A 66,875-nucleotide genomic window follows, 5' to 3' on the forward strand; every position below is an offset into this window, starting at 1 on the left:
TGAAACCGCATATTTCAGTTCTGCTTTATGCATTTTTCCTCCTGTCTAAAATCTATACTCGTGCAAGGAATTTTTTTTTTTCTGTCTTTGTGATTTTTCTCTTTTTCGCCTGCTCTACTTCTCTTTTACCTGGTCTCATTCTCGGCAGCCACTGAAACAGAACATCAAGAAAAAGTTCACCAAAAAAAGGCATTTAAAAACTGTCATGTGACACACAAAACATATGTTTACTCACTATGCTGTGAATCTAGAGTAGTATAATTAGGATCTTTTCATAGCTATTACTCAGCTCAGCATAGACTGTCAGTCAGCCCCATATTCTCTGCCTTATTCTCTCTTTGTCTGTTCCCTGAATCACATCATCCTACTTCCTCTCCTCTGTGTTGTAGGTTGTGGTTTGGTGACCTATTTGTTGGCATTTGGGGAGTACAACATTTTCTGGCTCGTCACCTCTTTGCTTCTTACAGATGTCAATGATTTGCATACTTGTCTTTTTGCTGCCATCAGTGACTCAGTAAAGGACACCTTATTATTCAAGCTATGTGGTCCTGATATTTGATCTGTCTGTAATGAATAGATATGTGGATGCTAATGTAGTTTTTTAACTCAACTGAGAATTCTACTTTTTTTTTACTGCAATTTACAGTTATGTAAGCCTTGGCCTCCTTAGTGACTGTTGCTATGCCTATCAAGCTGAATCCATTCTGGTATGGATGCAGTTTACAATGATTACAAAGTTTACAAAAGGGCAGATTTACCGTTCATTTTTCTTGGTAATTTTTGAAACAATTAGGTCCTTGAAGTCAGACGGAGAAAGACAAAAACAGGCTTGTTGCTAGATGGCGACCATTAACTTGCCAGCTGAAATGACAACTGCATGCCGGCAGATTTTAACAGCTGCACTTAACTAGCTAATTAGGCTAATGCTAGTCTCATGAGTCAGTTGAAAACGACATCTACTGATGACTTTTTCATGTTCCCAGCTGGCTCATTTTACGGCAAGGCTAAAACATGTGGTCTGAGGTAGCGGGCCGTGTTTCCAGAGCACAGCCCCACACCCATTAATTGTTAGGTCCTGGTTGCAAATGGAAAAGATGGCGCCGACCATAAGCTGCAACTCCGGGCCTCAAAGCAGCTCCGGTGACCAATAGTTGACGTCCCAACTTGCTACACCCATCTTTATATACAGTCTATGGTCATAGGCAAAAAGCATCAGTTGATAATGTTCATTTATTGTAATTGTGTAAACCGTGCTATTTATTCATGTATAATGACTTTAAAAGCCTTTAAACCTACTAACCCTGAGCTGGCAATGATCCAGTAAGTACAAACTCATGGTGTGCAGACATTGTTCAAACCTTAAGCACTTTATCTTAAATTGTAGTTGAGTTTATAGGCTAAAAATACCCCACTGTTTCAACTACATTTAAACAACCATATTTCAATGGATGAAATATTTCAACATGTATTTAGAACCTAACAACCAACCAACCTAGATGTCTAAAAATCTTTAACTTTAGCTCAAATGAAGCCCAGTTTCAAAGACAGAGGTCTTTTTTACCTGCCATTTACTAAAACCATACTTTTTTGGAAAGGTCATTTTGAGACTTGTTAGCCTTTGTAGTTGGACTGTGCTCAGACACCTGATGCTGACTTGTACTGCTGTCCTCTATCGCTGAGTGGTTGAGAGTGTGAGCAGGTGGAGGAGACTGGGAATGTGTCGAAATGCCAATAGATGGGGACTATTTGTTCCAAAACAGAATAGACACTAGGAAATTAGCTCTGAAAGCCAGATGCTTCAGCACCTGGTGATCAGATTTTTGGTTAATTAGTGCACTGGGACAAGTTGTCGTTATCCGCCCTTAAAGTATGCATTTGGTGTAAAACACAAGACTGCAGAACAGCACCCTGCAAAGCTAGCACATTGTCAAAGTGGAACTCATTCACAGTTACAAGATCATAGAAGCACTGCAGACAACACTCCAGCATCTGAAAAAATAGCACGCCCATGCATGATGATACCCTTCGTCACTACTGCTCTGTTCAATTTCATGCCCACCGAACACTGAAGCAGGTGCTCGGAAGTCTACTCGTGTATTTGATGCCATGGGCAACTCTCCAGGATTCTGTTTACCTTTCGGCCTGTCTGAGTGTCTAGCAACCCTGTTAAAAACCTCAGTCACCCCCAGTAGACACACACACACCCCCCAGGCCAAGGAGCTGTCCGCTGATATACTGTCAGCTCTGTTGCTTCTCACATTTTTCTTCTTTTTTCACAGCATCTCTCTTATCTATACACAGATAGATTTTTTTGGTGTTGGATTTTGTATATATGTGTTTCAAGCAGATGTGCTACAAGGTGATTTTGTGACACTCAATTTTAGAGGGAGATTTATCTTTATCTTATGCTGCTGGAGGCGTCCTCTAAATGGAAGAGACCACACATTCACAGGTTAATAAAAATACTTGTAAATGTTTGCTTCTCTTAATATATTTGACAGACTTTCATTAAATGCTGACAGTATGGCAATATATTTGGGTAAATAAAAAAAATCACTTTAATTAATACTTACACTCACATTTGTTGGTGAGACAGTTTTCATTTCATGTTTGCTTTAGCGTTGTGTCTTCATCAGTGCTGTGATGACTGACTGCACAAACAAAATTAAACTAATTTGACTAATTTCTCACAAGCATTTCAGCAGCACACATTAGAGAGGATGACTGATTACAGTAAGTTATGTTGGAAAAGACACAACATTTGTGCCATTATTGGATTATAATCCCAGAAAATGAAATATGTCTCCTTTGCATCCATCTTTGTCAGAAGAGGCATGTTGATAGATTGCTGAAAAAACAACTGATATAATTGTGAAAACATGAGATAAGATATGCACTTTTTCACACAGACAAAAATAATAATCTTTATAGAAATACAAAACAATGCATATAAGGAGTGTGGGGCAAAAGGCCATCACTTGATCATTGCAATCTACACTTTAATTACCTCTACACAAAGAGGTAATTAAAGTAGCAATAATACAATTGTTGCGACTGAAATTGCATCATTAATACACATTACAAATTTTGTTTAAAGGCGTCCTTTGTTTCTGTCCTCTGGAAATCGTTTCTCAAAGTCATGCTTACTGCTCCACAGATGCCAAAAAGCCAATTATTTCACCAAGCCTTTCAGTTAAACTAAAAAATAAATAAAGAAATAAAGAAAAAGGCGAGAAAAGAAAAAAAAGTGAACTGAGTGAAATTCCCATTTTCCTCCCTCTGGTCTGTGTGGTGCTGCCAAACGGGTGGTATTAGCTTACATTTTGGTTTTTTTTAACACATGAGTGAGTTTAATTGGGAAGCAGTTTCATCTGGGGGCTATCAATACTAAGGTCTAGTCGGCTTGGGAGCCGATGTGCGCCTTGTTCTGCTGGGGTAATTTCATTGGGATCGTATACAATTGGCCCTCCTGCCTGTTTCCATTACCCTCAGAACTACAGGAAAAATAAACAAGGTGAGATGAATGAGAATGTGTGGTAAAGAAGAAAAGAAAAAAAAGCCGAAAGGGTGTTACAAGGAGTTCCTGCTGTCCAGCTGTCACGGTTGGGTGAGCAGTGCTTTAACTGAAAATGCGTGAAGTTGCCTTTTTTTCCATGGGAGCAAAGTTGTAGGTGGTATCAGAAATGTTCTGTTGACGCTGTGTATGCATGTGAATATATTTGTGGGTTTTGGAGACTAATTACACAACTATGCAGATGTTCTCCACATGACCTTGTCAACAGATTGATAAAAAAAGTCTAAATATCAAAAACTTATATCATATACATACAATTGTACATTCAAATACAATAACATGCATCTGCCCTGGCTCTCTTAGCCCTTAAACTATATATAAATAAGTCAATAAAAACTTAAAAGCACATGTAAGAAATCCCACGAATAATAAATATCTGAGTTAGAAGTGCTTACTGTTTAGTAGGAGATGACATTTTGCTGCGATAAAACCCCCTTTCTACTTTGTTTCCAGAATATTCCCCCACTGTCATTGATCAAATGCAGTCAGCACCATCTGGGAGACTTACATAAGTTGTGTAAAAGCCTGCCTCTTTCTGCAGCTTCCATTGAACGTGCAGCCTCTCGCTAACGAAGATCCCTCACATCAAAGACTTTTCTAAGAAGGACTACAGGCCCAAAGTGTCCTTCTGTGTCCTTTTCCACTTTATTCTCAAAACAAGCAACTGTTGCACATGAATGCTGCACGTAGAGATACCGTATTGTGTGTTTTGAAGGGGGAACGCACACATACAGCACACAGAAGAAGAAAACACTGATTAAATCAAATGGGAATTAAGATGAGGGTGTCTATTTCACAGTCCAGCTGTTGGCCTGTATTGAGGAGGCAAAGCTAATTAATTCAACACAATCATAATTAAGTTTTATTATCAGAGTTTTCATGCAAAACTATCAGTCACTTGACAACTGCTGCTGTGAAATGCAGAATATCCTTTCTTTTTGATATTTATTTTTCTCATATATCCAGATTTGACTTAAAGCGTGTTAGTATTTGGAGAAAATATAGAAAAGGTTGTTTTATTTTCCAAACTTAATTATCTGATATGGGTGATTCAGAGTAGCCAATTAGTCTCTTAGAAGCTTTGCAATTCAGAAACGCACTCCAAACAGGCAAAACATTTAAAAACCTCTCAGCAGTTGGATCAGTTACCATCTGTTAGATTATAGTTTGCCACAGTGTGACTGGCTTTCTTGAAGCTTTTAACAAGTAGGGTTTACACTGCAGAATGTACTCAGTTCATAAAAAAACAAACATGTCGAAGTCATTGTTGCACCTGGAAATGTGTGCAGAAAGCGCAATGATGCCATTAGGAGACGCTGAAGTGTAGATATCAGCATGACACGAAGCGTTGAGGTTTCTTTAGCTTTTCATTGACTGTTAACAGGAAGAATGAGTGCAGGAAGAGCTCATTCTTGGTTTTTTTGAGGTAGTATATGTGTGAAAACAACTCAAATCTGCTGCCATTTGGTAAAGGAGTCACTGCTGTTTTAAGAATGTAATTTGTTGGATGATTAATTGGTTTTGTGTGAAAGGTCACACATATACAATGGGTGTCCTTGAAAGGACGCGTATCTGTCTAAAAGCTTTCCAGTCTGATTACCTGCTGAATGAATCAGTGACAAATGGAACAGTACTGCTCTACTTTATATGTAGCAAAGTGACACCAGAAAAATTACACTTGACATTTATTCAAACCACAGACTGTATATAAAGATGGATGTTGGGAGGTGTGACATTACCCATTGGTTTGCATAGGAGACGGTTAAAGGCCAGAGCTGCTACTTATGGTTGGTGCCATCTTTTCTGTTTGGAGTCATGAACGTCTAAACAAGGAGTGTTGGGTGTTGTCATAACCTGAAGCCAACTAGCTCATTGGGGACAGTATTTCTAGAGAGAAGTTGACACTATTTGAATGCGAGGCAAGCTTCAGCATCAAGAAGTGATATTTTCTACTTGTTTTTTTGGGCCATTTAGGAGCAGCAAAACAGGCTGTAAACACAGTGCTGACCATTATCACCTCTGTTGCAGTTAAAGCAAAAAAAGGACATAATCAGATTACCACCAGCAACAACAATTTGAAGCCTTTTTAGAGGTTTTATTTAAAACCCTTAACGCTTCACGGAGGGCCACACAAGAAAGAGCTTAAGCAAAGTGACCTAAACCAAGACGGACCACCAGCCTAACTCCTAGTGCGACAACAAGAGAGTAACAATAGAATTAAACAAAATTGCTATGTACCCCTTCTATCAGGGATGATATTTTATATAAGCAAGTCTACATGCAACATTTCACACTGGAAAATGTTGGTTGGCAGTGGAGAGAGGTGAGCCTGTAGGAGGAAGAGGAGGCTGGCCTTTAAGCTGCAGGTCTGGAGGTGGGACCCAATCAGCTCCCTCGAACAGAACACAGGTTCACACAGTCACAATCAATCAATTAGTCCAGCTCACCTGCAGCTCATCACAAACAAATACACACACACACACAAGAAGGGGAGAGAGAGAGCCAACAGAAGGACACAGAATGAAAGCAAATGCAGATAATACATCAAAAAAAAGCTCTGACGATCTCTGGGTCTTGACAGCACAGCAGGCGCATATACACACATTTCACACATTGATGTGTTGGAAGAACAGGCAGAGATGGTTGTTACACATTTTGTCAGTCCCAAAGACTCGAACAAATAGGTTACAAGAGAGTTTTAGTATATGACAGCTTGCAGCACACATAGCGGCTCTCTACCCATATGACTGTGTGTGCCCAAAGCTGACAGTGTGTTAGTGGTTGCTGGGCACATTCAACACTGAGTGAGTCAGAGAAAACTCAGACGTATCACAGATAGAACTGAAAATAAAAGGACATGTTGAAGCCCATGATTCTTCTGCACATATGTCTGCCACTGCCATTCCTCTGAAAAGAGCTGTGGAGGAGGACAAAGCTGGTGGGCACCAATACCCGGTGGGGGTATTCCCCCTCTGCGACATACGGTGTGCCTGTGTGATATCTTCACACAGCCAGTGGGGCAAGTACTGTTTCATCAGAGGCTCTCCCTAAGAATATTCTCTGTAATGCATATCATGTGTTGTGCACTTTCATTCTAGGTCTTCAGGCTACTGCCTGAATTTGCTTAATGAAAAGTTTTTCATAAAAAATACACTGAGTAGACACAAAACATTTTGTGCAAAAAATTAAACATTTTATTTTCTACAGTTATATTGTTGTTATTTATTTCTGTTTTAGCTGTTTAATTGTCCTCCAACAACTGACTTGAGGTAAATATCTAGCTCTTTGGCTGCTAAATGCTCCACTTTTCCAAGTTCATCAGCTAGTTGCTAGAAAAAGTGATGGGCCATAAAACCAAAACGTCTTGGGGAACTCAGGGGAACTGTGGGTTTGTCACTACAAGCGACCCCATTGACTCATTTTCAGTATAAAAATATAGATTAATTGTAGTGTCATTTTTGTAAAAATAATTTGTAATGTTTTTGGAAGGCACTGACATTCATTTTGGCCATTTTAGAGGCAATGACAAGCAGAGGACGTGTTTAGTCCACAGATGCCATGGATCTATATTTTTTTCTTTTAACAGTTACTCTTCCCTCCCAAATGTTTTTCTCATTTTCATTTTGGCATACCATTAGCTGCTTCCTGTTTATTTATACAAGCTACTAGACCTTATTCCCTCTAGAAATTCTCTGACATTGGACTCCCGGGCCCAGCAATGGCGCATACAGTGACAAAATTATCTTAAACGATTACCCACTAGTACCAATTATGGGAACCCTAGAGTGCTTTATCTGGCTTTTAATGCCATAAATATTTCCCTTCATAAAACTTCAGGCAACAAGGGGATAGGCGTCACTTCAAAAAATGCATATCAAAGTAATGTGTCCCTGAAAATGATGAGGGACCATTACCCTGGGAGAAAATATCCTCTCATTGTGATTTTTTTTCTCACACAAGTCTGCAGATGTATGTGAGAGGTTGTCCACAAAAAAAGTAAACATTTGGCTTTTTTCATGAGGATCCAGTGTCATGAAAGAAAAGAGAATAATAGCACTTGTACAGTATAATCAGATGATGTATTTTAAATAATACAATTTAGGTCACATCAATTTTTGAGTAATAACTGCGTCAGCATTAAACACACTAATGCATTAAATTATTGACATCATTTAAATGATTTCCTCTTGTGTTTGGGGATTTCATCAAAAGCAGAATCAACATCAATAAATGAGTGTTGAATGATGTGTCAACACAGTGCTGTGTCAGGGACGGCTCTTTGAAATGCAGATTTGTCTTGCAGGATGATTGATGGCACCTGAGGAAACGAAATAGGAGGAAGATTTCTTACTGAAAAAACAAAACACCCATTGTTGCCCTTGAATATTCTCTCTGAAAATGCTTAGTGAGCGCACTGACAGAGCACATAAAGACATTTCTATCCACTGTCACACAATGCAGACAAATGTATCACTTTGGTGCTTATCCACGTACAGGATTACTTGTTGACCGCAGCCACAAACTGTACAATTCCTGCTATAGTTTTACAATCTCTGCACCTAATAAATGAATACCTCTGTGGTGTTTTTAAATTAATCCCTCAATGCTAATCTGTGCTAATCCGCCATTCTCTCCGCACATCATGAGCTGTAAAACAGAGGTTTAGTACAGGCTTATGTCACCAACATGCACCAGTTAGCAGGAAAGTGCCATTATTTACTCAAAACCCCGGTGGCCCTGACTGACTGCTGACATTCCACCATGTCATTATCATTGTTTCAGCTCCATCATAACATGGTTTGACATTTCCTCTGTCCATTATCCATACCTGGCTGCTCTAACATAGTCTCTTATTGCAGATCCTGTCATTCTGTTAGCTTTTTTCCGCAGTCCCCTGTCATCTTTCTATTACCTGCCCGTGTACCTGTCCCTTATCCTATCAGCCACCAGATATACATACTGGTCATTCCTTCAGCTTCTCTAGCATTCTACCTGTTATTGGTCTTTACTTGCCTGCCTGCTCCCCCCGAAGTAAACTGCTTTTTCTACCTTACCTGCCCTGCCTCTGCATCATGCTTGCGTCCTCATTACACGAGTCTTCTTGCCAAGGTCACGTCAAGAATTTAAGGTGGTATTGTACAATACTGTGACGCACACTGAAAAAACTTGTCATCCATCACCTGTTTCTTTCAGGTATTGTCATGGGGCAGCTGTCATCTTATTGATTGCACATTTAACAGTCTCGGCAAACAAGGTCAAAGTTGAGACAGATTAAGCTTTGAGCGTAGCGTGCAAGAGCCAAGGTAGAGCTACCACACGATTAAAGGTCTTTATTCTCCCGACAGGAAGTCTGTCTTTTTTTTTTTTTTTCAGGGTCGTATACCCCTCTCCTGGTGAAGATTTTTTCTAAGTGGACTGTGCTGCAGTACCATTGCAGCTCAACTGAGAGTCTGGAAACAAGTGAGATGTATGCAGAGAGAAGGAAAGAAAAAGAAAAAAGGCAAGGGGGTTGCATGGTTGCTGTTGGGGGGGGAGGGGGGGACTGTAGAAGAGAGACAAAAAGATGACTGATAAGTGTTTCTGTGTGTGTATTTGCATGTCTCATATGAGGGAGAGGAGAGCATCTAGGTAGAAAGAACGAGAGAGAGAGAGAAAGAGAGAGAGAGAGAGTGAGTAAAACAAGAGAATACCCCCTTCCACCCTCGAATGAAACCTCAACTGATGTGTTGTGCAGAATCTTAATAGACTCTACTGTCAGATATGGGGATTTTCCATCCAATTCCCCAGACATAAAGGACACACACAAAAACACACACACACACACACATTAATGAGTTTAGTCAGGAAGGGAAAGCACCCTAAAGCAGATATCGTGCTCCACAAACTGTGTATTTATGTGCACAGAGATACAAGAGAAAATGTGATGATAGCCATTTTATCAATCAATATCCTATCATCTACTACTGTTAGTCCATTAACTTCACTGTCTGGTCAGCTCAGATAGGGTTTTATCACACTCATTGGTCAGCAGTAAAAATGAATTCTACTTCAAGTTGTTTACATACACAAAAACACACGCATGCACATTTGCAAGCGAATCAGTGTGGGAACTGTCAGCGTCCGCAATGTAAGATTCAACACAGATTGCTGCTTTCTGTGGCACTTTTCCAATATTTGCAGGAGCCAAAGGGTGGTACAGTGGGGAAATACACTCTCTGTTTGACATAAACACGCTGACCCGCTCTAAATGTTCAGCACAGCTGGTGTTGGAGTCTTCTCTTTTAAAATTACTGCAAAAATAGGTTTGGTTTGCAGTACTGTTGTATTACATTCAGAATTTGATAACTTGTCAGGCTTGTAATTTGGAGCATTTACTTTATATAAAAGTACCTTTCATCCACAGTAATTCATGTTGAGTATGGACAAATCAGGAGAGACTCTTGGACAATTAGAGGGATGACCTACAGTAAAAGAAGCAGATTTTAAATCTCAGTGGTACTGGAATGAGGAAGGCCTGCCCTTACTTAATTATTCATTGGTCTATTATGCTTTGAGCAAGGCACTCAACTCCAAAACTACATGATAATTTAGACAAAATAGTATTGGATAAAATCCCCATGTGTTTGACTTTGTGAGCATGAAGTTAAGATAGTGCAGAATTACTAAGCACTGGAAGGAAGCATTGAGTACAATTATCTGGGATATGGCTACATAATTTATATAATATTTCACATATAATATAGATACTGTAGCTTTATAAATAAATGAACTTGAATGGTAACTAATGTAGATGTCTTTCTCCTTGTAATAACATCCTATACTGCAGACATATATTACTTAATCATAAAAAGATTGAAAATAAATTTTTTTATCATGCTCTATCAGTCAGATAATTCTGAATCAGCGTATCGGCAAATGGTTTATTTTAAAGGAATGTAAAATGATATTTCAAGAAAGCAATTCAAGGCTGTGGCAAATGGAGAGTACATTCTTGTAATGTGACTCTTCCACAGTGCTAACATCTGTACGCAACACTATTTTTCATTTTGTCACTGTCCAGTGAATACCATACATCTCCTCTTTTTTCACATAAACTGAAGGATTAAGTGATTGGGTAAAAAATGGTCTCCTACCACTTAAGACAAATAAGCCAATGGATTATCTGAGAAATATATTGTCAGATACAGGGGTTGCTGTTTTGAAGTTACACAGCTTTACAGATTTTTTTTTAATGGTAATTTATAGCTCACATACTATATGGAAATACTGGCTTAACTTACTCACAGCTGTTTAAATGTTTTGAGATAAGTCATTTGATTGGCTGAGACAAATTTTTAATCATTCCCTTTTGCACATAGCTTGTTGCCTCTACAGTATGAACAAAGATAAATTGTGTGCCCCCGGTGGCCTTTCACATCTGCAACTGCAGAGTTAAGGGAGAGACCTATATTCTGAATTCCACCGGGATGACAACCAGTGACAGGTTTGAATAACAATGAATGGGATTGTAGTGGTCTACTATGAATAAGGTGGTGACAGGGAATGAACTGTGGGAGGCTACATACATAATTCAGAGAGGTGTCCTGACACATGCCTGTCTCCTAAATGCTAAACTGAACACACAAGAACAATTTTACTTTCAGATGAAAAATATTTTATTCTGCACTTTAAAGGTATTTGAATTGTGTTACTCTTCAAGCCTTTCATCTTTAAACTGAGTTTCCTCATTAGTTTGGACTATTGCATTATTTTAGGTAATAAGCAAAGGTTAATAGAGGTTGTGAATATATATATATATATATATGTATATATATATATATATATATTTAAAACATTCTCTTAAAAATGTGCCCAAACCTTGTACCAGCAGTAATTAGTTTATTCTAAGTAGTGACCATTTTATCATCATTGACAGATACTCTCATTTAAATCTAAAACCTTACAAACTGATGTTTCGTATGGAGCTGCGGGCAATCAATTTGAACATTCAGAAATACATTTTTTAAAGATTTCCTATGTCAATTGTTGCAAAAATCCCTTACCATGCCCTCATTAAAACTACAACTGGAAAAGGATTTAGCTTGTAAATTAGGCAGAACTGTGACAGTAGTAAGGAGGGCACTGCTTTTCTCCGTCTGAAGTTGAACACTACTTCTGCAAGTTGATGAATTTGCTATAATTTCCTTCTTGACTGCTGAAATTCAGGAATCCCTGACACTGTTGCAGGGCAAACACATTCATAAGTGCACATTTGCATAATGACATATTATGCTGTTTATATCAAAAAGGGAAGCGGCAATTAGCAATGGGCTGAAGAGTAGGCGAAGAGGGGGACACCTGTTGAGATGATTTTAGAGACAAAAGAGCAGCATGCTCCTCTGGGCCCCCAGTATTAAGCTCTACGCGATAGGGGATCAAGCCTTCTGCTTTGCTGCATCACACTTGAGGAACAGTCTTCCTGAACATCTGAGGGCAGCATAAATCTTTTTTTAAAAAACGCCAAAATACCTTTGTATTTAGGAAGGCTTTCTCATCTTAACTCTTTACACTATTGTCTTTATGTTGTGCATTCTATGTTATGATACTGTAGCACTTTGAGTTTCACTATGAATTAAAAGTGTGGTACAGAGCAATCCATCTTCAAATGTTACACATCTGTTGAGCATGAGTTTTGCTTAATGAAAGTCCTCACTTAGAAAACAAAATACCAAAATCCTTATAAACCTTATAATTTAGTAGTGTTTACTTTAGTGAAAGACTGACAGAGTTTCTTCAATGCTCTAGGGTTGATTTATGCAGGTCCTGCACTGCATCCTTATATTGGACTCTCAATAAGGATAATTGAGAAAGCAAGAACAATAACAACAACAACAACAAAAACAACAACAAAAACAAAAGTCAGAAGTCAAAGCAGCTGTTATTATACAGTAATTAAATGAATTTAATTATAATAATAACTTAATAACTGTTAGTACCTTTCATACCAAAAATGCAGCGTGCTGGTATTTTGAGACTAAGTAATAAGTGAAAACTCAGAAAGTATTGTGTGCACACAATCTATAAATTGGCACCTAGGTCTCTGAACCTTCCTTTTCCTGGACAGATACAGACTCTGCACCGGTCTTGATTAACCGAAATAAGCCTCTTTCATCTTAGCCCAGAATGTCGTCCCATGGGTTAACCTCACTGTGGGGCTTATTATGTGTCTGCCACAACCCCAAACTGCCCCAGAAAAAAACACCCTTAGTGGTGCTGTGGTGGTTAAAGAAGACAACATCAGTCTTTTTCTTCTCAAAAATAAGATGGAAAATAAAACCAACTTGATAATATTAATAACATAAGATACAATAAAGTGAAAGTAAAATACATATCATTTATACTTAATCAGTCAATCAATCAAACTTTATTTATATAGCACCTTTCAGTACTTTACAGTTAGCTGATTGACAAGCTGATAATAAGACAGAACAAGTGACAAAATTAAAAATAAATACATTTATAATAATAATACAAATTCTAAAAGACAAAACTGGAGACCAATGCATGCAAAAGAATATAAAAAATGCTTTAAAAAAATGCTTAAAAATGTAAATAAAATAAGTAGAACTAAATAATCAAATAGATAAAAAATAATTAAATAAATATGTTAAATAAGAGAGAATAACATAAAAGGTTTATTAAAAGTTAGAGCAAAAAAATAGGACAAAAGACAAAAGAAAAGTAAAATAGAAGATGAAGTTTAATAAAAGTTGGACTAAAGCTAGGTTAAGAGAGAGATTAAAAGACAAAAGAAATTAACAAATACAATTGATAAGAAGATAAAACCATAGAATGATAAGTGGTGGGATTTGACAGGTAAAGTGATTATGATTGGCTGTAGGTGGCGCATGACTGCAAATGTTGCAGTCATGGCCAGTGTTTCTTTGCTGACAGCATTGCTGTTGTTTACACATTGTCTGCAGTACTCTGATTGTGTACTCGAAAATTAATGGGCCTATACATCTTGTCTAATTATTTAATAGCTCTGACTTTTGCTGCATATGCTCTGTGTATACTGATATACACTACACAAATATACATAGTCAAGTTAGTGTGCAAACTTGAGGCACTAACTTGAGCTCATTAACACAAACAGACACTGAATCATGACTCCAAATGCTGCAGGAGGAAGGGTGTCTGCCCTAACATCCAACCCTGTCCCTCTGCGTTGGCTGGGCTGTAAATCAACACAAACTAAATCCAGACATCTGTGCACACTCTGGTCCACATGTGTGTCCACTGAGGACAGCTAACGCCACCTGTGCATTACCCATGAGGCCACGTTTTGGTTGGCCTGGACAAATGAGATGGTGAGCATCTGCTGGAATAGAAACTTTCTCTGCCTCTCTCTTTCTCATCCCTATCAAGCCCGCCAGACTGTACACACACACACACACACACACACACACACACACACACACACACACACACACACACACACACACACACACACACACACACACACACACACACACACACAAACAAATATATCCCTAATGAGATTTACTTGTAAAGGAATGGTAGTTGATTCATGACATGCCATATCAACACAATAGAATAAACATGAGGCTGCTAACTCTCAGTAGAATATAACATGCACCATTTGGTGGATAGGTGGTCATGCTAGGTACATTAATTTCAGAAGCTGGCTCCAGGGACATTCACTACCTGTGCTCTATTTTTCGGGACCACAAATTAGGAACCTCATCAATTCAAATTTTCTGTAAGTACTTTTTTTTCCTTCTTTTTTTTTTTTACTGTCACTGCCATAAAACATTAATAGGAACGGCCAACACACTACATGCAGTCATAGCAATCAGAAAAAACAGCAGCATGCCAAATTGAGATTTGTTAAAAAATGTGCAATGGCAGCGCCAGAGTGTCTTCGACGCCATTACGAGGCCCAGCAGTGGCTGTCAGCAGCTGTCCAGGAAGTGATTGTTGATTTTGGAAAGCCCCCACTAGAACAGCTGTCCAATCATAATGAGTTTGGAATTGGTGTCTTACTCGTTTGCCTGACTGAAAGTGGACACGCTCCAGCTGGCAAATAGTCTTGTGAAACTAAAAGTTGTGTTAATGTAATGAAGGGTTGCTTTCAAGATTGCTGCTGGGCAACACTATTACAGCTTGGTCGATTTTTATCAGAGCAGTATTTCGAAAGCCGGGATCCTTTGATTTTATAATAAAGACATAATGTGCATTGTGCATCACTCTCACACCAGATTTTATTTGTGACAAGAAGGCTATTTCTTTCACAGAGGTTTATATTTCATGCACCAATGTTGGTTTGGGAGGTCAGTTACACATTTTCTATCCATCAGGTGTTATATCTCATGCAACACTCTTACATGTAACAAAGGTCATAATGTCTTTATCTCATCTTGTTTAGACTACTACAACTCCCTATAGTCCTCACATACATGAAAACCAGCTGCTTGACAAACAGTTTAGATCACCGCCACCGCAAAGAGAATGTCTCTTGGCTTTTAACCTTGGTCTCCACTGGTTGCCAGTTAGATTTAAGGGATTTTACAGATCAAATTAAAATTTGAGGTTTAGCCAAATAGATTAAATGTTTTCATATAAAGTAAATATTTACATAAAAGATCTTCAGAGACTTGTAATGCAGTCAGTAGGCCTAAACAAGACACATTTAAGTCGTACATTTTGGCAGATCCACTATTTACCATTTCACTGTTTTGAAATGTCACATCTGTTTTTCCTTAATTTTCTTCATTTTTGTCACCATCATCAGTGACCAGCATAAATGGGTGTTAAAGTAATGAGTTATGATTACAGGTATATTAACAAAATGTGTGGAGGCCATTGGAAGGGTCTGACTTACTAAATCAATACAGAACATTTCCATCATGATCAACTAACAGAGATTTTTCAAATTGGTAATAAAACAGGAATGACTGCCAGGTCTTCGTAAACCTTGTTATGGAGCCCTGTGTAGTGTGTCTGAGTTGTTCCTTTTTAAGGTGTCATTATGTCTTGAAGTCTTTTTCCATATGAGGTAAGATCAGCCACTGTGCGAGCAGCGTGGAGAAGATCACAACCACAGCTTGGTTAGCTGACATTATTAAGTCCTGGGGCCACTTCAAATATGACATTGGGTTTGGGTTGAATATGAGCGCCTTAAAGACCACTATTCAAAAATCTTCCAACTTTGGAGAGGCCTAAAACATATGGCTGAAGGTGCCTGGATCATGACTACACCTTGGGTATTTAAAAAAAATCTGTTCCTGGAATAAGTTTGGCCAATCTGCTGTCTATGGACTACTTTAAACTGTAACAGCCAATGGCTGACCCATATTGAAGATATACCAACCTGATTGCTGTCTGCCACATGACTTCTGGTATATCTGAGCCCAATTCCACCTTCCACTCTTGCTTAATGTGATCTACTGAGGGGAGATCCAGTGCAAGATTATTATGTTTTTTATTAACTAACTGTAACTCATGCAAAGGTATACCAGTGGATCCCCAGAATATAAATACAGACCTGGAAATGTGCATGATACGTCCCCTTAAAAAGACCTGCTAATTGACAAGGCAATAAAAACAAGGTCTAATCTTGTGTTTGGAAGTTTGGGCTACTAGTTTACATTTATAGGAAATTTGCCTTCAAAGCACATTTACAGATTTGCAGACTTTCTTTTACTTAATTTCCTCAGTGTATTCATCTCTTTTGTTTTTCTGGTACTTACAACTTATTTCATCTCCTCTTTAGGGATTGTACTGAACTTTTCATATGTTTGTGTCTCTATGTAGAAGACTGTAAACTCTTTACTGCTGATGGATTATAGCTCGGATGATACATATTCTCTCTCTGAAGCTTGAATGACTTGTGTGGGAGGAGAGATTTACTTGATATTGTGTGAAATACAGTTACAGCAGTTACAGATTTATCACCACTGTGGAGTTTACCTTGAACATACAGACCTTGGATACTCATATTCAATATAAAGTACATAAATCAGCTCATACATTTTTCTCTTAATAACTTCATTGGTGACTTTGCTGCCATTCATTGTGCCTTTCAGGAACAAGGTCCATGTAAAGAAAGACAAACACACAACAATAAAACAAAAGCACAGACATATTGGATGTGCTGTACTTTTCAAATTACTGTATGTGTACTGTGTATTACTATAGCACCTCATACATTTTTATACCAGCTTTGTGCATGATAAATATTTCATTGATGTATGAAATTCAAGTCATTGCCATATTTTGTTTTGAAAGAAATCATTGCAGCGCTTGCATAAGCTTCCTCTGTCTGTATGATGCATGTTAGGGCCTTCAGTATTGAAAATGTTCTTCTTAGTATCCTGTCTCTAACTATTCTCTTGCAACATCAGAATCTTCCTCTGACATCAAAAAGTGTATTTGCCTCTTCCAACATGTCAACATGATCACTGTCAACACTGACTGAAGATATCACATCAAAGATGTTCCCCTCTGTCTCATTCACTTCCTTACACAGACTTCATTTACCCCATGATAGCAGTCAGTGATGTTATATTGATTTGCGGCACCAAACTTAGCGAAGGCCTTGTCTCCTTGCTGTGATTGACAGCACTGCCTCATGCGGGCACCGATGCCGGAACTGAAACATTGACTGCAAGCTAGAACCAAAATCAATCAAGATCACTTAGGCATCACCAGCTCAGCCCATCTTTCCATAAACATAGCTGTCAGGTGACTTGTCAGATGGAGAATTGACTTGACTGTATGATGAAGGCCCTATGTTAACATTCTTGGGGTCCAATATGTATTTTCCAAGCCAGGCTATACCGTTGCAACTGTTGACATAAATAGAAACTCTGTTGAGTCAGAATTTCTTTTCCTGTTTGTTGTTGTTGGTGGTGGTGAAATGGACTCATTGTCATCTTCCTCCATCTTCCCCTTCCTAATCGCTCTGTGATTAGATAAGAAGATTATAACCTAGTGTGAGTTCCATTCATTAGGAAGAACATTTTTCATTCTTTGTAATCCTACAATCTACCGAATGTTTCTGCCATAATAATGTCACTGAGGATGACAAACAGCTACATACACTGAGTATGAAAAATGCTACATAACACATTTTCAGTAGAATAATATTCCAAATAATGTTCCTTTGGAACACATTTCTTGACGGAACACAAATGTGTCATGTCTCCTCAATGAACCTTATTTTTTGTACATTAATTTACTATGATGACTTTCCCAAATCAAGCCCAACTAGCTACTTAGAGCTGCATAAATTCATCTTTAGCTACCCAAACCACCTGTAATATTTTGTCATTTTAAAGCTGGGTTAACATGTTAACAAATTATTTCCTATTTTAACATACATAAGACACAATATGAGCATTTATTTGAAGTTGTCCTTCTGCCTGCAGCTTTGTTTCAGGCTCCACCAACTCCTGAGTAAAATATATGTGCCTTTAACAGCTAAATGTTTCTCTTACTTTCTTACCTAGTCGCTAACTTTGTTTGCTATTTGGTCAGTAATCACTCTGGCTCAAACTAGCTGCCAAAGCAGAAAACAGGTAGATTAAATTGGTCATACTGAATGATTCAGGACATTTGTTGACCAAATGTGCAGATAAAATCAAAAAAATGTGCAATGTTGAAAGTGTTTGTAACTGTTTCAAGAAGACTCATGTAGTGAGTTGTACAAATGGCTAATGATGTGCAGTTTAACAAAGTTTCTCCTTATAGGCATTAATTGCTTTGCACATTTCTGCACATAAAAAATATAAAAGTGTGTAAGTCATAAAAATAGTTGAACACAGACAATTCTTTTGTTGTTAAAAGAGTGTGGGGAGGAAGTTTTAGAAGCTGTTCAACCATTCAGCTTCTAAAGCTCAGTTCGGTTGAAGTATGCTGACGGCTTTAAAAACTCTGTAACCTTGCAAAGTTGGAGAATAATTATCTGCAGGTGTATCACAGTGAGCAATGCCTTTCAACAATGCATGCATTCATTTAATTAAAAATATTGATTAGTGGAGCTTTAACAAAACCTAATTTGAAAAATCCAAAGTGATGTTGTCCTGCATGTCTATAAAATCGAAACCTTTTGTATTCTAAGGTTTTACAAGCTTATTAGGTTCTGTTTTCCGTCCACCATTGGTCCTTGGATGCCACTCTTTAAATATCACTATGCTGTGATGACCAGTTTCTAGACTACAAGGAATCATGTCATATCTCCTATCTTCATGGGCCTATATTGAATGAAGATGTTTCAAATATGAGATCTAATCTTAGTCTTTCTCCGTAACCTCAATGAATATTTTCAACTAATCTTTCTTTATGAAAATTCTATTAAGGTGAAAGTATCAACAAAGTTACTGTATATGAAGCAGTTCCCTGTGCATATTTACTTAAATCCCATCCTCCCTCATCTCTTACAGGAAGTTTTTCTAGTACAAAGCTGTACATAAACTCTTCAATATCCTGCTTATCTGACACCTCAATCCCCCAGCAATGGAATCCCTAATCTCTACTCAGGGATGGGGAGGACAGCCCATTTCAGTTGGATGGGTAGAGAAAGGAAAGGGAGGGTTGGAATGGGTGGGTGGGGGTGGGGGGTTACTCTTTAATGAAGGCTCCTCACCCTCCTGCAAAGCACAGTTTGATATTCCCCAACAGACAGAAATACATTAGCCTCTGACTGTCCATTTCCCATTTGACAGCATTACTTTGTCAGGTCGTGGCAGGAGATCAGGACAGCCTTAGAAACTCCCACTTTTTCTTTTCTGTAGAGCTCTGACTGACACTGAAAGTCACCGCCGACAGTAATGTAAATAGCAAATCACATGCTGACGAACATCAAATGTTGGGAGTCCATAAACAGCTAAATATCAGTTCACAAGCCACGCTTTTGGTGTAAAACACTCAATGATTTATTTGATCAGCAGCAGACAAGGGATGATTTATGATTCACTTTATGCCAACCGTTCAACAGCCAACACAATATATTGGTATGCAGACCAAGTAATGCTTTTGGTTCACTGGTTACAATCAAAGCTGGGTTATTATAGAGGTTCAGCTCCAGCACCAGCGCACCAGAGGAGAAAGAGAGAGATAGAGAGTATGTGTGTATTTACTGTATATTTGTGCTAGAGTGTGTTCAGGCCTGAGCTTATCTGGTGCTAATGCATCTACAAGAGGAGGTCCCTCTTCAACTTCTCTTTCACAGTTCATAACTCCGTGCTGTTAAGAGAGAACAAATTACAAATGTGATTTACTACTATGTGTAAGGTACACTTATATTTTAAATGTAAAATTCTGTAGAAATAAAAAAGATTAATAATACTAATACAAGTTTTGTATGAGCGTAGACTGAGCGGTTTATTACATTTTTATGTAAATTAATCTAAAGTCATCTGTCGACAATGATAGAACAACAAAATACTTGTAAAACTTGAAAAAAATGTATCTGTGGGCCTACTAACACTTCAAAGGCATACATGTCATCTCTACCAAAGGTGGATCTTTCTTTTCTTTAATCTTTAGCTTGTCTTTTGGAGATGTGACTGTCAGTCAGCCTTTTGCTGACCTTGCTTACACCAGCACTGTTCCCCCTCTGTTATCTTTCTGGCTCATCAAGGCTGCTATAAAGCTGTTCTAGATAAGGTTCTCTGGGCATGAAGACCCTTCCACCCCCTGCAGTCACTTAATACATTGCTCAAGAAGATATGCCTGATGTCCACACATGTGTGTATACAATATACTGTATGTAAGTGTGGTCATATTGTTCCCATTGCACATAATGCATTTGGACATTTATTAATGAATAATGTCTTAAAATGAAAAGGAGGAAGCTTACCTTGGACTTTTAGATTTGCACTAATCAAATAGAGGTCATGGCATCCTTACACTATGATACTAGTCTAATAATGTCATCAATAATTCCCAATAAATGTCTAAAATATATAGTGCCAGATGCATTTTATGGTAAGTAAGTAAGTAAGTCTATGCTAAGTAAGTAAGTCTATGCTACATTACTGGAGATGTCAACTATAGCAGCAGAAATGGCTACCTTTAGCATCATATTGAACCTCACATGTTTTGTAGTTTTAGGTAGGATTAAACTCTTCATGATTGGGATAAGAAAGTTTATATGAATCTTGTGTACATTTTCTCACTATAACATAGACAGAACATGTGGCCAACATGAATACACCATCTGTATTTTTATATGCACACAGACCATTCAAATATCTCTGATCATCAATAAATGATACAGCCAAATGTTACTCTCACATACAGTTGATGCTTTCAAAAACCTGAACGTCAGCAGGATGTAAGATAAAAAGGAGGAAACTTTCCCTTGGCTCTGACATGGAGAGCTGTCTAGATCCCTACTGATGATGTTATCAACAGGAGACACAGATAGCGTGACCTAAATAACTACTATACAAAATCATCAGCCAGGGGTGCTAAATGACAAAATAAAAATAACTGACTCAGGTAGCACACTTGCTGCCTGGTATTTGTTGAGTTGAACGAGGAAGTCACTCAATCCTGCTCCTCAGGGGAGAGCAGCAGGACCACTTCAGCCACAGGCCTGAAAAAAAGCTTTGTTCCATCCCATCTGTTGATCTTCACCTCAACCTTATTTACTCTTCCGTCTTTGTTGGAAAATACCTGAGTAATGACTGCTAAAGGCTCGTCATTTCTCTTGGATTGACGATCCCTCACAGATCCTTGTGTGATTTTTGACCTGCTGGATGTCCATTTCCTTTGTGACTGCAGGGTAGACAGGTGTTGTTTGCACCATCTGTCCCAGTGGGTACTGGCAAGGTGTTGCAGTTGCTGCCACTGTTGCTTGTACACATCCTTGGTGTCAAAATCACCTGGAGGAATATGAGGACAGGGTGTGAGCAGTGTGTTAAGAGAGAGGATGAATAGATCTCCTGCATCTGTAGACATGGACACTAGAAGTCTGTTCACAATTACCATCACTGCCATGTCATCATAAAGGAAGTGAATATCTCATGAGTAAGTCTAAAAGGCCCTTACTGGAGAAGCATGGAGTCCATGATTTTGCGAGTGATGCCAATCATTCTCTCCCATGCCCCTGCCATATATGCGGAATGAGGTGGATTCAATGTTCAAGTACAGGTACCTCTTCACCACATCTTCGTCAACACAGTAGGAGATTCGTAGATCCTTGCATGCTAAAATTCTTTCCCTGGTCAGAATGGATTTGCTTGACTGACTCATGGATCACCAGGAACCTTCTCAGGACATTTCTAAAACTAAAACTGTCCATGGACTCTTTGACCTAGAGATGCATGGCCCTGATGTTAAAAAAGGTAAATAAGACTGCCTATCTTTTACATTCCGCATAGCCACCCCTCATACAGGATGCCAAGATGGATCAGGGTCCAGATACATTAACACCAACATGTGTGAAAGGTTAGTTTCATGCCAAATCTATCAGGAGGTAATTCAGCCATTTTCTGGACTTCACAAGTCCCCAGAGGCTTTAGGCAGGTGATGCACTTGAAGATGAATCCAATAGCCAGCTCAGTGGACAGTACCCTCAGTGATAATGTTGCACAAGGAGGGATGTACCATGATGTCATCCAGAAATGATAAGGGGCCTTTTCTCTTCATGTGCCAGCTGTGATTTTTGTGCATGTCCTCCACCTCTCAATAGACCATCCTCATCAATAAAGGGATCTAGCATCTTCACAGGACTGTGTCTCTGGATCCTGATGCATGAAGCATGAGTTTGCTGCTGCACAGATTGAATGATGATGTTTTTGCTCTGACTGAGGTCCTTCACTATGCATGGTGTCTTGCATGATGCACCTTCCTGTAGAATATTCTGATGTGTTCTTGAAGAGACATGCTGTATGTCTGAGACAACATATAGAACAATAAAGAGCCCTCCAGGTAGAAAAGTGCCCAAAGCGCTGAGATCCAAGACAGCTGTCATAGATGGTGGAGGTGAGCACTCTGACTTGTGTGCAAATGTCTTCATCTTATTCTGGGTCCACTATTTCAAAGACAGCTGCCTTGAGAGAAGTTTTCTCTGGCTGGGATAAGAACGCAGGCCCGGTAAACCAGGTGGTGTCTTAGAGATGGGCTGCTTTAAAAGTGAATTAACATGAAGCATTATCATTTATCATTCATGCCATATTCTGCGATTATTTCTTTACTGTTATACTATATGCTTTTTCTGTTACACTATATGAGGATGTTGTGTTCTATGCTGAATTGCTGTGCACTGTAAGATGTGTGTGCATTGCTGCAAGCATAAATAGCTTTATACAGATTTACGGAGAGAGCGACAGTAATCACAGGTAATGTGTTCCAAATGTAATGTCCATTGCATTTTCTATTATACTTCAATCATGTCAAAATCTTCTGCGTGTTTGTGTTTCATTCCTAAGAGTCCAGAGTGCTTACAGACAAACTTCCACTACATTTTATGAAGGTTTTACTGAGATGCTAACCTGCCAGAAATGCTTGTGAAAGTTGACATCTCCGTTGGCCTGGACAGTCATAGAAACTAAGGAATCTTGATGCCCACATAATCGGAAGCCTTTCTAAAATGCCTGAGGTCATCTTTACAGGGAACTGAGGGCAGTAAATTCAATCTCAATCTATAGAAAATAAATGGTAAGTTAATTATGTGGAAATTTGTGTTGTACCTGCACTTTTCAAAGTTCTAAAAACAGAAGGAACATCTCTAAGCTTGGCGCTCCCTTAGAGAAGGAGTTTCTCTCACCTGAAAAGTGCACAAACAGAGAAGAACACTAATTATTTGCCTGAGGGTCCCTTTTCAGTGAGTGAGAGTGAGTTTGGAACTCACTGTTCTACGCGAGTCTTCAAAAAACTCTGATTTTAATATCTTTGCAATTTGTGTGTTTGGTTAATGAGTGTGTGTGTAAGATAAGCTTTCATTGATCTCCAAGAGAGAGACTCAGTGAAAGAGGTACAGCTGTCGTATCTCTGCTGAGTAGGAAAAATGTGTGCCCAAAGTGGACTATTTTTAAATTGTTATTTTGTTGATTACGCACATGCACATGCACGCGCACACACACACACACACACACACACACACACACACACACACACACACACACACACACACACACACACACACACACACACACACACACACAACACACACACATTTATTATACGTTATATAATTGTGATAAAAGGCTACACATAGGTCAGATAGGTTCGTGTGGGAAAGATGCTATAAAATTAAAAGTCTCATCCATGGTTCATTACATACATGTGGGAGTAGTATGGGGAGCTGCAAATAGTTTGGTTTCTGTCAGATGGAAGCTTAGTATGAGGCAGATAGATCAGTTGAAAAAGAGTTTGGATATCAAGGATAGTGATGAAAAGCTGATGTGAGGATTAAAGGATCCAACTCATAGTCCAATTTATGAAAGAGAGAGATTTGGATACATAAGTGAATGGGAAAGTAAAAAAAGAGAGGGATAAAAGATAGGACACACACATACATTCTCCAGACAGGACACACACACAAGAGTAGTGCTGACAACTATAAACAAATACTATATATATTTATGTGTAGTTTCTAACAGTGTATAATCGGTTACCGTCCAGAAGACTTTGCTCTCATGATATCAAAAGTAGAACAGCAGCAGGGTCAGAACCAAAATGTGGCCAGGAGGGTGCCTCCAGTTTCTGAACTCCGCCATCTGGAGTTCCCCCCACATCCCAATTAGGACACACCCCCAGTGCCTCTAACACCATCTGAACCTCCTGTGACTGACACCATGGGAAATGCACTTAAAGTCCTGCTTTATACAAGGATTGCCTCTAGAAGTCCAGACTGAGGCAATAAGACATCATGTTGGCATTATGTTGATTATTATGCAGGAAGATTGGCAGCAGTTAAAAGATATGCTGCACATGCTGAAAGAAGGATCCAAGGGAACACGAAGAAAAAGACAAAAAAGAATGAAGCTACCACAGCCAAACTTCAAATGGCATAGCTGATGGTGTTTGAAACTCAAGTCGGGACATGGCAGAGGTGGAGGCAACGGGAAGACTGGACATGAGTGTTTCATCTGCAGAAACATTGGACATTTTGCCTAAGGCTGCCACCACAAACAGACTGAAAGAGATTGACAGTGCAGGGGGCTGATGGCAGGCAGGGATCTGGATGACCAGGAAGACAGTGAGAACAGAAACAGAGATATGATGTATATAAATTAGTGCAATAAGCCATAAGGTATTAGAACAAAATGAACAAGTTAATGATGATGAAAAAAAATAGACAAACCAAGCATTGACATTTTTTGACAATAAGCCTATAAAGCTATGCCCACATTAACGCTTCTGATTTCAAGCAAAAAAGTTTACTTTTAAGTTGACTCAAGGGCAACACAATCAGTAATTAAAAGCTACCGCTGAAAAATGAGCAGAACACTGTCTGTGAGGATACTCTTAAAGAATGGTACACTGCTGTTTCATCAGTCCAGGACAAGGATGGAAAGATATTTTAAACACTCCTCTCCCATCATGTGTTTGTGTAGTAAACCTAATGGAAAAGAGACCTGGTATGTTGTAGCACTGTGAGAGAGAGACTAGTAGGATGAGACAGGGAGCTAGAGCAATTCGGGAAAGATGAAGAAGGTGATGAATTGAGAACAAACTTGAGGTGGAACAGATGAAATGTGAGCAGCATGAGAAAAAAAACGAGGAGAGAGCAAAATGGAGCAGTGCAAGGACCATGGGTGAGATGTAGAGCTGAAATATGACAGTTGTGGCAATTGATGGGCCTTTGATGTATTACAACAAATGTCTTAAAATGTACAGTACAGTGTACAGTTTGAAATTCATAGGAAGGAAAAAAGTGTACACTTATAAATATTAATGCAAAATAATGACAGTAATGTTGCAACTAACAGCTGAAGATATGCAGGCAATACAGGCACATGCACCTAATGTTCCTAAATCCACACACTATCTTATTAAAGGTTTCATCAGATAGTACGTGCTTATCTGTTATTTATTTGGCCAATGTATTTTCCAGTATTACTAGTTTTTATTTCTCGATTAAAGGGAAGATGTGTCCTTGCTTACTTTGGTCACAAAAGTTGAGCACTGGATTCTGACTTTCAGAGAGATAGAGAGGGTAATAATATTGTAATAAAAATAATAATAATAACTATAAACTTTGCTTATATAGCAAGACCTCTGTCTGAGGATCTCAAACTACACAAAGGTTCATAAGGGATTAAGGTCTAAAATATAATTGGAAGCCAGGTAATAAAGAGCCTTAAAGGTAATCAATAAGATCTTAAAACCAAACAGGCAGCCAATGGAAAGAGGCTAAAAAAGGTGTGATGTGATCAAAACCCTTTAGTCATTTCAAAGTTTTTTGATCAAGACAAAAGAAAGGCTGTTACAATAATCAAGGTATGAGGAGCATGCATCTCTAAAGTTTAAAAGTAATGTACATTGCATTATCTCATTTCATCTCAAATCAACTATGCTCGACATGTGTTTGTGTGTTTCATTCCTGATGGTCCAGAGTGCTTACGGGCAAACTGTGATGTACCTTGTGGCAGGGTCCGCAGGGTCCGCAGGGTTGTGTTCAGTGGACACATAATGCCATTGTTATGTCTGTGTGCTCCTACTGATCCTCTGATCACTGATCTGTACAACATGTTCTGACTGTCAGCAGGAGTAACCTTTTGAGCCTCTGCATGAACTTTAATAGGATTTCTGTCATTAAATACCTGTGTTTGGATCATGTGATCCATGGCTACACCCTTGAACTCCACACTTTCTGGGGCTTTCTATCTGAAGGATATGATGTGAGTATCAATGAAATGAACCAACCAATGAAATACGATCCTGAGGATAACAGTCATGACTAGGTTTATCATCCTGAAGGTGACACTGCACAGGAGCTATGGTTGCATGCTGTAAAACAGTAGGTCAGTAGAAACTTCTTCTACTGCAGGTGTTGACTGATAGGTAGCATACTTTGCCTGTTCCTCCACATACTCTTTTTTTGTGCTCTGCTGGATCATGGGCTTTGAAGATCAATTTTGGAAGAGCATTAAGTGATACCTTTAAATGTGCATTCTCTACCTTTAAAGATGCCTTTTAGCATGTTTGTTCCATTTTGTTTAGGCTTTTCTTTTCTGCTGCCTCCACTTGATCAGCATGGGTTTTAGCACAAGCTAAGACTGCGGCTGCAAAACTGATGGACGAGCCATGTGATCATTTGGATGAAGATGAACATAAGGCATGACCCTAAAAAAACATAGTAAGAAATTGTATGTTTTTGTTCTGTACTACCCTTTAACTATTTAAATGTGAAAAAAAAGTTCAGCAACATCCAACATCATTATTTTCTTCAAGGTAGAGGCAAAAAAAAAAAAAATCTAAAATAGAAACAACAGATGATTGCTGAGCTTTCGACAGTGCCAAATGTGTCACAGTTATACAACATGTTACTCTCCAGCACAGATTGAATGGACTGCAAGGAGTAGAAGAGGACATAAGACTGGGTCCATCTGCATCAATACTTGGCTGTGAACACATAGTCATGGTGTCACAAGGAAATGAAGTCTTTCACAATGGGGGAGTATCGACCACAGCCTGTTACCTGGGAGAAATGTTCCTGTGAAGAGAGGTTGGGAGTGATGGGGGCACGGACTGATAGACAGGACCCATTGGGTAGTTCCATTGAACTACTGCTTTGTCAAAGTCCATCTATCAGCGGTGTATCTGCACATGAGGTATTTGAAGGGCTCCCAAAAAATGTATTCCACCCGCCTGTCTGTCTGTCACACCTGCTAGCATTGCCTCCAGTTTGCCCACTGGCACCACATCCACTCCCAACAAGGACACCTGGGTGCCCTTCATGGGTATCGGGAAAAGCAGATTTGCACCAGCTGTTTTCCTCTGAATGCACCTCTGACAGGTCTAGAAGCCTTTGAGTGCACAGCGATTTCACTATTGTACCCTTCAGTCATTGTAGGTCTGATTTAACAAAGCTAATTCAGGGGGCTAAAAATAGAATCCTGTGGCAAAAGCGTCCCCACAGCAATTAGAGGCATTGAATATTACTCATGCTTTTTTGAATTTGAAAGACATTACATGGGGTATATTCCTCATTAACATCTTAAAGCATCATTTTCATAATGTATGCATGCAGTAAAGCAGGACACAGGATCTAACCATAGTCTTTTGTAGATATTGCATAACTATAAAATATTATTATTGTATGTCAGAGAAAGAATTAACAAATAAAGACCATTGAGTGAAGAATTTACCCAGGTGTTGGTAAATGTATTCCAACATTCACATTCTTGCCAGCTACAGGTACAACAGTTAATTTACACTAGCAGGCTAAAATTGACATTCATGACATGAAATTAATTTATTGCTTCTATTATGAATATCATTAAGCAAGAAATGAGTAGAAAATTACATTTAATTAGAAAAAAAAGTATTTAAAAAGGATGCAATTAAGTCAAGACATGAAGCTCCAGGCATTGCATAACAAGATGAGCATGGAAAACGGACATGTGGACTGCATGCTAATATAATATGAACCAGGACCACCTGGCTACATTTCTTGCACTTCTTTTCCATTTCTTTTTTCACGGTCTGTTGGTTCTACCTTGTGGAGCGAACACATGTGGAGAGCCATGCTAGGAAAGGCTGTTTAAGAATAATGCATGGCAGGTCAGTATTTAGATCCACTTTTCTTCAGATCTATTACTGGGTCACACAGCAATGTTGTAATGTACCGTTAAGACACTGACACAGGAAGCTGGAGATGGAGCGTCGCTTGTTTGGAATTCAAGAGGAAGCCGAGTGCGTTGAAGTGGAGAAAAACTGTTGACAGCAAACAAACATCAGTGAAAGTGTGTGGCTGTTACACCTCATGGACTGCTTATGATCAATATTTTGCTTACATTAATAAACACATAATATGATTCAGAATGAGAGTGATGCAGAAAGGCCAGTTGATTGAGAGATTAGTATAGACAACCATTTGTAGATTGTTACAAATTGCATTTACTAAAGTGCTGTACTTCAATACAACTGTGAAGTACTTGTTCATCACTTGAATATTTCATTTTTATCCTACTTTATAAGCTATTTCTACTCATACATGTTCCACACAAACTTGTTCAAAAAATGAGTGAACATTCATCATCATTATTTTATTTTATTTTATTTTTTCGCATATTGGTATCTTTCATCATGTTCTCTCACTCCTGTGGTGTCTTTACAGAAACCAGTTACCTCAGCCGTTGGTTAGACGCTGTTTCAGGATAGACAGCTTATCAAGGTGGATGACAAGTGTGTGGGTAGAAAATTGACTGACTAACTTATAGGGAGAGGGCCATGACTAGCAAACACTTAGATGCCTCATGCTGAAAAGGAACATAGTAGCACATAGCTTTGAGAGAGCTAAATGTCTTTCTCTCTCTTTAAGATACAATACTTAAAATGATAATCTTGGTGCATATGCCCTAAAGCAGTGAATTACCTTTCAAATTCACTTTTGAAGATATTTATTTATCCTAAGGCCTTTTTACTAACCGTATCAATACCAATTTATTCACATGACATAGTCTATGTTACAGTTAATTAACCGGAAATGTTATTATCTCAAGGACATATATAACAAATTATATGGAAACATATTTAAGGACATTTACCCAGTAAACTGTTTAAGATGTGTTATGCAATGACACTTAAATAAGACAATCAGTAGACTATGAATAAGAGTCTTTGCTTGATATTGTTTGTTATTGAGATATTTACTTTACTAGCATAATATTTGTGTTCTGTAAATTCAGACTAGATACATCTTTATCCTTTCCTTTTTTCTTCTTAGTATGAATTCATTTGCACTTTTCAATTTGGTAATTGTAAAGGGCTTCGCACCAAATATTAAAGGCTGGTGATTTTCTATATTTTTCTTATTGCCAACACATTTCAAATGCAGAGCCAAACCAACGATGAATCGATCTATTCACAAGTATTGCGTGAGTAGCCAAAGCGTGTATCGTATTTCTCTGTCCCTTAGACGTCTCTTGTTGTCCAAAAACTATTCAAAACATGTCAGTGAGCCATGCCGTTGCCAAAGGTCTGTTAACAGAACCACAATCCAGCGCATGCATAATATGTTGCAGGATTAAAAGTTAGTCCATAGTTTAAAGTTATAAGTAAGTAACAAAATCATTAAAATATAGAGGAGGAATGTAACACACACAAGACAGACAAAATGTGATATATTGTACCAATAAAATGTTAAACAGACTTTCAACATCCTAAATCAACTGACATGAATGCCAGGAAGATGTTCAATGTGTGCACATATTGATCAGCAGAGCATAAGGAGATACTTTGATAATTATTACACTGTAAATTATTTCCTTTTCCACTTGAGAATGAATAGGTCTTGATTTGAGCAAAAAGTATAATAGAGAAACAAAAGAGTTAGACATTTTAAGAAAGACAATTCAACACACACACATACATGCAAACAAAAGGCTGGAAAGGAACAGTGCAGATTCTTTCTTTATGAAACATTCAGAACTTCCCAGCAGAAAGTTAGCCAGCAAGGCTGTACACTAAAGAGACACTCTAACCTTTTCCTATCTTTTCTTGCAGGCCTGACTGAGAGGCCCATTTTCTCAGTGGAGTTCTGTCATGGAGGACAGTTGTAGCAGTGAGGGTTTGTCCGGCTACACTCTTCATTGTAAATGTAACTCACATTATGCTAAAGGGTTTAGCCCGAACCGTCCACATATTTTCACACACACACACGCACGCACACGCACACGCACACGCACACGCACACGCACACGCACACGCACACGCACACGCACACGCACACGCACACACACACACACACACACACACACACACACACACACACACACACACACACACACACACACACACACACACTCTTCGAATCATCTTAGGGAATTCAACTGCCAGGGCCTGCATATCCCTTGGAGATGACTGTGAATAATTGATTTTAACCAAGGAGACGTTTGCATTTTTCCCCGATTTCCATACAGAGGGAGTCTGGAGGAGGTGATTCAATAGTTGACTGATACTTGCAATACTTTGGAAAAGTTTGAGAAAGTATAATTTGTAGGTCTAGGATGTTTCCACAAGGAAGTTAGGAAATAATGCCAAGTTTTATGGAAAAAACTGAACAAAATTGTATTTCTTTTTTTTCTGTCTAGGTTGACTTAGTTGTCAATGTTTAAAGTAACACGGAGCTACGACTAGGCATGCATTATACCAAACAGATGATACACACCAACAACCTTTAAGTAATAGGTTTTCATGTTTGAGGACTTCCGCTGGGACATTTACTGTCCCCAGGAAGATTGGTGCAAAATAGACAAGAAAGAACATTTTCACCAGTGTCACCGTTATCTAATCAGATTTCACCTCACTCATACTGAACTTGGAGTTTACTTAACTTTTTTCAAAAGGCTATATTCCCTTGTGGTTTCTCTTTCCACTGCCTTCGGTGTAGTCTTTCATTTCTGGGTCATGAGAGGGGAAAACAGACTCGGGCGTTTTTGATGTGTCGAAACGGTTCCTGCAGAAAAGGTGTGTAAACACTCTGCAGCTCACTCAGGAGGTAAACATGACACAGCTTTCTTACCCTAGTTTCCACAACTTTGATGTTTGGTAGATGGCATTAACATTCTGGGGGGAGCGCAAGCTTGGTGCTTGTGTTCATCTGATATCCCTTAAATTAGGAGCTTACGGCAGAAGAGTCTACCAGGAATTTTTCTGTTCTAAGTCCAGAGTGTTCCTCAAATTATTCTGTCGCTGTTCAGACGCCTCTAGCTGCTGGTAGCACAGTCAGTCTGATATCACAGGGGTTTGTGGGAGAAGCTGGGGGCGAATGTCTGAATGGCTTTTTAAAAGATGTGTCTCGAGTGTCTGTTCAATATCATTTAACAGGGAGTGGTCTCAGTACTGTGGATCTATAAGAACTAATGGGAATCTAAATCATTTAAAATTTGATTGATGCACATTATTACAAGTGCACAGTCTTTACATTTTTTACTGCTCACATAGCACTGTTACAGTAAGCTTATTTACCATCAATACAGCTGCAGCGCTGAAATGCTCATTAGTCCAGTATCCAATAATTAATAATTCATTGATCAAATACTGGGAAGCAGTTTTTAGTTTACAGTGAAGGAGACAAGGGAAGCTGTATAGATTTCATCAGAGCTTCTACATACGGTGGCATGCTCTGGGAGTGATATTTAAATTGTATTTTGCCAAGATGAAGAGGGTCAATTGTACAATTCTGCAAAAAATGTCAAGCTTTTAAAAATGTCTTCCTTTCTACAATATAGGCAAATGGAACTATGTGACTATGTGTTATTGAAAAGGGTCACTCATATTGTCGAATCCACAGATAATTATTTTCCGAATCTACAGTTCCCATCAGCTCTGTGGAACATTTCAGCTCGCTGTTTTGCTTTTACAGCCTGCAAATTTACTCTTTTGGATCCTTTTTGTCACACTCATCAGCATAGTTTCCAGTAGCAGCAGCAGCAGGCAGCAGTTTTTATTGAAATATCTCGGATACACTCAGTAAATTATCTGCCAAGCACCAAGATAAAATGAGCAACTAACTGGTGAACATTGTGGAACATTTTGCAGAAAAGAGCCAGATATTTCCAGTTGGTAGAGGCCAAAACAGAGGGAAAAGTAGAGTCAACTTTGGACTTACATTTGCTAGGTGTACACAAAAATGACTCCAAATGCTGGATGTTTGCTACAAGTTGACAGTATGAACTTAAAAGGTTATAATGTGTAATTGTTATGTTTACAGCTTTTTTTTCACTGCCAAAAAACATATGCTAATGCAGATTAAAGGTCAGGGAAACACTGTGGCTATAGCACATAAATGATGCTTTGGGTATACGTAGTTGGAGTTAGACAACTACAACCTTTAGTTAAACTTAGGGAAAGATTGTGGTTACAGTTAATAATGAAAGTTATTTATCTGTGAGGGGACATACATTCTGGTCTCCTTCAAAGTCAGACGTCCTACACACCCATCCACCACCCTGACTGGACTTCCACACCTTTACTTTTAGCCTTGCTACATAAAAGGCACAGAAATTCCTACACTATCACTGAATGTGAATGTGTGAAATCGTCCAATTTCCAACAGATACTGACTTTTTTCCCTATTTTTTCTGTTTTGATCTTGTTCGTTCAATATATGTGGGATATCGCCACATTTTTATGGTGCTAATTTAATCATTTCTCCAGATGTTTTTATTTCTATCTCAGTTTTGTTTGTGTGCTTTGTAAATTGTCCTCAACTGCAAGTCAACAGGATAATCATGAACATGTCCAAGAGCAGAACCTGAGCATAAGTCATATCCTTATTTTTGTAAATGATGCATATCACATGGAAAACAATGTGCAGAAGTTTTATTTTGTGAAAACAATGAACATTCATTTGCAAGAGTAAGGAGTTCTTTGTGTTTTTAGCAAATATAAGCAGCAATTTATGTGCATGATTCCAGTGTTACATGGGCTTTATGCCCAAGAGGAGCAATATTAAGACATAATAGCAGTCGTAGAATATTTTGAATGAAGCCTTTCTGAAATTCTTCATTCCTTCACAACAACACTTCAAATACCCTGCTGCCACAGGGAAAAAACAGTCTGCATCTGTTTGCCACCAGGGGTTGCTGTTTTGTGTCTTTCATAAATAAAGAGGGTTTTCTTTGCTACCAAATCCAATCTTTTTTTCCTCCTACACCTCCTCCCCGCGGAAGCTCCCCAAATAGTAAAGCAGTACTTCAAACAGGCACTGACATCCTCTGAAAACCATCAGCAGGGGTCCAGCTTGGGGCTGCCCAGTAAGGAGAGGCGGAAGGATGGAGAGAGGAGGGCGTATCGTGGAGATAAACACAAGCCAAAACACCTAGGGAATACATGTTTGGGTCTGCAGTGCAGCTTAATTTGATCCTGCAGCTTCATTCAGAGGCGCATTCAGCACAGGCACCCACTGGCATATACATAATTCCCCTCATAGACTGGAACTCCTCGTCCCACAGCCAGAAACTTTTAAGAATTGCAGCATCAGGCCCGCTTCTTTGGTAGAGGAGAGAGGCATAATCTGAAAAGAGGGATATAGCCAGTTCTCCCAAAAGAGGATGTCTGGATGTGTAATGGGACTGAGGGGCAGTGGAGTGATCCAAGGTAGAGCTTAGTCAGTAATGTCAGACTTTTTTCAGCAGTTCAGACCCCAAAACATCCTTCTTGTCATGCAGACATTTCCTAAATGCGTCACCTAACTACATTTACTGATTGTAATGCAGTGCTTTAATGACATGAGTCTGTTTGGGATTTTGTGAAATGACCGCATCTGTCTTTGTTTCACCCAAGCAGAAAGGAAAAGCTTTTATCTCCATCTATCCCCTTCAGTCACTAGCTCTCTCTGGCTCCATGCTTATAATCCTGGAGCAGTTCAATGGGCTTGCAGTATGGCCCATTATTCACTCCAATACTTTTTCTCTGTTCTGGTCAATAGCCAAGGACATAGTAGAATTGAAAAGGTTTATTTGTTCCAGTGGGGCAGGCAGATCTGACCACAGGGGAAGCATCACAACAAGCCCTCATATTATGGACTCTGTAGCTGTATGATATGGAGAAAAGTCCACATATTTTCCAGCTAGATACAGCTTGTTTATTCATGTTTTTGTCATCCTAGCTATTTGAATTTTTTATTTTTATTTTGACATGTGGTAAATCTTCAAATCTAAATAACTTATGGCAGGTAGCCTGACAAGATATTACAGTCTTTCTCCCTCTTTCACTTTAATCTGAAAAAATTCAATCAAGCAGCTTGGGCTCTTATCTGTACTTTGTCCTTGTTACGATCTCATCAAGCCTTACTCTTTGCTCATGTTGGGATGGGATGTTGGGAAAAGAAGAGACAAGAGGATGAGGATTACAAGTTTCCTGTCAGATGAGTTGAAAATGAAAATGACGGCTTCTGTCAAGCTAGTTTGTCATTAGGAATCAGAGGGGCGTAAAGGTACAATGGTGCCATATTCCCCTAATTTAATTTCAGTCTAACATTGCAGCATTTTTATTTTAAGTGGTTATTATCATAATGAACAGCCTCTACTGATTCAGTGAAATAAAAGACATCACATTTTAATGGGAAAGCATTTCCTCCTGATTTTATGTGTCAGTAAGCCCAATAATAGTAAACAAAATGTTGACATTATCTCTATCTACACACTCTCAAAACAACACAACTTTAGTAGAAAGCTGGAAATGCACTGCTGCAACAAGCTCTTGTAACTTTAATTCACTTAAATCACACTTCAAGATGTAAATACAGATAAATACATTTTTACTTGAAATTTACTATACCAAGATTGATAGGTTTCAATTGTGTTAGTTATTGGAGAGGAACATGTTAAAGAAGACAACTCTTCAAGTCAGGCAAGACACACTTGGTCCTGTCATCTTGCTTATGACACAAAAAATGCACACTACTGAAATAATTTACAAAATGATGCATGATTGCTCCTTATTCCGTAGCACAAGTAGTTCTGCTGTCAGTACTATGTCAATAATAAATGACACAAAAGTAGCTTTATTCAGAGATTGAAAGCACTTGAATACACAATGAGTTTCAGGCTACAGTTTACAACTTTAAATCTTGGAAAGAGAAGCTTATTAGCAGATGAAGGCAGCAGGACTCTTGTGCCAGAGTGTAGGGTGATGCATGGTGAATGAGGGAAATCCAGGACTTAATGAGGGAAATATTGGACTCTTGAATCCACAGTGCAATCATTTGACTTCAGAGCACTTGGATGATGCTGCTGAACTGTTTGGAATAATTTGCTGGTCATTTATTGCACTTTTGGATCTCAAAATACAATTTTCACATCCATTTCAGCTGATTCAAACTTGCACCTGCTGTGTAACTGAAGACATTAAAAACTTCAATGGCTTTTGGATTCACTCAAGGATGAGTTGGTGATAACAACTTTGAGTTTTTTCCACTAACATATTCTGGGATTTTCTCTACTGGCATTGTTGCAAAGTTGGATATAATTCAAATGTATAAGTCCTTTTTGTCTGGTGGATATCATTTAGAGTTAACTATCCTTACACCACTTTGTATGCTACAGTTAGAGTGGCATTTAGTGACTAAACAACAGTGTGAGAAGACACTGGGGATGCCATAGTGCCAGCCTAAACAGCAGTTCACTTCTCACATCCAGAACCTGAGAGACCTTAGCTTACCAGGGGGTAATCATTAAACATTTTCAGTGACAAAAGAACCCTGTGACGTATATGAGTCTGAACACTGTGGCCATTGGATTCTAAAAGTGCTCTGACCTTCAAAGTATGCTCCTGTTGAGAGGGCTTTAGGTGGACTGTTTTTGTGAAAATAAAAAGGTGCCACATGTCACCCGAGGATACAAAGTTGGTGGTGCCCTTTTGTGTATAGCCAGTGGCTGCTGGACACCGCTGACACTGTTAGACTGACCAATGGTCTGTTGAGCATTAGAAAATGCCAGCCAGAGCAGTGGATGTTTTTATCTGTGGACCCAATTATTGAGCTGAGTAAAAGGATTTTGGATTTTCCTACATTGTATTTTAACTAATTAAGAAACTGCACATTATAACTGATAAGATATGTAAACAAGGTCTTGGGCCTCTCTATACTAAACTATTTTGCAAAGTATGAGGAGAAGAGCAGATTGATTTGGTAGTAGAGCAACTTTGCCAATGTTTCCATAACTACTTTGCAAATTATTAAGTCACTTGTATTGCTATGTGTCCCCAAAATAAACCCAGAAAACTGTCAAATAACATTTTTTACCAAGATATAGCCTGGACATTACTGTAGTTTATGATCAACTTTTGCCTTCCCTCCTAGTTTTATATGACATCCATAAAGCGGATAATTATAAAAAATCACAAAAGGAACAATAAACACATGAGGAGTGAATCCTCCCAATGACAAATCTCACTTTAGGGCATAAAAAGGCTCTGATTGGCCTTGTGATTGATTGAAAAAAAAGAGAAAAAAGACAGGGAGAGAGAAAGAAATGTTTGAAATCCATCTGACAGATTCCTACTAAAGGAGAGACACATTTCAGGGAATTACCAAGAAGACAGCTCATGATAATCCCAGGAAAAAAGAAAAAAAAAATCAAGTAGCTCCATTCAGCATTGGCCAACTATACCTTATCCTGAACTGCTTAGCTGACCATGTCAAATGAAAAGTACAACAGTTCAATTCAAATGCTGGCTCTGCATAGATAGTGGTGCGGCAAAGCATACAATTGGGGATGATGAGACAGGAAGCCAGAAGACTCTCTCTCTCTCTCTCTCTCTCTCTCTCTCTCTCTCTCTCTCTCTCTCTCTCTCTCTCTCTCTCTCTCTCTCTCTCTCTCTCTCTCTCTCTCTCTCTCTCTCTCTCTCTCTCTCTCTCTCTCTCTCTCTCTCGCACACACACACACACACACACATACGCAAGCACGCACGCACACACCTGTATAAAATACGCCCCACTGTTAAGTGCCCAGGTCTCATTCATGCCAGCAGCTGTAGAGACAGTTTTGCGTCATAGCAAAACTTCAAATGCGCCTTGATTAAATGGTCATCCGCAATATGGATTATAGTTTAAGCAAGCGGCGTTGCAATGTTGTAAGGCATTAATTTCTTAAATAGCTGTTGCACAGGAGGGAAACAATCATACATCATCATCAGTCACACTTTATGGTTTAAGTATATATAGGTGAGTAACCGGAATGCGCACAATGAGAGTCACTGAATAAAAAAAAGAAAAAGAGAAAAGAAAAAGAAAAAAAGACGAAGACAGAGAGGGATGGAGGGAGGGTGTTGGGTGTGTTTGTGTGTTATGTGTGTGGTGAATTTGCCCATAGAGTGTGTATGTGCAGACGTATGTATGGGAGAGACAGAGTGACGCGTGTGAGACGAGAGAGAGAAAACTGACTACATATCCCCTTTCACAAAAAACACTTTCTGTTCTCCACTGAAGATGGAACAACTGGATCGCAATGCGCACGAGTCCCTTTGACCAATTAAGAGCGAGCTAGCAATTATTGTCTTTGAAGATCACGCGCTGACCTGACATATTTTCACGCTCTTTAATAGACACAATTTTAGTCTTTTGTCTTTCATTCAGTGTAACTCGTCGTTTCTGTGGATTATATGAAGCTGGCTGGCTCTTGAGGACGGAGTGCGTCAAGCGAGCGCGTATCCAACAAGTGGATGCATGAATGTGCTTACACCAGACCAACCCCGGAACAGAAACAGTCAGTGGATTGATAACCTACTAATTTTTTTGGATCAGTTGCTCAATTTACAACAGAGACAAATAAGCTGCACCTATTAGCTCTGCTTCAGATGTGAAGCTTGTCTGGGTTGATGGTGATGTATGAATGTGCGCATTGTCTTGGTCTGAGGTAGTTTTCTATTTAATTGACCAATTTGTTTTTTAATCAAGAAATTGTTTTCAAGCAAATAAGAAAATTGCAATGAGGTAAGGCATCCTCTACATTTCCATGCTCTTTGCTCATTGACCAAAAGAAAGATTTCGGTGGACACGCTGCAGGATCCACCGTTTCCCACCTCACCCCTTTCCCCCCATCCATGGACTCGCTTCTCCATTCCCTCGGCGACTGTGGGGGGAAGTTGGGATCCTCTCTGTAGATATTTCTGTATGACTAGCGCGCAGGTGGTAGCCAAAGGTCGCAGCCATGCCGATGCATCCAGTCACCTCCACGTTGATGTACCGGGGAATCTGCACCATCCCTGACATCCTCTCGTACAGCGCCCCGGTGAACCTGCCCGAAGACGAAGTTGAAGGTGAGATGTTACCTGTTTGTGTTGAGCTGAGGTGGTTCAAGGCTCCCGGGTATCACATGGGGGTGTTTATTCATAATGGACTCCTGTAGTGACAGTGTATGTGGCGGTGGTCAGCTCCTGTGGTGGAGCTCATTCAAACGGACCCGCGGTCAGCACCCTGGACAGCGCTCAGCAGATAGGATAGATATTTTAAATTTGCTGCCTTATTCAGTCTTTACTGTTTATTTTAAACATTTCAGCCCTCTCTGATCTTGATATATGAACGCTTAACAGAATGTCCAACAATAACCACCCACTTTGTTATCAGTGTTGCTCAATGATCAGCTATGGAAATTCAAATTCTTTTCATTGCTTAAAAATAAAGATTCAATCTTTGCAGCTCATTCAGAGGATTTCTCACATACTGCATATCCCTTTGTGCCCCTTTGTATGGGGCTGATTTGGTTAAAACAATAAGGCATCCCAGCACTATTTCTGTCAATAAGTATTTCTTCTTGAAGGCAGAGATGATGCATTGGCTCTAACTAGAAGCAGAAGATCCAGGGTGGAAATATACTTCTGGTTTCAGTGGTTCATTAAGTCTGCCCTCACAGACTTTCTGACAGTCAGATGGCCCAGTGAGTGTTTCATAAATCTGTCTTTTTTCCATCTTAAAATGTTTTGAACCACAGCTGTTGAACAGTTCAACCAACATCCAGTGTAAATCCTCTCTTGACTAACAAACTTATCTACACAATTATACACACTCATCCTGCAGCAATGCAGTGGCACCTAATAGCAAAAGAAGTGTCGTCTCCTGACAAGCATGCTGGCACAAGACAACAATTCTGAGCAATTTGTTTTTCAGTATCATGAGAATATTCATGCCTGGGGCCCTTGTAATGTGAACCTGCGACATCTGCACATTATCATGCAGGAACCCCTGGGACATTGTTCAAGTCTCAAAGTGTGTGTGATGACAGTAAGTCGCTGCTTTGTTGCCATATCTTCAGTGCGGTGATGCTGTAAGGTAGCTGACGTATGATTTGTTTACTGCACCTCTTGTTCTTGTTACCTTATTAATATATCCTTTGTAGGGGAAAAAATCATAGACACATTTCTTACCTAAAGCAGGATTACAAACTGTCTTGTTTAGGTTCATTTAAAACATATTGGACAGCTTTTTTGGACAGCTTCAGAAGCAATCAGTATGCACATGTGTCTTGAAAGATGAAGCATTTTTGACACGGCTATGACTGAAATGCATATGTGGGAATTACAGGCAAGCTGAGTCTTGTGAGAAATCTTATCAGTGGATGCTGGTGCAGAATTTCCTGGGGAGAAATCACAAATTAACTCTTAATTGAACCTGGAGCTGCACAAAAAAGTATCTACACACACTCCCTCTTTGTCTCACACACAAATAGAGGCTTGCTTCTGCACAATACATACTTGTACACATAATAAGGTTGGCAATGACATCTAATTCAGTGCTGAGGTTGATATTAATTAGAAAAGCAGAATGGAAGAGGCCAAATATGAATTGGTTTCAATTCCCAATTGGTGTTCATTGAATGGACTCAGTACCTTTTTACACAACACCAGTTTCAGAAAATAGGTAGCATCACAAACATTCAGAAATGGCAAAAAAAAAGGGTCTAGGATAGAGCGGGTTGGTTCAAGGTGCAATTCTCCCTCCTATTTATTACACTCAGTTGCCTTTTTTTGCTTTGGCACCCAACAAACTCAGCCTGTGATGAAAGAAAAGATCAACATGTCAGTTCCAAAACTGATCTTTGCATGATGTCATCCCCATGATCACTCATGCACTTTATTGTCAAACATGATATCCAGTGTAAAGAAACCTTCCATGACAGACATATACTTTTGTGCCCAGCAGCAGCACAGAAAAAAAGGAATTGGTGTCTCATATTTCAGTCATTTTTATCGACTCCATGAAGAAGCTCTCGTCTGTTGAGGAATCTCAGTTTCCTTCCTTCCTCCCACTTTAATTTATAGTAGGCTTGGGATGGAATAAATAGAAAACACTCCATTTTGACTTTGCCTAATGATTCCACTTGTATACTGTCATGTTGCAGTCTCTCTGCTGCAAGACAAAGTGAGCTGTTTCGGCTTTACAGCTTAACTTATAGTGGCAGTTTGACTGGAGAAGCAATGGGACGCTTTGTGGAGATAGAATGGGAGAGCCTGGTGTAGTGCACAGTTAACAAAAGTGACAGAGCCTTTTTCTGCTGTTGCAGAGCATTAGTGATCCCGTGTGAGGGATGTCTCACAGGTTGTGAAAAGAAGCAGACTGTAAAGGTGGTGTCAGAGAGGAGATTGAATGTTGTTGTTATCAGGAGTATACCTGGAATTCATTGAGATTTGCAGCTTTTACTGCCAGATAACACAACATTACAGAAACATAAATGTGACGGAGCCGGCCTTTTCCTTCATCATACTTTGAGCTGCTCAGAGATAGTGGTCAGTGCTACAAGTGGGTAGCTGGGATATCATAAGGCATTTTTTGCATTAGATTGTGTAGTGATACATTGCTTCCTCCCCTTTGCAGATACTATAATATTCAATAAGATCTCAATTATAATATGCATTGAACAATTTTGAATACTTGTCAGTCAGATTTTGACAGCGGCTACATTTCATAAATGACTTGTTGATAAGAAATGCACTGCTGGAGTGGCAGTCTCCTTGTCTCATCACCGCTCTCATCTCTTGAGAGATGGACGCGAATTGGCTGGAAGTCTGAAGTGTCACATACATCAACTTGTCCATCAGGGAGATAGGGCTTTGTCACAAAACAAAATTGCACATAAGTGAATATGCGTGTGCGAGTGCATGTATACGAACAGGAGGCTGAAGCCCTATTGGCACGCATAGCCAAGGACTTGATTTTCAATTACTGGCTTGGACACCTCAGGGAATGGACGAATGGCACCGTACTCTGGGCCGAGAAGGCTGTCAAAGCTATAATTGGAACAAAGCGCTGTTTTTCTGATGCTCGATAAGCTTGTGTATGTGTGTGCATATTTGTGTGTGAGTGTGTGCGTGCGTGAAGTTGGGGGGTGAGGGGCGGTGGGAGCAAGTACCCTAATGCACATTGATGCAAGCATAAATTGAATTGGACTCCATATTCTCCATTTCCCTTCCCACACAAGAGGGATGAAAAAAAACAGTTGGTCATATTACACGAGCTCAATATAGTTTTAGACCTCCTCCACCACTAACACACACACACACACACACACACACACACACACACACACACACACACACACACACACACACACACACACACACACACACACACACACACACACACACACACACACACACACACACACACACACACACACACACACACACACACACACACACACACACACACACACACACACACACACACACACAAAGCTCAGTGTCAATATCACTGCAGGTGGAATTAAGTGGGTAGCCCATTTCCACACTGCCTAACAACAGCCCTATTGGAAGCAGCTTCAAAATAGTCCCAGGGCTGAGCTTAAAGCATTTGTAACAGGTCCCAGAGTGAGGCTCATGTAAACACATGCCAGGAGTTTCCTGTAGACACAAGGAAAAGATAAGACAGGAGCAGAATGTTTGCATCTTTCCGGCAAAGTTTATTTAGCGTTTCAGTACAAATCTACTCTTGATTCCCTTTCATCATTTCTCACTCTTCTCATGTTTAGACGTGTAGAATTGAGAACAAGTTCAGAATTACCAAAATATATTTAGACATATTCTCTTCCTTCAGCTCCCTGTTCCCTGTATTCTTGTGATTATAGTAATGTTGTTTGAGGGAGGTTGTTCATATAAAGAATTTGGCCCAAATTACTTCTGTTGCTGATGGATTCTCAAGAGAGTTGTATTATAAACCTAAAAATTCCTTTAGTCATTGGGGACTAAGTGAGAAAATTAAATCTATTCATAAGAAGTCAATAAATTATATTACGGGAAAATGAATCCATTTGACAAACATGAGTGAGCTGAACCAAAGGATAATTCACCTCAAGTCTAATGATTGAATTTTACATGCTTAAAAACCGGGATATTGTAATTTAATGTAATTAGAAAAGTAACAGAAGCCACAAATAATGTGAATTAATTCTGAACAAAAAGCGAAACATTGCATTACAATCACAATCCACATGCCATAGAAGCAAAATGTCAATACAAATTACCATCTCAGCTATTTCATACGCTTGCAGGCATTGCTAATCTTCAATAAAAAGACAGGCATACAGCGGAATTTATTTCATTTACATGGCATGTCATAATTGATGGATGTCATATTTGGAGCAGGATGCAGATGGAATCAAAGGAAAAAGTGTCAATTTACACCAATTCTTTTCAAATCTATACATGAACATCTTCACTGATTTCCAGTTCCAATGTGTTTGGTTTTGGCATGAAAGACTTTTCTTAATCACTGTCAAAGAAACATAAAAGTGTATCCTGAGCCAAACCTGTCACAAAGCGGCAATGGAGCCAGATCTCTCAAGAAGCATCGTAAACTCACCAAGTAACTGTCTGCAGTAATCGGAATCAACGCGGCCAAAACAGTTATCCGCCCATTTGTTCACACTCATGGCAGAGTGAGGGGCTTTCATTGTTTCAAGATAAAACACGGGACTGTCACCACAGAGACAGGAAGGTACGAGTGGCAAACAGGAAGTAATCCTAATAATAACTAATGCGTAAAGCTGGATTTATAGTAATTGTGTTTAGATGCTCTCATTAACTTTGCAGTATAGACAGTGGGAGGGTTTACTTGTATCGTTACTGAGTAGAAGACTATCACCACGCAAACACTCACTTTGACAGAAAGCGACTCGGGATGAGCGGAAGTTATGGTGGAAATGGCTTTTGTTAGATGTGTGTTAGTGAAAGTGAGAAAATTACTTACAGTAGGTGTCCTTTCACTTGCTTCATGGCTTTTCACATCAACTGTCACCACCTGCATTGTTGTGCTGAGAAGTTCCAGTGTTCGAGTTGTCTCAAGTCCACACTAAATATATTGAGTGTTTTGAGTTTTTCAGTACTGGGTGTTGTGCACCTCTCAGGCCACTAATGCATGACACTAACCAAATATGTGTCTGAATCAAGTCAGTCAATCACTGCCTGCACTGCTTAAAGCAAGCTAAACATGATCTCACTCTCATTTTTAACACTGTTTAAGTGTTAAAAACAAGTTGTAATGTTTCTACTTTTACTGTGTGCAGCTAGTCTGGTGACACGTAAAACAAAGTATGCAGGAGAAAGCTAACGCCGGGAACACACCGAAAAGCGGCCTGCGGTGAGTTGCAGGCCGCAGGCCGCTTTTCGGTGTGTTCCCGGCGTAAGGCTTCTGTTAATTGTTACACTTTAGAGTGCGAGTGTATGGCTACCTATACAGACTGGCTACGTATCAAGTCCACAAATGATTTGGCCAGCATTATAACATTGGAAAATTGTAGGGATGAAACACAAGCAGCCCATACAGATCAATCAGTTTTTGTGGTCTCCATGTCTTTAAGGCTGCCATAGCCCTGAAGTAGAGTGACGTTTTTGAGCAGGTGAATTTCAGCTATGGCGTAGCCACATGCGTAGGCTACATACGCCAAAACACAACTATAATCCCCCTTTACATCAACATGAGACGAATGAAATCAGTGTCTACCAGAGGGGATTAATTTAACTGAAATTACATAGTTATGCCTTGATTTCAGCTCAGGATTTGTTTAATTTATGTCTGAAAAAAGAAACTATAGGGACAGAGATGACAGAAACCCTCCTAGAACCCAGCAAATCTCTGGTAGATAACGTCTACATATTTGGATGATGAAACTCTGAAAAGCAGCACTCTTGGCTTGTGGACATAGCTGAGGAAGAAGTTTTTCCCGGTTTGTCTTTGAGTCATAAATATGCATTTTTGAATATTTTCTTAGGAGATTCCAACATCCACGCTGCATTTTGTTTTTCAAAGAAGTTTGCTTTAAGTAATAAAAATGTAACATGTTATGGGGGCTTCTTCTTTTTTAACATTTTTACTCATTCCATTGGCAGTTTTTTGGAATCTTGCAAATCAAATTGATTGACAGCTGCTCAAAAAAAACACTGACACCACTGTGTTCCTAATGGCATAAAACTGCCTGTGAGGCTATCTTGATGTTTCTGCTCGACTCCTACAGTAGCTGCAGCAGAAAACATTGACTCATTCCTTCGCCCTGAGGTGGAGGGTTGACTTCCATTCCTTTGGAAATACTTACATGAATACAAATGAAGATATTTAAAGATACCGGCATCTGCTTGGCAAGACAGAAATTATGCACATAACGTATTGCTGGTGCAGAATCAGTGGGTGTTGCGGGGGTGTACTTCCAAGGGGTCAACCAAGACCATTTTAAAGCATATGCTGCTAAGAACAACACATAACAAAATGACCAATCATGATGGTAGTGGATGTGCTGGCTCATTTTCAGGAGTGTAGAAATGATCCAGATGTGTTTAGCACAACCAAACACTTATTTTTCTCTTCTGTTCACTCTGTTATTGACTGCTATTTGCACAGTTCTCTCTCAGGAAGCCAGAATTAATTCAATAATTGCGCTCTTACAGAGAAAAACTCCTCATCATAACCTTAAATTGGATCCCTGAAACAAATGGTTTATTTCCTATTATATAGAAGAGAGCTTTTCATACAGAAAAAGCATTTTCCCCCTGAAACTATATTGAAACAAAATTGAAGAAAGAAGTGAATCAAGCTAATAAATTAAACGTTTTACTAGTGCCGGCACCATTGCATTTCCACTTTCTGCCTTTCAAATCATTTTGACAATGTAACAAGTCTTGCAAATATCAGTTTATAACTCAGACGGCTTTTGTTAATAATCAACAAAGAAGAAAGACATGCGGCATCACTAGCACTGACTGCTGTAATTGTTAAATAACAGTTAAATGCCTTTAAAGCTTGGGCTTTCATGCTGTAGGAATTTGGCTTTGGTGATGTTTAAATTTGTGCATTTTTATTCCAAAAAAAGGGAGGCAGGATGGTGAGATAATATTACGTCAGAGTGGAGGGAAGGTGGCAAACAGAAATATCTATAGGCCTCAGAGGAGTGTTTGACTAAGAACCACCAAATAAGAAAAAGATACAGACCTGGATAAAGAAAAGAAACACAATCAAGACAGCAAGATTAACGTCATCCATTCTGGAAAAGGCATGGTTCGTGACATTACAAATGTGCAGCACAGGGAACACCCATAAAAGCATCTTCCTCCTATCTAATCAGGCCAAGAATAATAAATCTCACTTTGTGTGTCTACCTGTCACTCGGCTCTACCTGCATGATGGAGGACGGTCTTACACAACCTGCCAGACAGACAGGCAGACAGGCAGGCAGGCAGGCAGGAATGGGTTTCAAAATGGCTCTCTCAAATGTATCACCTGCCTGGATGAGACGGGCGGCATATGAAAAAGCTCTACTTGACACAGATGGTGATAAAGATGTGAGGAGAAATGAGCTGTTTCTCAGGGGTGAGGTGACCCAGCACTACAGCTGGTGAGCCACAGGTCATATCTGTAGAGTAGTACGGCTTTTAGAAGTCTGTAAAAGACACTGTGGTCATGAGTTGTTATAAAAATGTCTGTAATATAAGAGAAATATAAAGGATTTGCGGAAATCTGTGACATTATTGGTCAAATATTTGTTAAAAATGTGTAATAAAATGTGTAAAAATGCAGACTTTCTTTGCATTTATTATAAAGGTGTAAGGAATAGGTGCATATTGTAAAGCAGAAAATTAACTAAAAAGCTGAAAATTACATTTCTTTTACTTTTCATTCACTTGAAATCTTAACACATCAACAACCGCGGTCTCATACATTTTCAGTTAATCAGTTGCTGTAACCTGCTATGACATCTTACCTTGCCAAATTGGGTTTTGATGGAAAGTATGGTGCAGATTAGCAGGAAATATCATGAAGTGCTGTGATTACGGCTGTCAGGTAGGTTATAGTTAAGCCATTTATTTCCATTGTGATCGATTGCCATGAAGGAGTGGATCCAGCAGACTTTATTACCTGTGAAATGAACTGTGATGAGTTCTGGAAGGTGGAGTGCTTTTTCTCCTGGGTAATATTTCCTCACTTTTGATGAACAATACTGCAAAATCTACACCAGACAATAACGAAATGCAGCGGCAGAAAAAAAGAACAAAAAACAGCATCTACAAATGAACGTATACAGTTAACATGGTGGAACTGAGGGAGCACAGGATAGTCTGTAATGCATAGTTGAGACTTTTGATTGTTCACATCTGACCTTTGTTGGAGGTGCTTCTCACGGGTTTTCGCCTTGTGGATATTGGCGCTGGCTCAGCTTGGTATCAGCTGTGATGATGAAAACTTGCAGCTTTGAAAACATAAGAGCGAGGGAGGGAAAAGAATGAAGACAGATCAACGATTCTCCTTCCCTGCCGGAAAAGAAAACTGAAAGAAGCAACAGAGACGAGCTAAAATTTCACAGCCTTTCACTGACTTCAATCATTTGAGGTCAAGGGGGGTTTAAGAAGTTGGCTGGGGGATTTTTTCTTAGTGAGGATATAGCATCTCGACCCCCCCCCCCCCCCCTCCCAAATCTCCCTTTGGCCGTGTCAGTGTTGCATTGTCAAGGTTAAACTGTTTCAAATTTCATAAAGGAGGAAGGAGTTTTAATCCAAACCCATAGATTAGATTTTTACCTTAAGACAGACGACTTAGACTCTGACATATACCCCCTTTTGAATACTCCGGAGTCTTGTTAGAAACCTGTTATGGTAATATTCAAATCTTCCGGGTGCCCGAGTCGGCCCATATCCAGCTAAAGATGGATTAACGGTGGTATGGGTGTTTAAAAATAGTCGCCTGAGTTTCACACACACACACACACACACACAGACACACGCACACAGCAAAGCAGTGTTTTTCTCACACTGATAATGTCTTACTTAAAGAGTGGGAGTGCTGCAATTACTGATCCAAAGCAGCTATAAGCAGATGCGAGTCTGACAGAGGCAATGAGGATCTCCGGCTCTGAAAATCAGCCCTGGATTACATTTATGGACTGCTGCAAAAGCCTCAGTATTAGCTTGCTCTGCTCAAAGTGAGCTGCGTGTAATTAGCAGAAGTTTTCAATGATGCTAAATTTAACCAGAAAAGGGGTAAAGCCTTGCTCCAGGCATGCCTCGATAACTCAAGTAAATATTTCCCATGTGATGTGTCTCTGTTCTGTGAGGATATGAGAAGAGTTCATTTTATCCAATTTTTAAAAATCTGTTTTTTTCATTGTTGTTATAATAGAGGACACCACATACTGTAGAAAGTTGATGTCACACTCTTTGTCATGATCCAAGCATTTTCTATTTGTCTGCATGAATCAGCTTTCCAAGTGAGCCCTGGCTTTGTCTAGTGCTGCGTACAGTTCACAGACTGTTCAGCATCTCTGTGCTGCAGCCAGGATCCGGTGCACTTCATTGATAGAGTGTACAGGGAGAACTGTGCAACGGGAGTACAGCGCACCTTTCACTTGTGAGAGTTCAGCTTTAGATGCTTGGTTCTCACAGCTCCCCCGATCTTAACTTGGGCTTTTCATCCTCTGTCAGATCATACCACAGGGGACCTCATGGCTTCGCATCTTTGAAGGCCAACAAGCACCTCTCTACATCAAAGAAAATACCACACGCTTTCAACAAAAATATTCACACCTCCCCAGTGGTAGCAGTGGTCCTAGAGACTGAGTGCAAGATGCAGCATAAACAGCTACTAAAAATAAATAAATAAAAGCAACATTTTCTTTATAAGGAAAATTACATGTGATTGTACCTGAAAGTGAGAGTTGCAGTAATTTAATTAGGTGAGGTGCTTTAACAATAGCTGCTGCAGCAAAGGAAAAGTACAAGGCGGTGGCACTTTGGTTCTGACAAGGACACATTTGTTTTAAAAAACATAGAAAATCACTCAGCTTTTTGAGCAGCTTCACAAATTCCTAAAAGCATTGAAGGAGTTCGTGGCAATTCTAAAAATTTCAGGCAGTGGCAAACAGAAAGGAAATAATGTTTTTTTTTATGTGAAACCCCCAAAATGTAATGTACTGCACTCTGTTGCCATTCAAGTCACTGTTGGGTTTTTTGGTAATTATCTGAAGGTTATTTAAAATATCTATAATGCTATTTTTGGCTGAAACTATTATGTACAACAACAGTAATGAGTTTCCAGATGAAGATTTAAAATAAATTTTTAATTAAAAAAAATCCTAATTATAAAACTTTGAGTTGACCAATTAACAGAAGATCAGCCATCAACAACCATATAAATTATCAATCAAGCATGGATTTCAAAACATTTCAAGTATTTTACTCCTGTTCCTCAAGTCAAATAAGATATAACTTTATTGTCCATAGTGGAAAATTGTCTCTAGACAAACCTTAAAACATACAAACTGAGAGTATGAGCACTCTTAAACTTTTATCAATAAAATGCAGCACACAAACTGTAGGTTGGTCTAAGAATTGAAGAGGTCAGTTGCCTGTGGAATAAATTACTTTCATGTTCTTTGTTTCGAAAAACATCCAGCTCAGAGTTTAACCTCTTAAACTCGGAAAACAGAGAATGTGAAGGACTGTCAGGCCTTGTCTGTTCCCAGACAGCCTGTGACTGACTCTGTGGCCGTCTGATTAGTTTATTGGCCACACTGACGACCCTTGCCATGCTTGTGTCTGTACTCAGGTGTACAATGCAGAGGATTCTACAACCACTGATATTTTATAGGCTAGTTGTAAAATGTATGGGCTTACTCCGAAATGTTATTTGAGCAGATAAATATGTTATCATACATAATGTACACTTGCAGAGAGACAAAGCTCACTATCTAGGAATATTCCAATTGGTACTTGATGTAAATTTGAGCATTTTCTTTATTTGATCTGCTTTTAAATCACTGTAAGTTAAATATATATATTTGGGTTTTAGGTCAAATAAAACAAGCAATATGAAAACCTAAGCATGCACCTGGGGCTCTGTGTCACATTTTAAACTGTAGATGATACAAATAACTGACAATGAAAATAATTGTCGGTTGCAGCCGTAGACCACACGCATTTTATTTCATGTTCAAGAAGTATTGTTCAATGAGTGTGTGCTACATATGATACCAAGAATTTGCTTCAGTGCAACAGTGGGAGAAAACGTTATCTTACCTTTAATACCTTTAACCAAAAACATCCCACCATGATTCTTTTATGTCAGTGATTTGGTTTGGAAACATTAAAGTGGATTGTAACAATACTAACCCACTGTTGTTTTAGTCAACACTGCCTCACATTTCTGTCTTTATTTCACGGCTGCATCAATATGCATACACAGTACAAACTTCTATTTGATTGGGGAGTTTAAGTCAGGTCGTCTGTGCAATTTCAGAACTATTCATTTTTTTTCAGGGGGAGATACGTTTTAATACTGACAAAGGCTGTTACTCAATTACAGTAGAGTCACTGTTGGGGCATACATGTGAATTTGGAACATTTTGGGCTAACAAAGTAAAGTGAAAATGGAAAGATATAGTTTTCTGTCCTGAGGATAATGAAGATAGTTAAACTTTCAAAGAGATAACACACTATCTGGATGGCGTGTGGTCAAAAAGAAATTCATTCTTTTAGAGGATGATTAGTCAGCCCCTTTTGATAGATTGTTCGTGGAGGGATTTTGTATGGTCTGCTTTACTTCACAGATTTTCATTTCATACTAATATTACTCTGTTTGTCCTGATTTCAAGCAGTGCCGAGTGGTTTGATAGTGTAATAGCTGTATAGTGTTAAGATTGTATATCTCACAGGGCTTGATAAGCCATTCATTATATTTTTGGCCCATGCAGATTTAAAGCATTTTTTATCATGGAAATATAGAGTATAAAATCCCCCCACAACAATTTAAAGCATTTTTTATCATGGGAATATAGAGTATAAAATCCCCCCACAACAATTCCCCCCATATTTCATTACACAATACCCACTTTTTTGTATCAAATATACAAGGCACCATTCACCAGTCAGGATGTTTTGCTCACCTTGGCCTTTGGTCAATAAATAAAGCTTTTAGAGGAGACAGAGTATTAGCTAAAACTGTTTTGGCACCTTATTTAAGAGTGTGTTTGCCTCCTGCTAGTCTGTAACAGTTTTACAGTTTTTTTCTGTGGCGGTCTGCTGGAAAGTCCCTCTTTCTGAAGTAAACAGATGGAGCGAAGACCTCAGGTGGATACTGAGGTATTGTTATTCTATAAACAATAAGATCACACCTTGGGAAGGTAAAAAACACAGCTGGAGGCTCTCAATGATTCAAACTACACCTCTAGTAAGACATTTTCCAGGGAAAAAGTATGTGAAAAATAGCTGCTGCAAATATTACTCTGCTTGGTTTTATAAATTGCATGCCCAGATGTAGTCCATTGTAATACATGATTGCCAAGTACCTTTATCCCTGTGGCACAGTTTCTATTCTGTGGACGTGTGCTTGATTACAACAAACTATTTCCTGAAGCCCTACATCCACATTATACACAGAATGACACGCACTGTTTCCTGTCGTCACCTATATTTCATCTTTTGTTTTTCAACTGAAATATTTGTCACAGCATGTCACACTGTGGATTTTAGCCTGAGGCCCGACAATTCGTTGCTGTTCTGACACTCCGGTAAATCACCAAAGCAGCAATTCCCATTTACACAACTTTGGGCTCTGCGGCGGATTGATAAAGTTTGTTTAGTATTACACTTCAGTAACTTAAGAAAAGCTAATTGGGTGTAAACTGAGAGGGGAAATTTCAATTCAGGTTGGAATTTTTTATTTCCCTGAAGAAAGCTGCTATTGTCAGTTAATTGTATAACTGAGACAGGTTATACATTATTTCGAAACATTCAGTACCTGTTTGTTTTCAGTATTCATTTAAACCCCTCTCTACATTTTCTCATTTAAAAACTTGTTTTGTCTTTTCTCTGACTTAATGTATAATTTTCTCTCAGACCTCTGCAAACCACCATATTTCCATAAACCTTATTTTAAAAAGCCTGATTATGGCTTTAACATGCATGTGAAATGACACATTTTAAGGTTCCTGATTCCAACAAATGCTAGATTAGATAGATTACACACATTACATGTAATGTTCTGAAGATTTACTCAGTGCATCATCTCTATCTTAAAATTCATCTCCTGCTCTCCTCTTTTGTGTGCTAATCAAGCGTGTGACATGGGGATGTGACAAGTCTGAAATTGTAGGTGACTCGGTTGTGGATGCTATTGCATATAAATGAAGGGATTCAGTTCCTCATAAAGAATAAACAAGTAGAGAAAGTTTCTGAATGAGAGGAAATATGCTGTGTGGTTGAACTGAGGAATTAGCTTCTTAAAGATTTTCTGTATTGATTGTGGCTCCGTAATAGGCCACACGTGTGTGTCCATTGAGTGTTGATCAAATATGTCGTCCAAAACTGTAACGTCATTGGATTTTATATTGCTGAACTTGTATTTTTATATTCTCTAACTGACTGTTATTGCTGCTGCTAATAACATAAAGTACATCACTCCAGTTTTTCACTACTGAGTCAAGTTAAAGGGAAACTCAATTTAGTATTTCACTTCCATAATAAAGTTCAGAGAGTTACAACAAATTATGGCCTAAACCGATATCTGAGGCTGAGAACGTTTTTCTCTCAACTATTAGTTCCTAAAGTCCCCTTCCACTCAAAATTGTGATTTGCTTCTTGATCCTTCAGTTGGATGTTTGAGTTTCACTGCTCAGAAAGAATATACTGGTATGTGTAGAGTTTGAAGAATGCTGTTTTAACATTCATCTGCTGAACAAAAACATTCTGTTCTCCCCACAAAAATTGACTTTATGGTCTTCAAGCATGATTTGTGAGCTAATCTAGATCCAATAGTGGTCCAGTATGCAACTTACACAAATGTGATGTGGAAACCTGAAACCCCCAGTTCACATATACTAGGAATGGATTTGAACTGCGGGCCAAAAGATGTCTGCTACTACACTGTAAACATTTTTAATGACGGAGAAAGAGAACGGGTCCTTTTAAGTATTTTAAAGAGCTTTTTGTGGAAAAACCATATGAGACATTAATTATTACTCAAAGTAGAGCATTTTATATACATCTTAAAACAGCAATGAAGATCAATCTCAATGTACACAACACTCGAAAACTAAAAACTTGTTTTATGGACTAAAATTACCCCAAACTACTTAGCTAGTATCAAATAATAAAAAAAACCTAGACTTTATAATATCACTTCACAATGAAACCACTGTGCTGACCTTGAATTTGCACACAACCACATCATATGTTGAAAAAATCAAACTGTAAACCTCTTAAATCACCCATCAGACTGAAACCATCCCAAAAGAATATAAAGTGATGAAAGAACCCAAATTCAAAGCATTCATGACAACCTCGTCTTCTCTGGTATGGCAGAAAAAAACACCCAACCAACCTGGAGAGTCTAATCAAAGGCTTCGTCAAAAGCACACGTCAAAGTTCCACTAGATACTGTTAACAAGATTCCCTTTCAGTACGCCTCACCAGCACATGATCAAGAAAAGGACAGACCTATCACCGCTAAATTCTAACATTTTCAACAAAAATATTGAATCAAAAGTTAAAGGAGGACAAGAGAGGTTTTTACAGATCAAAAGTTTCAAAAACAGTGAATCATAAATTTGCCATTATGCAACTCGGAAGCGCATATTACCGAAGTTCACAATGACCATGAATGTTTGTGCCACATTGCATGGTAACTCATCCAGTGACACATTTCCCTCTGTGCTACAAATGGCAAACATGTGGTGGCGCTAGAGTCATTAAACCTCATCCTCAGGGTATCATGGAACATCTGTACAAAATGTAATGGCAGACCATGTAATAGTTGTGGACACATTTCACTGAAAACCTATGGTGGTGGTGTTATAGGTAAAGTGAGGTGACCTTGTGTGGTGTCTTGCTGAGATGAATATGAGTTATTTTCTCAGACTGTTTTTATTGCACGATTGTGGTTCCCTGTTTTGGTTTTATGTCGTAAAGTGCCTTATAATTATTATTTTTTCTATTGTTAACAATTACAGCATTACAAGCATTGTAATTTTGTTTCTAATTTTAATTGACATTGCTATCACTTTGTAACTGTTGTTTCGAAAATGGCTCTATACCTAGAGCTTCTTATTATTAATAACTAACAGATATATAATTACATAGGCATCCTATTGGATTCTTGTTTTCATGAACATTGCATGCAAGGTTGACAAACTTTATTTATGTTCAAATTTTGTCCACTAGATCATGAAACTAACATTTGGCTCTCTAAATATTGACTTATCTTAAACACTCACATCTTTACCATTTCCTCATAGTAAGTTTGTACTACAGAGGAAGCTTAAACATAGCTTGTCAGTGGCACTACTAGCAATTTTATCATAGTACATGAGATTTTATGTTAATGTCAACACTTACAGGCTCCAGCAATCATTTTGAGATGACAGTAATTGTTAATTTGTCTCGCTTTCTACTAATTTATTAGACAGATGGGAATCCAGAAAATACCAGAATTTTGCATGTTTTGTATTTTATTTGGTAGCATATTGTATTCCCATAAGGTTATTTTGGCACTAAAGTTTTTCAGAATGTGGCAAGAAAGGAAGTTTAATTCATCCCCATGAAATTTAAAAATACACAGATCAGAAATAACTGCACTATAAAGTGTAGACAATTTGTTCTGATCTCATCTCCTTGTTAAATTTTTACCCACATATTTTTTGCAGGTTGTTTATATTATTTTGGCTCTTTTTTTGTAATTTTACTGGTGGAATTTATTCTCTTGAGCTGCCTACCCCCATATAACTATGAGTCAAGCATTGACGCGGCATGACAAATGTGTCTTTGGTGCGTGGAACATTTCCCATTTTCATATCCTGTTCTGCCTTAACACTTCAGCTCATTTGTGTATGTGTTTTCTCTGCAGAGATCCGTGAGGCCTTTAAAGTTTTTGACCGCGATGGGAACGGGTTCATTTCAAAGCAGGAGTTGGGAATGGCCATGCGCTCGCTGGGCTACATGCCAAATGAGGTGGAACTGGAAGTCATCATCCAAAGACTGGACATGGACGGTGAGGCAAACACACACACACACACACACATAGTATTACCGCTTGGATTTTATCTTAAGTCACACAAGTACTTAAGTCTCACAAGTACAGAGGCTTTGGTCTTTATGTGCCCACAAAACTGGACTGTACAAGGCAGTAAAACCAGCTACAATAAACGCCAACTGTTCCTTTTTCCCGCAGGCGATGGCCAGGTGGACTTTGAGGAGTTTGTCACTCTTCTAGGCCCAAAGCTGACGGCAGCTGGGATGCCAGATAAATTCCATGGCACTGACTTTGACTCCGTTTTTTGGAAGGTGCTCATTCAGTCACTCATTTATTGCCTATTAGAGAAAAGATACACAGCAGCTGTTGCAAATCTCCAAGCGCAAAAACATTTAGGCACTGCCACTATCAACTTTTTAAAAAGCAGTTTTAATAGTCACATGCATGCAGTCGTTAATAGGAGGATTTAAATCTTGGAGAGGTTTAAGATTCCCTTAAGAACTGTACCCTTCATCGAGACTTTGAGTTGATATCTTATTAAGTAGAAAATTAAAGTCAAGTTTTATGTAAAATAGATATTCATTTATTTAGACACCTCATTAGATAATCAACTGCTCACTTTGACAGTGGGATGGAACTTAATGGGATATAGCTCCTGTCAAAGCCACCTTTGTTGTAGCTATGTGATAACGACTCCAGAGTGGCTGTCAAGAAGGTAAGGCTCAAAATCCAGTGTGAGAGAGAAGGGATTTATAGGAATTCTTGGCACAGACTGCATACGAACAAAGAATCACAACTAAAAGAACACCTGCTGGGAGAGTCAAAAATCTCGGGGGACTGTTGAAAAGGCTGCATAGCTTCACATAACATTATATAACAGAATAGTAGTATGAGGAATGTGTTGCTGGATTCATCACACACAGCCCCTGGTCACATTGGTGAGCTGAACATGAGTAACACAGAAGAGTTTTCCAACAGGCACACATCATTGATTGGCATTTTTGCAGGGAATTCGTTTTTAGATTTATATTATTCATTCACAGAGTCTTTTCTTTATTTGCTTTCAACTTTACACAATGCCCACATTGGAATATTACCAAGAATATATACTGAAGACCTATACACAGCTATAGCTACAAATAACTTAGATACAGATTGTACATGATTTTAAGTAGATGATGCTTATACAAGCTTTGCATTTTAACTTTAGTAGACTTTTGAATGCAGTTGCTGTTATTGTTCACTGCCTGTTTATGTATTTATGTATTGTGTGAGTGGACACAGACTGTAAGTGCCAGTCGTTGTATTTGTGTGTTTTCATACACACCTGCCTCTTGTTCCATATTAATGTTCAGATATGTGTGTGTATCACCAGTGTGACATGCAGAAGTTGACGGTGGAGGAGCTGAAGAGGCTTTTGTACGACACCTTCTGCGATCACCTTTCCATGAAAGACATCGAGAACATCATCATGACTGAGGAGAACCACATAGAGAACCCGGAGGACTGCACGGTGGATATAGACAGTAAGGATGATCTTCCTATACCTGGTTTAACAGAACACACCCCAATATTAATATATATACACCTTAAAACTGTTCAGAATTAGAGCTTTTTGCAATGAAGTTTTGTATTTTATATTTTTTGTCTGTTATATATCACTTACATACCTGGACTACTGCCCAAACAGACATAACATTATCATCTCTATATTACAAAACACAATTTAAGGGTTTAGAAATGCAGATGGTTTCAGTTTCATTCATGGAAAGATATTTTGAGATGATATTATTTCTCAGTGCTTTGAGCATTACTGACTTTACTTAAATGTCAAAACGTTGGCAAATAAAACCCAACTTAGTGAGACAGCAGGAGAGGTAAGTGAGAAATACGTTTCTCAGTTTTTCCTCACTCTTAAAATGACTGTACTATTCCTAAAGCTCTGTCCACCTAGAAATGAAGAAAACCCTTCACTGAGTAAGAAGTATAAGTGTAGGTTTTGGAAAAAGCAGTAGGATATAAGTTACACAGGGTATAAGGAAATTTAACCTAACATGGTGGCTCAAAAGAGTGGAAAATTAGTTTAGTTTTAATAGTTAATTTACAGATGGCTGTGGTAATTTATCTGATATGTAGGTTTAATGCCTGCTAGAGCCATTAAAAGCCCATTCTCTGATTTAAAATAAGAAAATAATTCTTCACTGTGGGAACACTTTTTAAAGATGTGTGTTTTACTCCAGGAACAGCAATGACCTCTGGAGGAAATGAAGATAAATCAAAAAAGCTCTCTTTGGACAAAATAAGGAACAGTAGTCATCAACGTTTCTGTTTGAATCTCTTTTTGTCTCAACTGCTTTGGTTCCTACTTTAGATGATTCTTCAGATATACTACACCTTTTCTTGGAGCGCCAGTGTTTTGACGAGTATCTTTTAATATGCCAGTCAGGTGCTAATCTATTTGTTTATTGTTCCAAAACTCCAATCAATATTTCAATCTCCATGCAGTTACATACCATACAGGTGTGAAAACAAATTTTCTTGGCAGTGTTCATCCCTTAAGATTGTGATCATGTAAATGTAAGGTTTTGTGATGAGCTCTTTCATTCAGAAATGATTATCAGGTATCTTTCAAGCATTAAGTAACACCTGACTCAGCAGGTCTTCAGGTAATCTATTTTTCTTTCCCTCCCACTTGTTCTTCTTACCTTCTGCAGGCTCCAGCCCGACGCAGCAAGTCAAGCAAACCTGCGTGCGCAAAAGCCTGATATGCGCCTTTGCAATTGCTTTCATCATCAGTGTCATGCTCATTGCAGCCAATCAGGTGCTGCGGAGTGGCATGAAATAGGAGTTGCAGCATTTTCAGCCTCGACCACCATCTAAAGGCTGCCTTTCTGACAAATGACTGTGGAGATAAAGCTAAAAAAAAACAAATACAACAGACAATCACACAGCTGTAAAACAGGCCGACATATGACTGCTGAATAACTGACAACACCAAGGACACGTGCAGGAATTTATCTTTGTGACAGAGAAATGACGACAACTTGCAGAGCTTCAAGGACAACAGGACCTCAGATACAAAGAGGCAGCGTGTTTAAAATGGACAGCTGACTATACATATCACTCTTCACAATACAACATTTAGTATTCATTAGCTATGTGCATTTGAGCAGTGTTGCATTCAATATGGTGGCAGCTATAGAAAGAAGTGTAGTGACTGTCCAGTTTTGTATATGTCCAGTGTACCATGCGGTTATTTTAAACAAGTAGAAAGAAATCTGTGATATATTGTGGGAACAGTGGAGAAAAAAGCATTCCTGAGGCTGGAAGGTGTTGTTGTGTTCAAGGTCTGGAGCGCACAGCGTTGTGGAGTTTGCAGCATCGTTGAAAAACCACTTGGGGAATAACAATAGCTCGGTAAGAAATGGAGATAATAACAAGGGTTTGCAGGGAGGTGCATGTGATTGTATGGGTGGTTTCGCTCATTCACAGCTGTGGGGCTTCAGTCTGAGAAAGATGGAGCAAGGTGAAGCAGGTTAACAACTCTTGGGAGGGAGATGTTATGATCTGAATGGACAGGTAACTGGCTAGAAAGTGGCTGGACATGCAGTAAACACTCAACTCTCTCTGTCTCCACAGCGGGGCTTTGCAGGCCTCAGAGGATGACCATCATCTATGCATGAAATGCATGGATTTAAACAGTTGTCTTGACACATTTGTAAAAGTTCTTATCAATGTATAAATCATTATGACTGTGTAAGCTGTTTTCAATTACTAAATGACAACTGTGAGCAATTGTGTGTGGTGCGAGGTATCAGCAATCACAGCAAAAGTAAAGCATACAACTGCATGAAAAAGAAGGGCTGCTTTAGTACATGCTCGTGAAAATTAATTCTGGGGTTGCTGAGCTAAGGACCTTTTTGCCTCACCAGGCACCTGATGATCATCTTTCACTGCCACCGCAGAGTGAACAACTTCAAGATGTGTGCCACTCAACCATGTAATGAATATGCATTAAGAAATGATCGGGTTGGTAGTGAGGATACAAATGTGCAGGAATGTATTTTGTTCTTTCAGTTGTTTTCTGTCTGGATGCGTTGCTATAGAGCAATAAATGTATGTAAAATATACATCTCACATCCTTTGTACAGAAATGAACCCTTGAAAACATTAGCACCAATGGACCTACTAACTGGTGAGGTCTTTAATAATTGAAAAAATGTCTATAGCACTTTTCAAATTAAGGCTTTGGCAATACAATAGAGACATTGGTTCTGATGTTCAAACAAGGGACCTTTCCCTCCTATTCAGCGAGATACAAAGATTAAACAGATGAGTGGAAACCTGTGTGTCAGGAGCTGCCCAGTGCGTTGATGTCTGACAAGGGCCAAATGGTGTAAACTGTTGCAATAAAACATTCATATCTGTGAGTCACCACATGAATTTAATTGGGTGTAGTTTAGGATTGTTGTGCATGCATCTGGGTAACGTCTGTCACTATAAATGTGCGTTGTACATACACTGTATACAAAACTTCAACCAAAGCTTTGGATGTGACAAGAAAACTGGGCCACCTTATAAATAATCTTGAATTAATATTATACCTATCAGCTTTTAAATTGGAATTAGAGACAATGGAAATCCTTAAGTACCTATCCAGTATATAGTTACAATGTTCTGACAAGTAAATTTACATCAGCAAAGATTGAACCTTACTTGAACTTCTTGAAAACTGTAAAAACTTCACTGCAATATAGAGATGTAAATAATTCACATTTTATGAAAATCCCCGTTTTGGATCGCTATTGGCAGCTCCCCAAACTAAAACTTGGATCTCACGCCAGAGCCTCAAAGTGGCAAGAAAATTAGATTACCCTATCACCCAGAGCCAGACGGGATAACGATTATCTGATGCACCCAGGCAATTTGTCATAAGTGTCAACTCTGTGGAGAGCCCAGTTATTAACAAATACCTTTGTTTCCATTTTGCACTTTAAGATGCGCTGCAGCGCACAACAACAACTCACCGCCATGATTGTTCATCCATTCCAAGATATAGTTTAGGCATAAAGAATTACTTTACCATAGATGTATCTATTTTTGTGATAAGAATGTGATGGAATAGAATATTAACTGACTGACAAATGATACTGTCTCATTCCTTTTTCTATTATATCATTACTGAGGGAACATTTTCATGGGGAATAAAGTTATGAGAATAATTATTTGAATTGTTGCCTTATTCTTTCAGACACCTTGGCATTGTGCATACACATAAAAACACACTAACCATGGGTTCATTATTTATTACCAGAGCAAAATGTACAAACCAATTTATTTTCTTTTTACAGATGAAAAAAAAACTAATAGACACTATGAACATGTTGATAGTCTACTAAATGTTCTATTTCCATTGTACTGTACTTTGATACTTGTCTTTGGATCTTGCAAACAAAAAAAACAGTTTATTGACCGTGTGATCTCTGTTCATTGGCTCCACCCTGATGCTCTTCTATGTCTGTGAAATGGTATTTCACATGAATAAAAATCATATAACGACAATGTTATGTGTGTGTAACATAATTTTCGATTTGTCAAATCCTCAATCACTGAGCTTGATATGACTGTATGAAATACTGAGGATCAGTTTTGTGGTATTGATTGACATCCTGACATTTTAGATTGAAATCTGTAGAAAGTGATGGATTTTTCCAGCTTCAGTTATACCATTTTGAAATGCCCTTTGGCTTAGCTCAGTGTTTTGGGCCCCATCTGTCACATTTATCCCAACAAAATCGCCTATTATATCTCTTACAGTATGTCCACTAGTGATGGTCAGGCTGCCTAAAGCATGCTGCGAGGAATTACTAGCTAAAAAATGTTCATTTAAATGTGCTGCATATAATTGCTACCCATATCATCTACAGCCACTTGCTATTATTATAATTTAAAATGGTAGGTAATTTAACCTTTATTTACCTTCATTTAACCTGCTTCAGTGACAAGCAAAGAGTCAGGTTCCCTACAGCTCTCAGATTCCCTTGAAATATGGCAAACTATAATGACCCATTAAAGTAGATGTCACAGATTCATCTTGTGAGCCAGTTATTCATCAGCATACAAATACTGAAAACATATAGCTCCAAAAATATCTGATTTTTGGTTTAAAAAAGGAAACACCTTAGCCTTTTCTAAAATGTTGATAATATAATGTATGTTATGCTGGTTTCTTTCTCACAGCACCATGTCTTTGAACTGCTGAAAATACAAGTAGGAGGAGAAAGGAGATTAGGAGCGTCGGAAATTGCCAGGAAGCAGAGAGTTTGTTTAACAAAAACTATGATTCAGCCAAGCAGTACATCCTGAAAGCTATTTGTTTGATGTAAATGTATTGTTCAATAAAAATCAACAAATCTTTTACTGAATTAAGGAATACATGTGTGAAATTCTTCATATAAAAAGCTCATTTCTAAATTGCCACCCATTTCTTTCTGCGAAACTAAGACTAAAAATGTTTATGCACATTTGCATTATGCTGCATTTTTCTATCATAGCCAAACAAGCTTGTGTCTTTTTTTGTTGTTTTTTTTAATTCACAAGGACCATAAATGTAAACACTGTTATATACAAATAAGCAATGCAACAGATAAGTTGCTTAGATAGCTAATGTTGTGCACCTGTCCCTGGTTAGGCTTTTTTCTGTCTATTAAACAAACGAATAAAACAGAAACAGAATAAAAACAAAAATATAGATAAACAGACTATCTATATGTATTCTATATGACTGTACACATTAATATATGGTTGTGATGTTATGCATGTATGAGTGTGTGTGTGTAAAATATGTATCCATATAATTTATATGGTAACATAGTGAATCCAGTCAGATATTATTCAGAGTTCATATCTTTGTGGTTCTTCATATTGAATTTAAAAAAGGGACTCATACTGTTAAGAGACCATGACTAACACTCCCCTGGAATCAGACAGCAGTATAATGAGTGATGTTGTGCTTTATTGACGCCTCAAACAATCGTAGCTTAAAGAAACTCTACATGCAGAGATACAACATTATGCATGTATTGAAACAGTAGCAATCTTAGACTTTGTTATCCCCTGTAGAAATGCCCTCATGAATTATACTAGAACATCATATGAGAGATGCATGTAATAAGTCAATACAAAATTTACAGTTGCAAAAAAAAATGCATTTCCTGGAGGCAGAGCTCTATAACATTGTTTAATTTTAAGAATAAGAGAGTGGGTCACTAATAATGATTATTTTGTATGTCCTTTACCACATTTTTCTAAACAAATATGCTCTATGAGGTTTCAAATGGCAGCACAAGCCCTTGGGAGAATGAGTAACGGTATTGTCATTCCCAGGGGGAGAGGAAATAGGAAAAGTATTTTATTTCTTTTGTCTCAACATTAATCAGTTGCTGAATGCCTCAAGGTGAACACTGGTAATCAAAAGAAAAATACTGGCATGACATTCATCTTTTTCCTATTTGTGCTGTGTAAATACTTTGGAGACACAAGAAAGAAAGAAAAAAATGCAGCAAGCAACTAAAGATCAGTGAACCATTACAGTGACCTGATGATCAATGGAGGTCAGAAAAATGAAGTTCCACATAAACACATAAATCATAATGGAAGATGATGAGGCACTTGTCAGTTTCTACATGTTGGTGGACTGCCAAAGTCGACAGCCTTGTTTTTGATTTTTTTTACAGAAAAGCCAGATTTATCCCAGATTCCTCTGTGGTATCAGTGACTCACTGTAACTTTATTACTCAACTGCAAGGTTCAGAAAAGGCACTACTGTATTGCATCAGTCCGTAAAGGGCTTTCACTGAAGTTCTTCTGCATACTGTACCACCAGTGGCTTGGTGCACCCAGGAACAATCTCCCTCCTTGGCAAAGCTTAAAGGATTTTCATTTAAAAAATATATATCTTGATGTTGTTTCAAAAGAATAAGCCAAGGTTTCATATAATTCTTAATATGACTTGAAATCCGGAGATGGCACAAGCCCAATGGGTGGTGATATGCTGCAGTGTTGCCTCAGTCCCAGCCCTAGAAAGTACATGAGATGTTTCAAAAATACTCAAGATTATACCTAAGAGCTATGTAAACCCTTAGAGGAAGTTTTGTTAATCGCATCACGATTGCACAAACAAAATGGGCAATTGAGCATATTTTCCTCTCTACCATACCTAAATAAGCACTAGAGCTAAGCTGATATGGTGCAGTACCAGCGGTAATCAAATTTATTTATGGAAGGGAGCACATTAGAGAGCAAATAAGTTTGTTCTGGGGATCTGTGAATCCATAAAAAAATAGATTTAAATGCCTGGGCAAATGTTCACAAGGCAGGACAGTGGTATTCAATCAGGAAAACATTGAATATTAAATTGTTAATAGCTTAATTGTTTGCCAGTCAGGGGCATAATGTGTATTGTGTAATTGTGTGCAGATAGTGAATGTGCATGCAAATGTTTGCAAAGTATTGTTTTGTAAGTGAAGCACAATCTCACAACTAAAGGCTGCAAATTCTTGTTTTAGCCAGTTCTTTCCATATATCCCACTTTTCTGTGCTTCTGAGCACAACAGATCGTTATAATTTCTCTATAAGGTGCTAAACACCTTTGCAGTACCCAGCTAAGTTAATTGTCAAGGGACTGTCTGTAGCGTTGCCAATCACCATCAATTTGGACTGCCCAGCCTGCATACAAATTGCCAGTTTGTAATTTATATATGCGTCAAGCTTTCAAAAACAGGAGTACTGTAATTTGTATTAGTGCATATTGCAGCATCAGATCACATTGCCTTCAATGGGGACATTAGCAGTCACAACAGGCCACACTATAAAATCCCACAGAGAGCGAGTGATTAAAAGGACTGATTCTCACAGCAGCAGCGAGAAAAAAATGAAGACATTTTTCATCCATTACTGATGAGCCTGTTTAGCCTGCTTAGATGAAACCATGGATCTGAACTTATTAATGATTTATTCTTTCAATCTTACATTTCAATGAGGGCAGAGCTAGAATTGTTTAAATGAGCTTTTTGAAGGCATTACAAGAAACCACAGTAATCAATAGTAAAACAAAGGTGTAGCAAACTAAAGCCATTTAGGGAAGCTCAAGGTGCTCAATTGTAATAATGACCCCATGTTATTGTGAGTCATAATCACAAATTAAATAGATTCACTTTACTTTTTATACTAGACACACCAGGCTGTATGTAAGTTTGGACAAACATGCTTTACTAATTAGACAGATGACTGTGATCCCTGTGAAGAGGGAAAGTTAAAAACAAGGAAATATCCTAATGGTTAGCCAACTCTAGACATCCATCAGGTTCAACTGTAAATATCAGGGCAGATATTAAATATCTTCTCTGCCACCACACTGCATACCACAGCACACCCGAATTTCTGTAAAGCTCCGTCTCTATCATCCAGGTGGATCACTGCATTGGGGTTTTGATTCCAAGGGTTATGCCCCGTTCACACATGGGCTCAAACTTTGGATGAACTTTCAAATATCATCCTGGCATCTCCTTCAAGACTCAAAAGCTGGAGAAGTTGAGAAAGGTGTATTTTTGTGTTCCCTTATATGCAGGAGTATTTTTTCTACACAGCCTGATTTCTACTCCTCTGTATGCTATGTAAAAATACTTCAAACAGGTGTAAGAAAAGCAGGTCTACATGATCAATGGCTTTCCAATTCAGTATAATTTAACTTTAACTGCTGGGATTTTAATTAAAATTTAATATGTGGAAATGAACTACTGTATGTGCCAACATGCTTTATATTACACATGCTCCAGAGGAAAGATGATGTCTGTTTAGTCTGTTATTCAAACAGGGTGTTCGTTTTGGATTCAGCTTCCTTAAATGCCCCACCTAACCCTCACTTCCTAAAATAAACTCACTATCTGATCCCTAATCATAACTAAAATTAACCTGAAAATCTTAAGTAAAGAAATGATTATACCCAACCTTAATCCCTAACCTCAAATCCAAATATAGAAACCCAGGAATAATTTAGATAAAGTGAAAACCAACCTCAAAGTGGAAGATTTTCGAAATGGACTATTATCAGGGCCTAGTGAGGACTTTTATCCTCTCAATACCGCACCCACACTCACATGTCTATATATATATATAAAAATATATCAGAAACCATAAATGTGCCAGATGTGCTAGATGTAGTGTGAACTAAAACTACATGAAAACAGCTCATCTCCAACCAGCTTCCACTTACAATCACCCATTACTGGAACAACATGTCTGTCTAGCTCGGGCTGCCACTCCTTTCCTTTCCACCCTGTGCTTGTCTGGCACGTCCACAGCTCAGGAGATGAAGCGCAATCAACAGACTTCCAGGAAGCCAAACAATGTTCTATTTCCTGCCCAGAAGAGATGTCATTCAAGTCGATCCTGAGGTCAAGGCCAGTTTGCTTATATGAGTCAAGACCTATTTGATGCTATCAGTGCTAGACCTGATGGGAGCCAAGGGGGCACTTGTTACTAATGTTGGGAAAGCTGCAGCTGCTAGAGTTTTATATTCATCTTTTCTTTTGTAATTTAGTAATGTTTTTATTTATTCATGCTTTTTCTTTTTTTGACAGGAAGTCCTGCTGTTCCTCTTTTGGACAGAAGAGGTTGTTGTTTTACACTCCATTCTGGGTAGTGCAGTTATTGATACCTCTTGGGATGAGATCTGAAGTATGATTAATGTATATCTTGTTTCCACACAAAATTATTATTCAGCTCAGAAATGCTAATTATCCTTTCTACTGCAGAAATCCAAATTTCCCTCCACTTGTGAGATGAAAAATTGTTGATAAAAAGAACAATTTCCTTTTGGCCACAGGGGCTTATTACCCTTAGATTATGTATGAAACACTGTTAAATGACAGAATTAGGGAATGCTACTTGTTTGTTTGACTTCCTGCTGTACTTAGCAATCAAAAGAGAACATAAGTGAGTTAGCAAAGATTGCCCACTACAGTGATGCAAATAGTGGTGTTTTTTCTGAAACTGGAAATGTGTATAAGAATGAACCTAAAAAAACATGGTTGTGTTCGAAGCGGTTGTGGCTCAGGAGGTAGAGCGGTCGTCCACCAATTGGAATATTGATGGTTCGATTAACCCTAGCCTTACCCTAACCCTAAACTAACACTAACCCTCCTGCAGTCCACATGTCTATGTGTCCTTGGGCAATATATTTAACCCCAAATTGCTCCTGTTGCTGCACCAACGGTGTGTGAATGTGCATGAATGGTTCATTTCCTCCTGATGAGCAGGTTGGCAACCTGCGTGGTAGCCCCTGCCATCAGTGTGTGAATGAGACATGTAGTGTAAAAGCACTTTGAGTTGTCATAACGACTAGAAAAGCGATATATAAGTACAGTCCATTTACCATTTAGATGCAGTGCATGCTAATTAACAATAAGTGTGCAGTCCAAAAGGGAAGATTTGTTCTCAGATTAGTGTAGCTGTTGTACAAGCAACTGGCGTGTTGAAGATACCATAAGTCGATGTAATCCTTAGCAGCACTGTTTGAGCATGAGGCACTGTGACTTTCTATTCACACAAAAAGGTTTTTACCTACCTAATGAGACCCAGTTGAAAAAATGCCCAAACATTTCACTTTTAAGTAGCTCTTAATCGAAAGCTTAAGGTCATTGCAAACAAAAGGTCTTGCATAGTCAATTTCATGAGCACTCTAATGCCTTCAATGTAGACAGCCTGGGTTTCACCATTTAGAGACGTGACCCTCTGTCTGCTTGTGGCCATCAACCCGGTGAGGCCCCTCTGCAGAGATGGATAATACTGCACAACTGCAGATTCAGAGGCTCAGAGTCTCTGTGCTGCAGAAGTGTCTGGCAGTGGTGCTGCAGGAGGTGGTCACACAAGGTACTGAGGGATTACTGAGTGATACAAGGCTTTGTACACACTCACAAATTCACACAGTACAGTAGTTCTTCCATAACACTCACATACCATATATCCTGAATTAAATATATCTTCATTTGTCTACATTTGTTGAACTACCTATTATATCAGATTGAATACGAGTACCACTTTCCCCTCTTCATTCATTAATTTAGCCTGACATTGTTTTCATGTAGCTGATTACTGTGCAGGTGACATACATGCCCT

At 38.7% G+C, this 66,875-nt stretch overlaps 1 protein-coding gene across 1 annotated transcript; it reads left to right on the forward strand.

The window, feature by feature from the left end:
• The first annotated feature begins 38,412 nt into the window (after positions 1-38,412).
• On the forward strand, positions 38,413-57,543 carry LOC133979549 (calcium-binding protein 7). The gene is made up of 5 exons (XM_062418089.1): positions 38,413-38,521; positions 54,573-54,716; positions 54,897-55,009; positions 56,074-56,224; positions 57,413-57,543. The coding sequence occupies exons 1-5, from the start codon at positions 38,413-38,415 to the stop codon at positions 57,541-57,543; spliced, it is 648 nt and encodes a 215-aa protein (XP_062274073.1).
• The last annotated feature ends 9,332 nt before the right edge of the window (positions 57,544-66,875 follow it).

The sequence above is a fragment of the Scomber scombrus genome, chromosome 4 (assembly GCF_963691925.1).
Source record: "Scomber scombrus chromosome 4, fScoSco1.1, whole genome shotgun sequence".
In the NCBI taxonomy this organism is placed as follows: domain Eukaryota; kingdom Metazoa; phylum Chordata; class Actinopteri; order Scombriformes; family Scombridae; genus Scomber; species Scomber scombrus.

Bases quoted from the DNA above. Each gene is read 5' to 3' on its own strand.
- LOC133979549 (XM_062418089.1), top strand. From the start codon at position 38,413: ATGCCGATGCATCCAGTCACCTCCACGTTGATGTACCGGGGAATCTGC. The intron at 38,522-54,572 runs GTGAGATGTTAC...TTTTCTCTGCAG, and splicing joins GCCCGAAGACGAAGTTGAAG to AGATCCGTGAGGCCTTTAAA. The intron at 55,010-56,073 runs GTGCTCATTCAG...GTGTATCACCAG, and splicing joins TTGACTCCGTTTTTTGGAAG to TGTGACATGCAGAAGTTGAC.